The sequence below is a fragment of the Nothoprocta perdicaria genome, unplaced genomic scaffold (genome assembly GCF_003342845.1).
Source record: "Nothoprocta perdicaria isolate Ctin4 unplaced genomic scaffold, notPer1 scaffold_201, whole genome shotgun sequence".
NCBI lineage: Eukaryota > Metazoa > Chordata > Aves > Tinamiformes > Tinamidae > Nothoprocta > Nothoprocta perdicaria.
In genome coordinates, this window is record NW_020455217.1 from 254195 (window position 1) to 315924 (window position 61730).

Genomic DNA, 61730 nt, shown 5'->3' on the forward strand with positions numbered 1-61730 from the left:
GAAGGTGCCTTTCTATGCCTCATCTGTCTCAGATAAATACAGGATTCAGCTCAGGTTGATTAAGGGAGTTAAGTCCCTGGAAAAATGGATAAAAAACAGTGTTCAGTAAGTGGAGACTGAAGTGTTCAGCGAATGAGCAATTGTTGGCAATGTAGTTGAAATTTCTCTGCACCTCTGGCAAACATTACTAACTTGAGCTTCTTGCTGTGAAGGKGCAGAACCAGCCTCCCAGCCTTTCCAAAGCACCAGGAACATGTCAGTACTGTGCTCTCCAGCTTGATCCAGCCCACGCTCCTTCCTGTCGAGTAAGCCCACAAGGTGGCATCATTTCTAAAAGAATGGGAGTCAACAAATTTATCCTTTCAAACCAATAGTCAGACAGAAAACGTGAGGGATTTCATACAGCAGAAATTGAAATTGTACTTAGGAAACAAAGTGGCTCTTCAGTTCCAAGCTTCTCCTTTACCTTCACAGGGGAAAAGAAATAAGTCCCTTGACAGGGACAAGCTTTCTGTTCAGTATTTGGCAAGCATACAGTGTCAGTGCACAGAGACCTGCATAAGGTTCCTCAGTACTGCTGTAATAACATTCCACAGCCTCACTCTGTCTTGATCCGAGGAACAGGATATGAGAGAGACGTGCTTAAGGATACATTTTAGATTCAGCAGTAGCTACTGTCTGGGCTGTAGTTTTAATAAACCTGTGCCTGTCATGCCCCAGAGCTTTCATCCTGCTACGCATCTTCTCTTTAGCCCTAATTTTTCTAACAATTGCATCAACAGAAGCATTCTCTCATCAGTTTCATTGGTTTTGACATATGCCTCAATATTTAATGACTGGAATAGACCTCTGTCTCCAGTTTCCTCATGTCTCTCGTTCCATTTTTTTTCATGTTGCAAACCTTAGATTTTTCTTATTCCACATTAAAGCACTCCGACTTGCCTTGAAAAATGCTGTGGCCAACAACTGATGACAAGTGCTACAGATTCTTTGTAGCTCCACAACGCATTTAAGATTTATTAGCAAGAATAATGCATCTTTTTTCTTTAACAGGAACAGTTAAATGCTCCTAAGATAGTGTGGGTACCCACAAACTGTATGCTGCAAACATCTAACAGGTAAAAGTTGTATGCACTATGAATCACTAAGGTCTGGCCTAGTTTAGAGAAAATTAGCTTAACAACTGGGAATTTCAGTCAAAACAGCTAGTAGAGCCTTACTGTATCCTTAAGTGACTCTGGCCAGCACAGAATTTACATTGTACCACTGTGACCTTCATTGGAACCCTCAAACCCATAGTCCATTCCAAGGTACAAAAGATGAGACAGTGAAACATCTTTTACTTGTCACACTAACAAACCATTTGCCTTAGAAAATGGGGACAAAAACATTTTGTTGCAACAAAAAAAATCATTTTTTCCTTTGAATTTGTTCCTCTTTCTAGAGGTACATCTGACTTCATGACTTAAAACAAACATACTACAGATGGTGAGAAATTAGCACTCAATAACCARGTTTCCAGATGCCCATAGGTTAAATCAGGAATGTTGGATTAATGCCTTTAATAGGGATGTCCACCAAGTGGAGCACAGCCTGCAAATTATTAGGCAGGCATTTCTCTCCTTTTGACAGTTATACTTTGGAAATAAAAATATGCTGTGAGCTTCTGTCACACAAATGGAACTGCACAGTTCCCCTGTGAGGTGATCAGCATCATCCCACCTCTCCAAAAAGGGGCTAATACAGAGAAAAAGAAAAAGGTTTAACTTACTGCGAAGTTATTTCTTATCAGAAGAAAGACTGGGATACTGTGTAATAATAACAAAAGACAAAATATCTGTCTGCTTTCCATATGCCAGAACATAATTCCCCAAGTGACAGCCAGACCACCCAGCATCCCTGCACTCCAAGGCAGCAGGACATGGCTTAAAACAATTTCTTCACAACAGCTTTTGCTTTATCATCTCCCAGAAATGTTTTGTCTCCAGTTCTTAACAGACACACAATGTACTGATGAAGCCTATTTACATTTTGAAAGCTTTTTCATGAGCTAGCTTTTCACTTTTCCTTTATTTTTGAAGGTCAGTCCTAAATAATTCAGAGCTATGTACTAAGGGAAACATAGGAAACACAGCCTTTTTACACGCACCACAGACAGAACATCAGCTTTTCATTGAGAGACTCACTGAGGTGGTAATCTGTGTGCTATTGTGTTCATTATCTAAATATGTTTAAGCATAACAGAATTAAGTACAAGAAGACATGAAATACTTGAAGYAGATCAGTTGAAGTACCACACAAGCATGTTTTATCCTGCAACACAAGGAGATATTCATAGGCTATTGTGTGTAAAGGAACAGTTATTCAAACATAACTATGGATACAGTGATTCATATTAAAGCCTAGGACTGTTTACTCTGAGGTGCTTGATACAACATAAAGTCATATATTTGTACAGAATCATTTTGAGTCATGAATGGTTTGGTGGAAAACAGTAGATTTATCCTTCCTCCAATTTCCCTGTCTTTTTTGAATTGAATTATTTCCTGTTTTCTGCTATCAGACACTGGGAGGCGATTACAGCTCCTGGCTCAAGCCATCTAAACCACTCCACACAAAAAGCCAGGACCAGGCAAGGAAAAAGGTGATACTCTGCCCTGTTCTTCCTCATCTACTAAGCTTTTGCTACCAGCCACCATCAGAAAAACAAAATGACTACCACAGTACCTGGACTTCTGCTCTGATCCAGTACAGCTGCTCTAGATTACATCTTCTATCGGAAAATATTCTTTTAAATTTGTATACAACGACCYACAGCTAAGGCAGATCTGGCAGGTTGTCTTGCAATAATGAAATGGGGTATGGGACAAGTTAAAAAAAGGCTGAGACTTGAGCAGTGTCCTCAGCTTCAGGACATGTACACGCCTCACCTTAGCTTGCATGCTATCTTGCRAGCCTTCTAGCAGCTGCATTCTTCAGCAGAGCTGGGCAGGTGCAGAATTTAATGTTTATGTCTTTTATGTTTAAGCCCTTGTCAAGTAACAGCAGGGCTCACATAACTATCACTTAACTACCCATTTATGGAGGCTCTTGCTAGTTCTCAGAGTACCACACTGTGACAGCTTGTTTAAAGGTTCACTAAAACATTTATAACAGAAAAGACAACCAAAAACATCTCGCCAACAAGGAAGAACTATTTTTTTGCCTCCACAGATGCTAACTTCTTGTCCTCAGGTTACCAAACTTAGGGGAAACGACAAGAAGAGAATGGCTGAATAATTAAAAGCAGTGGCAGGACCATAGCAACTAAATCGAACGGCAAGAAGTCAAAACTTACCTCTCCAACAGTGTCCTYGGAACAGCAATATTGCTTAGGAGTTCTACTAGCTGGATACCACCTGCATACCATTTACAACTGCAAAAAAATAGGAGTTAGAGCCCCTATAACTATCTGTCATATTTGATAAAACAGTTTTTCTACAACACAAAGCAAGTACACAAAATCTGCACAGTTCACATGAACATGAAAATTCTCTATGTCTATCTTTATTCCCCTCCATTAACAGGAAATGCAAAGGGGGAAAAGAGGTCAAACCCAACAGTCAGGGTATTTCCATCTTACCTATGAAGATTTTGACTTAGTGACAGTGACTTTAAAAAAAATAGAATAAAAAGTCAAAATTGGATGACTAAACACTACTTGGAAAAAGCACTTTTGCATTCAGCTTCTAGCTTGAATAGTCTTTTAGCAGTTTCTATTTACCGATACTTTGGTTTTTTATTACGGTCAGCAATCGTGGAATGGTTCTTCCAGTTAGACTAAGAAATCATTAATAAAATACACCTGCATASCAATCAAATTTAGTATTTTAAACAGTGAGAAAGTAATTGAGTTCATAAAGTGTCTGSAAGTTTAGGTTAGATTTTGATCTAATGTAAATTGAAGGAGAAGAAGAATACCAGGTGATCTGAGAGCTCACTGGGAACACATAAAAGTCAGGTTCACATCTGTGTGACAGTTCAGCAGCAAAGCTTCCATTTCTGCCATTTTTTCTTCCTCTTTCTTTTCTCACACTCTTACAACTCCAACACCATCTCATATCTGAAACTTTACAAATCAAATGCAGACAGTCTGACCTTCGGTGAATACAGTAGATAAATCACTTGAGAATGAACAACTCAGCGTTACATTTCTCAGACAAGATTAAACTGACTTTTAATTTAAAAAAAATGGAGAGGGAGACTTCTCGTGGAATTACCAAAAGTGCAGATTTGGTGCTTTTGTAATGGCTTTTATTCTTCAAATAGACTAGGAATCATCGTGTGCTCTGTGAGGCCACATTGAGATGTTTGAAGTGCTATTTTTCATCAGAGCAATGCACTTGACACTTTTGATGATCCAAAACCAAGTGCTGTAAAGACAGGGAGGGTACGTGATTACTTTTAAGTATCTTTCGAGTTGCAGGAGGATATTGTCTTTTAGTGGCTGTGATCAGTGTTCTCATAGTGAGCAGAGGACCAGACTACATACCCCCTCCTCCCCAGTAACTGGAAAAAGGCATCCTTGTATTGAATACGACATCCAGCTAGAAAAATACAGCCGGGAGAAAAAGAAGCAGCAAGACAATAAAAAAGTTCAGAGGAAAGGCACCAGCAAAATCCACTGGAATATATAAAGCTCCTTTCAGCCCTGACTGCAGCAGTTAAAGGAATTCCAACTCCTGAAAGCATTCCCAATAAACTCATCTTTAGAGAAATGGAAAACTAAAGTTCTGAGACAGAATCTCAAGTACTTGGGGGAGGAAATAAGCAATATTTATTAACAGGATTCCTCCGTTCAGAGATCTGCTTGAGCCAGGGTATTCCCTTTACACATTTTTTCTGTTCCAGTAATCCAAAGCTCAAAGCTTGAGTGTAAGTTAACCCCATCTAGCTCTGCTCTCAGTGCATGCAAGCAAATACTCAGCTATTATGCGTGGATTCACTCCCCAAGAGGTAAACTGGATTATTACCTAAAGCTGTTTCCTTTGTATAGCAAACATAAAAGCTTCCTCTCTGCAAGGCCCAGACAGATGCCAGATCACCTGTCTCAGCCAATTACAAATCTTTTAAGTCAAAGTTTCAATATATCACTATCTTATTTGACAGAAAATATATCCCCATGCAGTCGCAACAGCCTAAAACTGTGAATAACTAGCATGGAGCACTTGACATGCAGTAAGTTAAGTCGCGGTATCTTCATTGTGCTTCCAGTCCTAGGACTGCATCTCATTCAAGACCATCTGCAGGGTTAAGTTAATTCATGAAAATTATTGCTGTGACAAAATACACAAGTGCTGCCCAAGACAGATCTGTCATGTACCTGTTGGAGCRGGAAATGACTCACCTAAAGTTAAGATCTGCTTTCCAGTCGCATCTGCTCCTCATCTAATGCTAAGCTGAATAACACAATACTGAGTATTTACTTGTATACAGGGTATATCTATACCACCCTTGATTCTAACACAGAAGGAAGGTGCAGCTGGTAGCACAGGAGAGCTTAGCCCAAGGACCTGTTTTGTTTTCCTCCATGTGCGCTTGAAATACAAGACAAGAAAAACATTATTGCCCATGTTTGGCGTTTCTGGCAAAAGGACAATGACTCAACCAGCTTGCAAGTGAACATATTCAGCCGACTAACAGCGTACAAATGAGATTTCTTCCCCACACTGCTTCTGACCGATTTCCATTTCTACCTTTAACCTCAGCGCCCTTTAGCCTCCCCCTCCTTTTAGAAATATTTTGTATCTTAAGTTAKTTGCAGAAATTTAGGTTGGAGCTTTTCCAGGTTGGAGCCTTCACATCCCTGTCAGCAAAAGCCTGTGAGTTAGACTTAGAAATCTGCAAAAATCTGACACCTGCCACTTTCCATTGAGCTTTGGGGGAGAAATGTCCCTGGCCTCTTCCATTTTTAATGTCAGAGTCATCCTGGCAGAAGAGATTACCTCCAGGTAAAGTCATTCAGAACAGGGGCTCGCGCCTGCCAAGCCCTTCCTCTTTTGTCACTCAGCCCGTGCACAACAGCAACACATACCCCAGGCATCGCTGTCTTCAGGGGCAACCTTCCAGAGCCAGGTTTTGCTGCTGGCCCTGAGACAGAATTGCTGCCTCAGACCCTACTTCTGAGGCTGGGGCTCTAATGATGCCCTGACAGGTATTTCCCTCTGCAGGAATGGAACAGGTTGCCCCCTTGGCCATTCTTCCATGCCTAAAGGGAAACAGCTTACCTCAGCACCTGGAAGAGATGCTTAAGTCAGCAGCAGGGAAATCTGCAGCCTCACAGATACTTAGCAACCTTCAATGTCCTTATTCATGTGTGGGATAATCTCAGCTGCARAAATAAAGCTTTGTCCCACAAAAGCCTATGGAATTATGCATTTCAATCATGAAAAGCATGTATTTTGTACCGAGCTATACTTTTCTCCCATAATGTAAATGGGCACTTTTAGAATATGATATATTGCCGAAAGAAACAAAACCATAAGGAGTCCGTCAGAAGCTTATCAAGTTCATCACCTTTACATTTGAATTCATTTGTATTAGAAGCCAGTCTGAATGACAATCATGCTACAAGCACTTGGAGATSCCTCTCATCCCTGACACCCTCTTAAAAAAAAAGGGTCTTTTTTAGCAGACACCAAAGCAGTACCACGGGGCCTAGCTTTTTTTGCCTTTGAAGCAACCCAGGTGAAAAAAACAGGTAGTAAAAACACAGAGCAAAAGCAAGCAGACAAAACACCATGCAAGCACTGAAATTCCACTACAGACACTAGGYTCTGGTGATGTACCACAGTCACCAGCTTACTCTGCTTACTTGCTTACATAGGCCTACTGGGTACYCTGCATTCCTGACACCCTTCAATACTTCTGCAACCTGAAATCAGGTTATTCAGACCTGTCAGGCAACTGTCTTGGGCACTGAGATACCCTGTGGAGAGGCCTAGGGAAGACTTGCACAGCTGCACATTCCGCTACACTGCTTAATGGATTCCTTCAGTGCAACACAAAGTAGATTTTTTTAATAAAACTTTCAGAAACTTGCGTTAAGTGTCATTTTGAGCTGACTGTTAAAACCCAAATGTTCTAAAACAGAAGGAAATAAAAGCAAAAGAGATGTCATTCGTTCCCCACTGATGTCATGAGATACTGATGCTCTTTATTTATTGATGGAGAACTCTCACTCTAGCCTAGCAATCTCAACATCTTCATGAATATTTCTGCGTGCAAACGAAGGACATCTTCTGCCTCTTTCCTTACTACTGGGACCCTGAAAACTGATTTCCTTAGAGAGACTAGGCTATTCAATTCAGCTCTCAAAATAACTGAGCAAACCTGGCTTGTCTATCCACTGTTCTTAAGCCAGGACTCTTCAGAAACAGAAAATGAGTTCCAAACGTTAGAGAGGGTTTGCTCATTTAACAGCATTAATTCATGGCACAGCATTTGTGTTAAGCCTCTTAAAAATGTTTAACATGATCAGATCTTCCAAGAGAAGGACAAACTCAGAAAAGATAGGCCATTTCTGAGCCAATTGATTCTGCAGGCATCAGAGCAGCAKTCCACATCCAAGAGATTGAACACAGACTAGGGCTCATGCACATCAGTTCACACAGAACATATCCTCCAAAATAGCTATCTAGAAGGAGGCAGGGAAATAAACCACACAGTGATTTACAAAGCCAAGTGTATGCGCCTCTCAGAAATCATAATGAAATTGCTTACATTCCTGCACTTGACATTCAAAAGCATCAAGTGGCTTCACACAAGTAACAAGGCACCCTAACCCTACCAGCTGCAACATGAGAGGTTCTGCCTTTTTATTTTTAATTCAGATCACATCTCATTTACTTCTTGGTCCTTTCTCACTACTTCTACTGAATCTATTTTTTTTTTTTTTTTTTTAAAAAGGACTATAGTTCTTTGTGGGATTAAAACCACAGTCCAGTATAACTCAAAGCAAAATAATGAAAGTCATACTCAAGTGTTACCAAAAAAAAGCAGCACATACTCTTGGGACCTGGTAATTAATAGCAGGAGGAGAATCATGCCATAGATTCCGAATAAATGTAAAACACTGCCAAATCTGTCCACATAAATTCTAGTGATCTCATTTTATTAGATGTATAGATAGGAGAGAAAGTAATGTAGAAGGAATTCAGTAAATCAAAGCTGAGAGAAGAAAAAGATTTTTCTGGGGTTATTKTTACATATGGAGACAATACAGCCTGATGAATTCAACATGCATCTGAGCTAAAAGACATATGACTTGCTGTAAAGATGGTTGAAGACTTTTTCCACAAGGCTCTACATCTGGCTTTCAAAGAGGCTTTGAATCCTTCACRAGCAATCTCACAGTATTTTTCAACAACTATTTTTCAACAGTTGTGTTATATGTAAGCAAAACTTGCATGCCAGAGCAAAAAAAACCCCTTTACAGTTCTTATRCAAGTGTTAATTCCTGAGGGATAATTTCAAAGGAAGCAAAGCTCTTAAAACTAACAAATTCATTGCATGGGACTGGTTTCCCCACTGCAATAGGCACTGGGACAGGATCTGCTCGTTTCCACCACTGTGTACGCTTGAGAGAAACACAACAGCGAAGCCACTTTCTTTATGTGAGTGTACAGACAAAAAACCAAACAGACAATAGCAGCAAACTAAGAAGCCCCATCCATGAGGACATATATCTTAGCTCATCCTGAGCATCCTTCAGAGGAAGTGCCACCTGCAGCAGTACCTGAATTCGAGGACATAGCATCTGCCATTTACCTTGCCTAGAGAACTGGGAATAGCAGGGCACAGAGATGCTACAATTCACTCCAATGTRTTTACTACTCACTGCTCTTCCTGCACAACAGCCATTTGAGCCTGGCATTTCACACCATTTCAGCTGGCAAATGATGCCAAGGGAAAAAGCACAGTATGCTTGAAACTGCTCTTAAATTCCCTCTTGATCTCACCCTTAACACACTACTCATCTCTGCTCAATMCATAGAACAGATAACATTAACAGCCTATCTGAGACAGGAAGCAATATTGAAATCCATAGTCTTTCTGTACTTAAACAGGATCTGATGGCAAGGCAAGCAAAACTACATGAAACGGCTCTCTGCAGAATATTATCTTCCTTTCAAGATACAGAAATCCTTTCCATACATGCAGCGGAARAAAATGATAGAAGCTTTCAGGAAAGACCAGGGCAAGCATAGTTCAGAAGAACCATCAGGACATGGATCTGCTTTTCAGGCACCTGTACTACAGGTCTTCCAGAACAGCTGCTAGCCAAGGGCCAGACACAGCATTGCAAAGTGCCAGGGCTCCTTGCTTCCTATTCTTATGAAGGGTATAGATTTCTCAAATTGATACAAGACAAAACTGTAAAAGGAGACTTTGCAACTGAGGCTGTCAGGCAAGATTTAGCTACCRAGCAGCAAATCTTTCCAAGTCTTTTTAGCCACACAGAGACAGCAACATAGTGACCATGCTGGCATTATAATAGAAGCTGAAAGAACAGGTCTYGAAACCCTCAATCCTTACCACTCATGTTAAATTAGTAATATACATTAAATGATTATCTTAGATGGCATTATTTAAACATAACCTCACAGGACATTTGCCTCAAGCAAACTGCAAGAGCAGAGCTGAGGGAATAGGCAACTCACATATGCATGAGTGTACGTGAGCATGCTCGCACAGAAGTGTGTCCAAGCAAGTCCACAAGTCCCCACATTTTGAATGCACAGGACACACACACATTAAGAAGCTACACCAATAAATCAGCATTTCCAAAGTGAAGCAGTCATTTTCAGAGCAGACAGACCCACTGATTTTTTCAGGGAAACAGCACATAACTTCTCTTAAAAACTAGACCCTCAAATTTCTTCTACCAGGTATCCACAAGCCTTACTGTGGTAGTCAAACGCTCACATTAGAAAATTTAAACAGGTTCAAAGATCCAAACTTACATTTGTTAAACACCAAAAGTGAACTCATTCAGTCAATGACACATCTCCACGGCCAAGAAAAAATACATCAGTCTTACACAGTAAGATGCAAGGCAGTTACAACCATTACAGCTAGATATTGAGCAAGTGCAATAGAAGCACATATGTTTTCTGGCTTTTCCCCTTCTTTTTGCACAACATGAACCTAAGAATTATTACTGAGGGTTCCTAAACTTGTCTCTGAAGAATTATATGCTCAGTGGCATCAGCAAACAAAGAATATGTCCAAATGGCTTTGTATCTGTTTCTTGCAACACTGGATGCCTAATGAAATCATTCTGTCATCCTAACCACTGAGGTCATCAAATTTGACTACCAAGAAGAAAACAACATTTCAAGTGCAACAATTTCAAGGAAAGGGAGGAAATGGATCAAATGTAACCAGACTCTGCATAAAAACTTGCTGGGAAGCACAGGGCTATTYTACAAGTTTTATCTGGTAACCATCAGAAACATGTTTCTCCCCTCTAAGAGCTTAAACAGTGTGAGAGCTTCTATATTAGCCCCCACCAACAGAAAAAGCCTTAACATAACTTAAGCCGTAATAAGCTAAAATTTACTCAGAGCAACCTAAACAGTCCCAGTTAAACCTTTTGAAGCATTTTCTTTCCTGTATCATACTGAATTTTAACTTTACATGTTTTAAATAGTGCCCTCTAGACAGAGTTTTAAGTTTACTCTTTAACGGTCCTACTCACCGCAGTTTTTACTTACTTTGGAAAGACAAATCAGAAAAAAAGCCAACTCATAAGTACAGCTTCCTTAAAACCAAACATCACACTATCCAATAGCTGACCTCAGAGAAGAGCAAAGCACTTCTCTTAACTCTTGATTAACAGAGACCCTTCTGAGTTCTCCAGAGAAGATTATTTCTCCTCCATTGTTACTTACATGCCTACTTCCTAGTTTTTTTTTTAATCTTTACAAGAACTCAACACATAACGTGCTTTGCACAATAACAAAACCCAGCTAATATACCTTTAGCTTTCACTAGTTTAAGCAAGTTACTGACAAAAAAAAAAAATTATCTCCCTCTCTAAACAAAAAAACTCATGAAACTGAAGCTTTACTTTAAAGAAACCCCTTTACTTCACAAGCAAAAAAAAAAAAAAAAAGAAGTAGCCTAATAATTTTCCTTTTCTTTTATTTGCTTCCTCCGTCTCTTTCTTTCCCCTGTACTAACCAAAACACAAAAACACACTTAATTAGCAAAAACAACTTACCTCAGTCTGTAGTAAGACATACACTTACATTAAAACACCTTTACTCAAAACCAAACAAAAATTACTTTAACTACAAACAGTCAGGAAAGCAACTTCTCTTCTCTTCAGCTTTTCTAACTTTCTGGGCTCTAGCCCTCCCKCCCCTTATTAATTGCTAATGCTCCACACCTGTGAGCACTGGCAACCAGTAATTTGCTAATTATCCAATCCCGTTCAGGGAAGTGAAAACGCGTGTTTTCATTGGCAGGTGTTTTTCAGAGAAACAGCTTTAAAAGCAGGAGTAGCACTTCATGTTCCTTTTGTAGAATATAGGTGAATGTTGAAGGTAAGGTAGAGAAGGTTCCTTATTTGTTAAGCTGAATGTAATTTAGRTTGGGTATCAGCTTGTTGGATAAGAGCATTTTTTTGTGTGGGTTYTTTTTTAGGTAAGCTTTTTCAGTATTTATTTGAACATGAAAGTTGTGTTTAAATAAATTTTTTTCTTCCTCTTCAGAGTTAAAGGTTTAGTTAAAGAACATAATGTCAAAAWTAAGAAACTACTATAAGCATTTTTCTTAAAAATTAAATTATAGGCCCTTTAAAGTTTATATGGAGCTAGTAGTTTTTGGAATGTATGATGTTGTAGGAGCTCATGTATCCTTTTGTTTCATAAGAAAAAAAAATTAAGTGCTTAGATGTTACCTTGCTAGTAATTACAAATAACTTAAAAACATAAAATATTTAAAAAGGGTAACTTGTATATAAAGAGCAGTCTTTCCTGTAGGGAAGAAATACTTAGCTTTATCACACAGAAGGGTTGTCTTTGATGTTACATGGTAGTTGATATTTTCTACTGTCTCCTTTGAGTTTTTTCTTCTTTGCAAAGGGTTGCCTCACTTTTGTGAATACTTTTTTCTCTTTTACAGGACTTGTATTGTGTAGTCTGTGTCAGGGGAGTCTAACTCCCCGTTTAGCTGTGCTAGCAGGAGGATGCTGGTGCCTGACTGACTATCTCTATAAGTTTAAGTCACTTAAGTGATTTAAGTTTGGGGAACCTTAGAAGGACTTACTGAGGGATCAGCATGAGATGGCATCTAGCCAGCAGAAGGCTGTGTTACTGCTGTGTAGCAACTATTCCTGAAAAACAAGCAGAAAGGAAAGCTGGGGGCAGAGTTATTTTTCTTTTGTATGTCCAAGCAGGAATGCTTTTGCTTTAAAACAAAGCATTTTTTTCTATTTCTTGCTTCTACTTGAGCAATAGGAACGTAAGAGCTGCTGCTGTTGGGAATATGCGGCACCAGTTAGGGTGTGGTGAGAAGGCTTTTCTGTGTGGGTTTCTGAGGCATGGCTTTCATTAAAGCCAAGAAGCATGCCGGGTATTTCCAGCATAGCTTGGGACATCTTCTGTCAGACTTGTAATGCAGAGAGACAAGCTCAGTGCTGCTTGGCTTCTGGAGAGAAGGGGGGAGGAAGGGATTAAATGCACTTTTCTCCATTGATTTATGTCCTACCCTGGAAATCAACAATGTTCTCTCGAATCCACTCAACTGTTTGAAAAACAGCAGCCTGTTTGGTCAAGTGTGTGGGGAAAATGCATACAGAAATCTGGCGCCTATACTGCAAGCAGATGACAAAGACAGAGTTGTTTTGTAGGAACTGTTATATTTCCCTGTTATTGAGAGCTGCTGCCTATGTGTATGCTAGGTGCATCTGCTGTTCAAGACTTCTTGCTGTTAAACAGAACTGCTGTCCTAGGGAGGAGACAAATCCTGGTTGYGTTCCCAACTGCTAGAACTGGGAGGAGTAAATGAATGTTTTCCTCATTCRTCTTGTTTCATTAAACATTCTCATCTATGTTGTTTTTCCCTAATTGTTTTACCTGCATCTCAGGTCCTGTTTTGTCCGGTGTAGCACTTCTCTTCCAGTAAATGCATGAAAATCTTGTAGTGTAGAGTTAAGCTACTGAAGTCCCAGTGAGCTTCCAAACATGGTGTTCCTCAGTATGAGCTTAATAATCATGGCTTGTTACTTGTACTTTTAAAGAGCGAGGGCAGTTTCTTTTCTCCATCTTTATGGGATGGGGGCGTTGTTTAGATATTAAGTCTTGATGGGTTTATATAAGAAACAAATAAGAGAAGGTGGAACTGAAGTCAGAGCTCTGAAACCACAGACTGCCAGGCATGCATGCATATAGCTTGTTCTTCCTTTTGAGTGTTATAAATATATTCTTAGCTGTTAAATGGAATGTTTTTATTGTGTTTTCCCTTGCAAATCTTTCCTTCTGCTCCAAGCTCAGAAGGGCAATGAATTCCTTGGATTTGCAAGTAGCTGTGCATCATGGACATGCTTGTGTGAGTGTGCCTACTTTCAGAAAATGCTTAGTTGCCGTGTAAGCCTGCTGTAGTACAGCTCTATAGACCAGCTGTGGTGCTGCTCTCTGCTCAATAGCAACATAGAGCAGTACAGGAGAGTCACCAAAATATTTACTTGATTAGGGTGTTTTCTCTAACTGTTGTGGAGTTTCAGACTGCCTATCTCACTATTCCTGTAGGTATTCAAGAAGATCAATGGCATGTACTTTATTTTTCTGAAGAGCAGATGTATCCTGGGATGTGAATGTAAATGGAAGTATGGCCAATATGTGTAAAGTACTACTGATCACAGTTCATGTGTGTAAGCACACATGTGAAACAGCTGTGTTGGTGGCTTTGCTAAGAGCAGCTTGGGCATTTCACTACATCATGAAAAGCTCAGTTCTGGCTAGTTAAGCTCAACAGACCCATAGATGGTCAAAGCCATATTCTGCCAATGCCTTTCCCTACTGCACTTGATACTTCTTACACTGAGGAGTTTATCCTCATGGTAGTGAAGGGCTGCAAATGTTACTTTAACTGGCTTAAAATTACTCTGAATGTGCCTGTATACATGGCATCCACAAAAGTCACTAAATGTAGATATAACTTGTTTGCTTCATTTGGCCCTTTGGACAATGGATCACAAACTTAAAGCTACATGAAATTTATTTTTAGTATTTTTTGTAGGAACTCAGACTTTTGCAAAGAGAAGAATGAAGTAACATGAAAATGCCCTGCAGTAAGGCTAAAGGTTTAAATTTTGCAGCTTGCTATCTATAAATGAAAACAAAGATAATGTATATATTCAAGTTTACTTAGCACTTAGAGCATATGTGTTCTTTCCAAGAGTCTGTCTCTAGCCCTTGAGTGATGAGCCTGAATTTTTTTATGCGGAGTCTTTACTGTTTTCCAACTTAACTGTTTTGATGCTAGAGAAACCTTCTTTCTTCCTTCCAAAGATTAAAAAACATTTTAAAATGTGTTTTTATTAGGACTTAGCAGTACCTCCCCTGCATGATTGGTCTTCACTATTAATCCCAGCTGATGGTAGGGAGGGGCTCCTCTGCGAGGCAGCCATGTGGTGAGTGTTGAGCACAGTGTTTTTCTCCCCCTTGCTCCTTTTCTTTTCAGACGAGCAAAATCGTTCTCCGCTGCCGTAGATGTGAACTCCTTGCTGCACCGCCTCTGTTCCTCCCTTCCCGAAACTCATGGGCCCAAATTGCGAGCTGTGGAGATACAAAATCTAACTGATTCTGCCTGGAATATGGACAGGAAGATGAATAGCAGAAGGAAAGGAGGAGTGAAGTTGGTTATTTTTCTGGCACATGGATGTGATTACTCTCGGTGCATTCCAGAGGGGTTCCTTTGAATTCTCTGCAGGTCTGCCTGCCATTCCTGGGAGAAAGAAAGAAAGAAAAAAGGGAGGAAAAGTCCCTCTCTTGCCTGGAGACGGAATGTCTGCACTTTCTATCATCTTTTTAGGTATGTTGGCTTTTTTGGTTTTTTGTGCTGTGCTCTCATATACATTTTGTGCTGCTTGCATGAGACCTCTCTGCACAGCAAAAAAAAAAAAAAACATTTATGCTGAGCTTAAGGGACTTGCTAAGAAACTCTTGCCAAAGTCTGAATTCAGTACTGTCTGGGTTTATTTTTGATGTTTTTCTTGGTGTTTTAATTACTAGTAGGTTGATGACCCACAGTTATTAAAAACTAGTTGCATTTTTATAAGTAGCAGTTAAACCTGCTCATTTTGGATTTTTAAAAGTACAGTGCTTATTAGCAATGAGTTAGTGGAGGGTTTTAACCTCATCGGGAAAGCAAGGTGAACAAAATGTCTTTGTTTCAGGCGTAGTGTCAAGTTTGCTTAACTGTTTTGCTTTGCTCTGGCATTTAACATTCCGATTTTAAAATAAAAAGGGGCTATTGTTTCCAGTGGATGCCTCAAATTAGAAACAGATGTGCTAAAGTGCAAGCAAGAGGAGGCTGGGGGAAAGAGGGGAGATAGAGGAAGAAATCCAAGGGGAAGCTTAATAAAAAGGGGGCAGAAAGGTTGCTGTAAGAAGAGCTAGGAAAGAGGTGGCTGACTAGAAGAGCTGGAAAGAAGACTAAAGGCGGAGGGCAGTGAAGGCAGGAGRGTTGAGGGGAGAGCTCTTAGAGCTGTAGCTTCCAGAGACAAGGGGTTTGCAGCCCTGAGGTCTCTAAGGGGACTTGCCTCAAGGGTGGCTTGGCAGCAGCGTGGCTCTTGGTGTCTCCGGAGGCACCGTAATGTGATGAGGGAGTTTGTGTCTCCGCTCTGCTTCCCGGACCGCTCTGGCAGGAGGGTGGCTTAGAGATCTGCTGCAGTTGGGCTCTGACTCCTGGGTCTCCCCATTCCCCAGCTGTATGAGGGCATGTGTCTCCTTCCCTCAGGGGGCTTGTGCACATTCCATCACTGAGGGGCTCAAGCAATAGAGTAAATTGTTCACATGGCTGCTGGAGACCTGCTGTGGGGGACAGCCCTGTGCATCACATCACATGTGTGATACAGACTGGGCAGAGGTCCCCAAAAGACAAGCATCTGTAGAACTGCTCAGTGTACGACAGAGAAGGGGCTTTGCTTCAGTGACTACTGTTACAAAAGGCTTTCTCTGTAGGAATGTGTTCAGAAGCTCAGATGTGCTGTATGTTCTGTAGGGGCAGCATCTTGTTCCCTCTCTACATTAGTCTTGACAAGGTGTCACAGTGTGGCTGTGATACTGAAGGCTCCAGCAGCTGAGATACTGAGGTAAGGGTTAAGAGCTGATTTCTTTTAAGAGCTGTCTTTGAGTCTGTCCCACAGAAATGAAAAGTGACTCTGCAGAAGCTAACTAGGGACAGTTGCTTACCTTGGAAGATAAAAAAAGAACGATAGCACTTTTGCATCCACCTCAACTTGAGGTCAAGACTTGCTTCACAGAGGCCAAATGCTGAAAGTCTGGAGCAAATGGAAAAAGCTCTAAACTATAACCACAAGTGTTTCCTCTGTAAACTCATGATTAGTGCTGCTTTTTATCTAGGAAACACAATAAGCTTTTATTAATATACTCATTTCTTTGGTATCTGGGGTGCTCCATAATGCTAGCAAAGCCAAAGCAGAAGGCATGAATCATGTGCTGAGCCCATGTGGGTCTCAGCCGCAACACAGGTAGGGAGCAGGGGGCCAAATGGTTTCCCAAAGCGACCAGCAGGACCCAAGTGTTTTTGTCTTCTGGCACTAAACTGTAGCAATGGAACTGCCCTTTCTCTTGCCCACTTTGTAAGTGCCTGGTCAACAAACTGCTCTAATGGTTCTGCTGAGTCCAGCCTCATTGACTGATGTTAAAAGGATGTTCCAAAGAGCCTTTTCTAAGTGTGACAGGACTTATGACCTGCTTCTATTGCAAAGGTTAGGTGAAGGAAGGTGTGAGGAGTGGAAGGTGGAGTGTGTGATGGGATGTTTGCCTCTATGCAAGCACTGGTGATGTTGATTGTTATCTGAGACTGCAGCTGGTCAAGTTTTTATTTCAAGCTGCTTATGTAACAAACAGCACTCTTAATCGGAACGGAAATTTCCATGTGAAATGGTCAATTTTGTTTCTGATGTGAAAAATTCAGAATGGACAATAGTGAGTTTCTTGGCCAGTAAGAAATGGCAAATATGTTCATTTAAATGAATGTTTTGTTTAACTGATTTAAATTGTCAGATGGCAGAGTTCTTGTGCTTTTCTCTTACCTCCCCTAGCCAATTTTGTATTTTGTTGATGAATCCTTTTTACTAAGGAAGGAAATATTCCTGTAAGCAAATATTTTCATGTGGATTTAATATGTAAGCCTGACTTTGTCCCTTGTGTTACATTTGCTGATTAGTTGCTAAAAAGCATGAGCTTTGACTCTCTTCAACTGATGGGTTTAGAAATCCAAAGGAGTATGATATGTGCCCAGCCACCCAGCTTTCTGGTTTGCTGCTGAGCCTGTACGCCGCTCTTGCATTAGGGGGCTGCTTACTCCAATGGTTGAGTGGCTCAAATCTTGTTTTATCTGCAGAGTAGGTAGTCTCTTACCCACAGAGAAGAAAGAAGAGTCTGTATCTCTTCTTCCACATTCAACTTTGATGCTTCATCAGTAAGTGCAAAGTCTATGTGGTTGCTCTAAATCTGAGGGTGCAGCAGGAGGTTAAGTAGTCTGCCCTCTTGGATCGAGAGCAGATGCACTGGGAGCCAAGTTTAGACTTGCACTGTATGCAGGGTCTCTGGGGAATGATAAGAGTAGGAAATATGGAGTGGAGATTTTGTACTGAAGTTGCTGAATACAAATATACACATGGCTCTGACTTGCGYGTTTAGCCTGCCTTACAACAGTATGGCAAAGATGTGCTCATAATGAGTGTCTTACCTGTGGCAGAATGCTTAGTGGGGAGGCTGGAGCAGCAAACTCACCTTCTGTTCCTGCTGTAGCTGTGCTCTGCCCTCAGCTCTGACATGAAGAACTCCCTTACAGTGCTGCCTGAAGGGCATGGAGCACCACGGCTCTGTCTCGCTGTGCTGGGAAAAGGTTAGGGTGCAAATCCCTCTGGTCCCCGCTGGCCTGAGCGATTGGGTCTGACAGCCTGGGCTTGCCTGGGTGTTCACCAGAAAGCAAGCTGGAGAAACTCCTGTAATGATCGGGGAGCTGCTTGGCAGCGGGTCAGCCTGGGGCCCTGCCAGTGCTCTGACTCTCCAACATCAGAGAGTTGGTTTGTCCCCTGCTTGCAGAGCCAGGCAACCTGATTGCYGTCTGGTCTCATCTCCTTGGTCTGCCTCTCCTTAGCCTGCCACACTGCACTGCTGTGAGGCCAAGCCGAGCAACAGCTGCAGGACTGTGAAGAACAGCTTCTAGAGATGTGATGGAGAAGCTCCTCAGTAGCTGTCTGAAGGAACGCTTGTGCCTGGAAACCAATGAAGACGAAGGGGGACTGTTTCAAGCTATCTCTAAGCTGGCTGATCGTATGTTCCTGCTGATTTTTCAGGTTCTTCCCAGGCTGCTCAGACTCTATCAGTATATATGACAATTACCATCTTCTGTTTTTCTCCATGCTCCTCCTCTGTTGGCTTAACCTCTTTGCTTCATGATCTATTTAGATTAGAAGCTTGGAGGGACAAGAATTCTGTCCCGTATTTATATAGCACCGAACAACACCAGTCTTGATCCATGACTGCAGCACACAAAGAACAAATCTTTAGCTGTGAGCAGTGTTTTTGTAAAGGATTACTGTGGTTCTTTTATCTGGGAGTATTTGCCATATGAAGGGGTATAGAGAACTATTTTGGTGTAACTAGCTCAAAATAAGAAGGGTTCTCCCAAGGATAGCTTCCAATTATTTAATTTTTTTCGGTTCCATTAAGAATTATCAAGCCAATGTAATCAGTCCATTGGCTTGTGCTGTGAATTTACTTCTATAATGGGGTAAAAAAACTATAAGGTGGTCTTGTAGAGACCTTTAGAGAATTGGTCTTTTTCCATGTTGCCTGTACTGGACTGTCTCCTATAGGGAATTGGTTCTCTGTTTGTACTAAGGTACTCGAGCCTGCTGCAGAAGGACATTTTGTGCAACAGCAGCACGAGCTTCCCAAAAATGCTTGTTGTTGCACAACTGGCTTGGAGATATCCCCGTGTTTATCCTCAGGATCACAACAAATGCCCCTGTTTTCCTCAAGGCAAATACAGGGCTTTATAAGGAACTTTGCAGGTTTGCACTCTGGGATTGGTTTAAGTTTGCAGAAAATGCCTGAAAAGAAATGTAAGCAGTCACTGTGACCCAGTCTCGTGTGTATTGGAAACTCTGATTGGTGTGTGATGCTAGTTGATAGCAAAGGTCTAGTACCTAGGGAAGAGGGGTGTTAGCTGCTTGCTTTCCAGTGGTCCTTGCAGCCTTAGTGGAATCATAATGTGTTTTTTGAAGTAGTGCTCTTTTAGCTTAGGTGGTAGCCATTGTGTGTATGCACATCACTCACGTTGGGAGTTTTAAATCTACATGGTGAAGACTCAGTTCTTAAATTTTCAAAATTGCCTGCCTTGTATGTACCAATGTGCTACAAAAGAGGCTACCTGGCATGTACTAGAAACTTGGTGGTGCCTTAAGATGAATGGATCTTTTTTTTTCCAAACTACTCCTTCATCCATTCTTGGAAATGGTTAGTTTATTGAAGGATCCCAGCAGAAAGCAAAAAGCCAAGGGTGAAGTCAGGTCAGAGAGCTCTGAATAGATGCTTGCATGACAAAATGATAGAGAATAAGAAATGATGAGAATGAGAAGCACAAGAATAGAAAATGTGCAAACCAAATTGTGTTGCAGTCATCACTAGGAGCTCTAGAAATAATTTGTTCTTACCCTGAGAGCACCCAGTTCAGATTCAGTACAGAGAAGAGCAGTATAGCCCTATGCAGGGTGGGTGCTGCCTTATCTCGGCCGAGCCTCAGTGCTAGGTTTTATTAAGCAGTTTCCCATGCTTCGGGTTCCCCACATGATGAATTGGGAAGAGTCACTTTTTCTTTGCAACCTGGCAAAAGCTGTGAACGATGGTAAAATGTTCTGAAAGGGGTGAGTATGACTAAGAAAGATGTTGAAACAATTTCCGTCCTTGCCTGCTCCCTCATCTTCTCTTAGCTAGGCAGCTACAAAAAGCAAATCCTCTAACTCAGCATTTGTTGTAATGGGCCAGACCCACACTCATGATGTCAGATGTGCTGTTCTACAAGAATCAATATACATTAAAACAACTTTCAGCCTTTTTATCACCTCCTCTGTAGCTGACATCCACAGTTTTGTGGCTTCAAAATGAGTATGGAGCTTTAATGTGCTGCCTTGTCCCTGAGTTTAATTGGGTAGAAGGGTTGAAGTTCAGATGAGTGCCTGCAGTTTAATTGCCGTTGGTAGGGAAAGGTCAGTGAAAATGTTGCTGTGTTTACAATATGCGCTGGTGGAAGGGAGGCTGCTCTCCTGGAAACAAGTCTCCTGAAATGGAGCGTGCACAGTTGGAGGCAACGGATGACAGTGGCTGCAGAGTGCATTTGGTTGGGATGAGGTTGTAACTGTGCCACAGGAAGCAATCTGTCAGTGCAAGAGCCTCTTGGATCCCTTTTTGTCAGAGGCAAGTGGTTTGCTGGAGCAGCTGAAGGTAAAAGTAAAAGTAACAGATCAGGAAGATGTTAGTGACTGTTTGTTTAGTGTAAGGTGCTGGGAATCTGGTTTCACTTMCCCACTCTGTTTTAGACCTTGCCAAGCTGTGTCAGTCCCTCGGTCTCCTTTTCTGTTCCACTGGCTTGTGCTTTTCACTAGCCTTTACTTAGGCTGTAGACACTTTGGGATAGGGACTGCCTTTCCCAAAGTGCCCAAACAAGGTTTGGTGCAAATTGGGATCATATGAGACCCTTTCCAGACCTGGAATACAAAAATAAAACAGTGGCTCTGCTCCTTTCCCCTTTGTGCCTCAGTAAAAACATTAGGAAGAGGTGGTTTTCCAGCACTCAATATTTGAGATGCATGCTGGCTGATTCTCATGGCTCAGACAGCTAGCCTRTTTTTTTTGCACTTTAAAGCCTTGATAAAATTTTAAAGGCTATAGGMATCTTTAATGTAGGGAAGAACTTTGTCTAGAGGATAGGGCTGCAAAGCACCAGGAATGGTGTGTGTGTTCACACAGGCAAGCAAGGCTTTCATGTAGCAGAGCAAGCCTTGAGTACTGAGCTAAAACAGAATCAGGCACTTGTGTTTCACCAAAAAAAAAAAAWGCAGGATTTTTAACCTTGAAGGCAAATTACTATGTGACTTCATTGTTTAAATTTAGGTTTTGTTTTGGGGGTGGGGTGGAGGGGTGGATTGTTAGACTTCAAGCAAAAGCCTTATAGCCCAGGGACTGTCACTTCTGATTACTTCCAGTGACACTTCCAATTATTTCCAATCACAATTCCAGGGACAAGAGGAAAAAGAAGCCATGTTCTCCAGCATCAGGCTTGTTCTGAACAAAGGATCACTTATCAAACCTTGGTAGYGAAGGAGGGACTGAGCCAGATTTGGAGCTCTATTATACTAGGGTATTTCCAGAACAAATCTGCTGAAGCGAGGCTTAAGGCTGGTGTCTGAAGGAGTGCTGGGAATTCTGTGCTGGATCCTCACTTGTTGGGTAATATTAAGGAAATTGGTTCATTTTCCCCAGGCATTAACTGGCACTAGCACTCCAGTGCAACAGCATGGAGCTTCAGTGAATGTCTGTTAAATGCTCTGTGTGTCTTGTATGAAATGAAGAGCATGTAGAAATACTGTTCACAGAGAGCCAAGAGGTTTGTGTTCAAAATGGGAAGCGATGCTCTGCTAATGCAACTTGACTGACTTTAAGGTAACCCTAAGSCCTGATGAGGAAGAATTTGGCCCAGGCTGTTTAATCCAAGGATAAACCAGGAGCTATGAGCCATTTCCTTTGGAAAGCCCCGAGTACTGAAACTTGAGTGGGGAGAATCTCTCATGTCTTGACCCATCAGGCAGGAGGTGACTCTGCTCTATCTAATGGCACTGCCAGGCAATGGCTGACCCATCCGCATTGCACTGTGGCTTTGGAGGACCATCCATCTTGGTTTTCCAAGTGTGGAAATTGCATTCCATACYAGTGACTTGGCATTATCTTTGTTTCAAGGTCTTCAAAGCCTTGCTGAGCCTCAGCTCTGAAATTTGGAGTTATCTGCTTGCCTGGAATAGGCCTGCTCCACAGCAGCCTGTTCCATTTGCATGAGAGCTTGGTGYTAATGTCCTAGGATTCTCAGTGTTTTGCATAACTATCTGTTTTAGGGAATTTATCCAGTGTGGATGGATGCTTCAACAGTACTGTTCTGTCATGCTCTGATGTGGTCTGTACTGTGGGCAAAACCAGTCTTCCATTGTTTTGGGTTCTTGCTTGTAGACGAAGGGCATTTTCACATGACAGAGCTTAGTYTTTCTGTTGACAAAAGGTGTAATTTTTCTTATTTCTTTTCCAGTTAGGGATTGAAAGCAATTCAGAGGACTGGTCAAAGCAATGTGGAGGATGTCTAGATTCCTTTCTTGGTTTACCAGTGAGTCTGTGATATAAGCAGTTCCAGCCTCCATTTTTAAGTGTTTGTTTGGAGTGCCTCTATTTGAAGTGGTGGACTTGGATAATAAAGGGCCAGCACTTCTGGAAATTCAGCTGCAGGGACTCATGGACTTGCCTGGCTCAGGCCAAAGAGGTGTGGGAGTTCTAGAGCAGTCTTGCAAGAAAGATATCTTCAAAGATGGAGCCCAAGGAAGTGAAGGGTGGTGTTGAGGATTGCTAGAGGGTAGATATATGAAAGGCTAGGGAATTTCACTCCTGTTACCCTTGAATTTATTTTAAGTTCATAAGCTAAATATCTCTTCCAGAAACACAGGCTTGGTTTGAAAGCCTCAAATGGTAGAAAGTCTTCAATCAAATTGTGAGCAAATTGTGCGTCTTACTAAAATATTTTTGGCTTCAACTCTTAATGTTTTTTTCTAAAATATTTCTTTGCCCTTAAGATATTTGTTGTAATTGTGTTTTGGTYTTTCTGATGAGTGAGAGTGGCTGAACTCCTTTTACTTAGTGCTGGCTTGGCTTAGATGAAATAAATGTCTGTAGCATGAAGCACATTTGTGCTGCAGTGCCAAGACACCAGGCACCATGCATTTCTGCCAAAATGCTCGYGACCAGCTTGAGGTGTTAGGTTTTTAAGGGGCATGTGCTTGGGCTTTGCTGAAAGCAGCGTGATAGTAGGGCATTTTCAAACACGTCCTTACCTGTTTTATCCAGGCCTTTCTCATTTAGTGGGATTTATGTCTTCATTTATCTGTTTGGGTTTTTTGGATATGTTTTCCCAGCTCCTGGAACAATTTGTATATTGAAGCTCTGTAAAGAGTTAAGGGTTTTTTTTGCCCCCTCTTCCCTGTGGAAACAACTTTGGGTGTAAAGATGGAGAGCATGTTAGCTTTCATGCATGTGGAAGGMTTTAACTGGCCAGTTAAACAAATAATAGAGATGCCAATCTAGCCTGTATTAGTGTTGTTAGTGCTCCTCCAAGATCTTTGCCATGTGTGAGCTCTTCCCCACTGCTTTATGGACTCTAACTGAAATAAGGCAGGGGATCTTTGCTTTCTCTCCAGAAACTGAGGCACAAAGAACTCATGTGTGCTTTGATTAAAACAAAGCAGCAATATATACACACCTACCTCAGCTAGGAAGAATCATATATGAACAATGAAGCTTGCTGTAAATGATGTGTTAGAACTGAAACAATTATACCGGGCACTTTCCATATACTAGAAAAGCTGCCACTTAATGGAGGCAGTGTAGAGCTGAGGTAAATCTTTTTCTATTTTTAAGTGTCTGTCTGTTCTGAGTAGGAAAATCCTCTGAATGCAAGATTTTATCACTTTGCAATGCCTTGTGACATGTGCATGATCTGCACAGATCTCTTCAGCTATATTTTCCTCRGTTCCATCACGGCAACTCTGTCAGCAGGGGTGAGAAGGGGGATAAATGTGAGTATGAGGGTTGCTGAGCTGTCTCTTACAATAGGCACTSTCTCTTCATGCTGACATGTTTCTAGTGCTTAGTGAAAAGGGGTCCTAGTTTGTGATCTTAGTCCTCCTACAAGCCCACTAGATAAATGAGAAAGCATCTTCCCAACTAAATGTTTGTTATTTAAAAAAAAAACTTTGGTGTTCTGAGATAATGCTAAGCTGAACAGATCAGACTATAGAAGCACTGGGGTCAGYGCTCTGACCTGTACATACCACAGTGTACCAGCCCAGTTACTAAGATCTCCCTCATGACATGGGCCTCAGCAAAGCCCTTTGACTTCTGTGGAGGAGAAAYATCTGTGTGGTCTCACTGTTACCACTTAATAAGCTCCTACATAGTGGAAGAGTGTGTGTGATAGGCTGGACATCATGAAGGGTTTGTGATTTGGCCTCATTGGGTCTCTGAGCTATAGGAGGGGAGTACTGAAGTGCAGCTGCCTGTTTCTGATCTTGAGGGAAGAGTCCTGCTTGCTGCCTTAAATCATTCTGGCTTGTATTCTTCTGTGTCAGCACTGTCAGTGTGTATAATACTCAGCTGAAAGAGGCCATCCTACCCTACCGAGAGGAATCCCCTTTGGCGAGGATGTGGCAAGCAGACTGATAACACAGAAGACAAGAGAAAATATCCTGAGCCAACCTGCATAAAATTATGATCCAGAATTGGAATTTGTTTATGAATGTAGAGCTTGATTATGATGTAGAATTTAACTGAAAATCTGCTGGGCTCTGGTGGAGCCTCACAATGGGCAGCCTTTATTGCCAAATCATGTGTTGGGAAAAAGGTAATTGAGCAGGTAATGACTGTACGTGCTTTATAAATGCACACCATCAGTTAGGTTTGTCCTGTGCAGACAGGAAAGCTCGTGGCAGCAGATGTATGCTATTTCTGTGGACATTTTAAATGGGCACTAYTCATATGCTCTGTATATGTCCTTTCTGAGCCTTAGCCACCTCATCTGCAGGAATGGAATTGTCCTGTTTTACCATGTAGTTTACAGTACTGAGAGAATACAGTGCAAAGTATTGGTGAGTGTTTTTATCAGCCCTCCCTTTACAGAGACYCTCTAGCTGCTATTGGTTTTCATCTCTGCATCTTAACTGTGTGCTCTGCTTGACAGAACCAGTCCTCCCTTGCATTTTGGGAGGAATTTACCATCTTGAGGAGTCGGACTTTACTTTATGATAAATTTTGCAGGAAATATTCRGCCATACTTCCTAAAAGCAAGCATGCCCAAGTCCTGTCTCCTGTGTTTAGAATAAACAGAATCCAGACAATTTAATCTAAAATGAAAATGTTCTTTTGAGGATAAACAGCTTGAATAAATCATTTCTGAGCAAACCCTTGACAATTTTCTCTCCTCAAAGCATCTTCCCACATGGCAGCTTCCATACTGAGGGGGAGGGCAGAGGCAGCTGGCTGTCAGTTAAGGGATGGCATGAGATGAAGGGAAGTGGCCTCATCACACACCAAACTGTCTTACCTGATGCTGCTGTGCGTGTGCCAATCATGCCAATACTATAATCATTCTAAATGAGCCTTGATGATGAATGAGGACTGTACAAGGGAATGCATTTTATGTACTTGACTTGAGGCAGATGAGATGATCTGGTTTTATTTTTAGATGCTAATTGGGGCCAGACGTAGAGGCTTGTGTGGTCTGGATCCACTGAACTGCTGTTATCTCCAGGATGAGTTATTTTATTTCCTCTTTCACCTCTCACTCCACTAGGCGAACATAATCAAGTACTTGCAAGATTACAAAACTGCAGAAGAGCTCCTCAATTTGCTGAGCTCTCTGGGCAGAAGGAACACAGCACAAGCTGAGAGGATAAGCTTAGGCTTGAAACAGGGAGAAAATGGATGTATAGCTTGTCACTGGAGCAGGTATGAGGGGGAGAGAGCTGGCCGGTGTGTTAAATCTGTAACTGTCACAGTTGTAGTCCAAGTGTGAATTAGAATATCCAGTTATTTCCAGGAGCTGATGCTGAGGGGCTGAAGGTAGAGGAACCAGCTTAAATAGAGAATTCTTGTCTGGCTGGTTATTTATAGCTGTTTACAGTTAGTGTTTTGGGAACCTTGGGAAATTTAAGCTTAATGGATACCTTTGAGCTCATCTTTGAGAACACAGATTTCTCTTCTGGAGCATCACAGGTGCTTTCTTTGAGCTGCACTTGGTACTCTGTGGAGAAATGTTGGCAGCAAGCTGTGGATCCTCCTGTGCTTCTCAACCTGATTGTGTTTATTTGCTAACAGTATGTGCATTCTTGTATTTACTGCTCTGCTTGCTTACCACCAGCTGCTCTGTACTGCTGGTGTACTTGGAATTCCTCCATTCCAAGATCTCCTGTAAGGGACTTGGTTCTCCAATTGGTGCTGGATTCCTTGACACTATTCTATTTGTACAGTTGTGTGCCAGTTAGACTCATGGCCACAGAATATGGTGAAAAATCATAGTGATGTGCCTTTAAAGAGCATTCAGCTGCAACTTAAAGACATGGAAACTTGACGAACAAAATGCATGTCCTAATTGCCATGGGAAACATGGCGACCACAGAAAGTCCCCAGATGATTATCCCCATTTCTGTGAAGTTCATTAGCCCCTTGTCATCTGGTAATAGCAAATGACAAATGGACTCATTTRGCCATGTTCTCTTTTCTGGCCCACAGGTTTGTCATAGCTGTTCATGCCCTGGATTTGGTTCTCTGTGTGCTGTCACAATTGCATCAGACGCTGTCTGACAGATGCCTTGGAAACTCTGCAAAAACCTTGGCTTGAAAGTATTTCATTTTCTCAACATGAATTCATTCTGTGAGTCAGACTGCTTTTGCCTGAAAGCAAACRTGGAAGTAAGGAGCTTGGAATTACTGGACTGGATCAGACCGATGGTCTATCTAAGCCACTGTTTCCCTTTAATGTGGTCTAATAGCACAGGGAGGTGTGGAAGAAAGCCTGTACCTGATAGCTGTGACAGCTGTGAAATGGCATGTTTGAGGGAAATATGGCTGAACTTGGGCACTTAGGTGAAAAAAATAAGCAATTTGATACTTGAGGAAAAATCTGCTTTCTGGTTATGAGCCTTTTAGCTCTTGAGGTTCAGCATTTTAGATCTGTTTTCTTGTTGGCAGATGCTCTATTTGGTTAGGTGCATTTTTGAGCTTCGTGGGTCTCCCTTCGGAAATCTTTAGTAATACTAAGCTAGGTGCTTACCATCCTCTCCTTTCCTTAAGGCACRTAGCCACTAATGATGCCTACTTCAGAAAGTTGTTCTGCCATTCTAGTCTCAGATTTTTTTGGAAGGGAAAGATGGGAATTTTATTTCAAAGGGTGCACACATTTCAAGTGTTTGCAGTTTTGAATCTGTTTGCAGAATCTGAATTGGGGGCAACAGAGAAAATGGACTAGAGAATCTGATTGGTAAGAGTTAAGCTAGGCAGAAGAACCTGTTAATGAATGTCTTTTTTTTTTTTGCCTCTTAGCTTCTTGCAGCCTCAGGAAGTGTTGTGAAGAGATGGCCTTTTGGATGTCCCTGCAGCCTTGCAGCCATGTGTGTGTTGTCCCTATTCCAGGAGAGGAGAAATGCATAAACAACGGGAGTGTGGGGATTTGTTTGGGAGCTTGTGCCTGGAGAGACACGCGCAGTCTGGGTCAGGGTAAAGGTCCCTGCATTAAACCACTGGCACAAGGCTGCTTTTCAGTTTGTTGAAGCAATGCAGCCAAGCGAGTGTAGCTGGAGGAAGGAATGTGAACTGTTCAAGACTGGGAGATGACTCTGGGCTGTGCTGGCTGTTGGATATATACAGAGCTTTGTCAGAATGTGCTGCCTCACAGCTCTTGGCATCTCTGTATGTTTTACCTGATTACCATTTATAGTAAATGTTTAGTGATGTGCACCACTGTGTGCAGGCCAACATGGACATGAGGTTTTTATGATGGGCCTCTCCCAGGGTCAAGAGGCAGGATGCTGTTTGTGACCCTCTGAAAAGAGGGAGAGGATTAAACACAACTCGCTGTGAAATAAATCCTACCCCCACTTGTGAGCCCTGGATCCTAATATTGGCTGACAGCTAGGCCTGGTTTGTGATAAACCTCTCCTCTCACAGATGGAGCCTGAGATCAGGACAGGTCCTACTTCTGGGCATGTATAGGAAGCAACAGGATTAGTGGGAAGAATGCACATAGGGGTGACTAATTGTCTTGCCTTGTGTTACTCTGAGATGCCAACTTGAGAATTTATGTTGCTATAATTTTTTCATTCAGCAGAGGTAATTAGGTATTTGTTTTTATGGGATCTTTGATTAGACATCTTTTCTCGGGGGCCTTTTTGATCTAGCAGATAAGGGCTAAATCTGAGTTGATAGCTTGTAGCTGAATAAGTACAGAATGGAAATCAAAATTCAAGGAATTATCAGTGAGGTTAATGTATCACTGAATTGGTCTTTGAGTGGAGCAAATAGGGCTATTTCTCTGAAAGACACTAATCGAACYGTGAGCTATTTAACTGTGTAAAGGTTATGGTGACATTCTGTGGTGTCTCTGCTGTGCTGAAAATTAGATTGCAAGATCAGTGCAGTTTTCCTCTAGCATTGAAATGAATTATGCTGCCTTTACTTCCTGATACTGTATGGTGGGCTGAGAGTTAATTCAGCAACACAGAGCCAAGTATGTAGGCTGTAGCATTGAGGTTGTTACAGGCCTAAAATTTGCATGATTGAGGTGAAACTTATCTCTAACAAGCTGCTTTGTGCTTTACCATTTAGTGGTGATGGCAAGTGCAAATAAGGATAGATAATGATGTCAGTGAAGAGTRGATCCTGTCAACTTTTTCTTGTGCTCTAGTAAAGACTTGCTGACAAACTGTTCTTTACTCACATGTGAGTAGGGAGCTTGGATAATTCACTGCCTCAGTTCTGTTGAAAGCTTCCTTTTTCCCTCATTGCTGTTGGCAGTAGCACCTCTGCAGAACCAGCAGTTCTTTACCTTACATTCACCCTGGKTGAATGTAAGGGAGGTCTGGACCTCCCTGGGCCAAAATTTGTCAAAGAATGTCATAAGCCTGATAAATATATGTTCCTAGGAGAGTACTGATCTGCTAGATGTTGTTCCCTTGTTTAAGGTCCTAATTACCAAGTCTTTGCTCAGAATGTGACCAAGTAGTGCAAAAATCTCACTAAATCTTCTCATCTTCCTTATGAACTGCAGATCCTGAAGAATTAAAACTTGCTGTAAATGCAACTGCTAATGCTGCTACAGAACTCCAGATCCCTTGGAGTGCAAACTGGGCAGGCAAAAAGTTAGCAGAGCCGAGAAAGGAAGCTGAGCACTGCACAGATGACAGTTTTTCAGGATCATCAGCAACTATAGCAAAACAAAAGATGAAACCAAACCCGCAGTCTGTAGTTTGCAGACTGTCTCCATGCTGCTTTGTTTATTTATACAGAGATGTTTTTCCTATCCTCCCATTCAGCTCAGTTTAATTGCCCATATATATCAGAGTTCAGCTAAGCATAAATACTTGCCCTGCTACATGTGCTCTTTTATCTGTTCAACTCTCTCAGCAATGCTTTGYCTTTTCTTCAACTAATCAGTACATTAGTCCCTAAAGGGTCACTTTCTACAACCCTCAGTAGCCAATGCTATGCTTCAAAATGCCWTGTTTTATTCCTTTCTTCCCTTTGCTTCAGTTTGCTCTTGTTTTGCAAGTATCTTTTCTTATTCATCTAAGTTTCTTGTTGGAATGAAGTCCTGACTCATCTTCATCTTATGTAATTGATCCCAAAGATATTGAYAGAGCTTCCTTCAGCCTTTAATTTGAGGAACCCCATGAGGTTTGAGGCTTTCCCAACCTCTCCATTTTYCCCCCAGAAACTTGCTTAGCAGACAGATTTAGGTACCACTCTTGCCTGCAGTAGTTGGACCTAGTAGTTGCAGCTWCTGCTTCTCAGGGTAGCAGGGATTACCATATATACCTTGAGAGTATTTTGTGGCTACTTAGCACTTTGCAGGTTTGGAGTGACCCGGTTCATCTACCTCTTCACTGTATGTTTTCTTCTGTTGCTGTTTCTATCTGTTTTGCACTGTTTTCACTTTTTCTCAAATATACCTAGTCTCTAAGAGCATATTAAAAAAGTAATTTAATTTGAAGTACAACTTCTGGGCAGCCCCTCTTTTCAGGGCTTCTGCATTTATCTCGCCTTACCTGTTTTCATGCATTAAAAGATGTCCAGAATTGGTCTCATGTTCTGCTTTAGCATCCAGGCAGAAGGTCGTTGAGGCTTGATTTTTGATATGTGACTTGGTATCATTATATATGTTTACTTAACAGAGAACATGTTCCATTACCAGTTATCTCTGTAGTCAGGGAAGTAAATGTAGAAGCCACTTAAAAAGCAATTTGACTCTAAAAACAACAGCCTCAGCTGTTTTTAAACTGCCTTTGAAATAGTCAGATTTATCACATCCAGGAGCTTGACAATAGCAGGGAGGTACCAGGTTGGTAGTTGTGCTGGTTTTCCTTGATTAGATCTTAAAAGTTCTTTGAGGGAATCTCTTACCAGCTGTAAACTGTGGTTACACTTGTAAATAAGAAGCAGTGACATTAAAAGTAATTGACATTAAAATGTTGTGACATTAAATTAATCATGTTTGATGGATGCTAGAGACTGAATCCGCGAGGCTCCCGGCTTCGTGTTTTAGCAAGTTTTGACATTCATCCTCCCCCTCTGTTCCTGTAGCTGTTACATAAGGCCTTTCCCAAGCCGCTGCTTCCAGAGACCTTGTGCAGGGAAGTCTAATGAAGAAAGGGGGCTCCCATGCAGGCTTGGAAGCACAGCAGGAGCTTGGGGTGGAAAAGGAAATGAATGCAAAGGGCAGGGCTCGGGGCTGTGTGTCCTTAATGTGAGGCAAGGGGTGTTAAGTGGGGTGGAGTTGCTTGCTGTCTTGCTGGTAATATCCTAGACTCTTACCACCCTTCTTGATGTAGAGCACTGTTTTTGTGTGATGGTAGAGCAAGCTGGAGGAAATGAGTAGCATGTTTCCAAAGCCAGTGTAACTAGGGACCACGTTGTGCATCTTGGCTGGATACTGTGCATTTGAGAGCCCTGAAGACTTTGGGCTTTSACTCCAAACAGTGCAAGCAGCTACCTTGCCATGGGATGTTACAGTTGCCCATGGTGAGGTGGGAACTGGGTTGGCTGTAGCACAGGCCTGCAGAAGCAGAGTTAACAGGGAGAGGTGGAGGGGAGATGGAGAGCTGTGGCAGCAACTTAGTGCTTGGAATGATCTGAATTTCTTGGCTGCCTTTGGCACTGCATGTTTTTCTTGCACCTGTATGCTGCAGAAGAAGCATAGAAGCCTTCATGCTTCTAGGATGCAAGAGACAGTGTTCTGACTTTTATCAACTCTTTTGGTAGCTTAGAATGCAGAGGCTTAGTGTCATATCTCAAAATCAATGCAGTACTTGAGACTTAAWTGGCTTCCTATTCAGTAGCATAAGGCTGAAGATGAACTGGACCACTAGGAAGTTAGCCAAAGGGCTTAAGTTCTTTTGGAGTGCTTGCTTCTTGTGCAATGCCAGTTGGAGGAAGGAGCAGCCTTGTAAAACCCTGCCTGCTCTTGCCGTAAGAACAAAAAAATTGGTTGCTTTTTTAGTAATGAGGGGAAAATATTTTCTTTTCCAAACATCTGTGCAAGGTTCAGTAGGAAATGCTGTGTCAGTTGCCAGGTCTGTTCAAGTGGCACTTGGACCTAGTGCAAGACTGACCAGCTTTCTTCAGTTCTTGAAGTTTCTCCAGGAGCTCAAGGGGGTTTGGCATTACCTGAAATGTGCATTCTAGAGCCGACATGAGCGGCAGCCAGGAATATGGTGTCATGAGGAGTCAATGGCAGGTCCCTCTTCCTGCTTTCCCTTTGTGAAGCAAGTGTCAGGTGGAAATCGCAAACTGTTCCTCTGTGGCTGAGGTCTACCTAGGTGAGATGTTCCCTCTAGGCAGGGAACAAAAGGAAACAATGCACCATTGCTCAGTTCTTGGGATAACGTTTTCCTTTGTCCTTTTTTGGCAATGTGAGACTGAAGGGRCCTCAGAAAAATGAACTGATGCATCGGGCAAGATGCCAGCCACCTCCTCGCAGCCTGAGCTCTGTGCTGGCTTTGCTTTCTGCCCTGTTTGGAAACTGTAAGTAATTGGCTGCCGTGAGCTGATTTTTCCCCATTTTGGATTGTGCGGTCTGCAGAGGATGCCGCTCAAGTGAAGAAGTCAGCAAAATGGGCAGACTTTTTCCATGAGGCTGAGAAGTAATTTGCAGGAGAGGCACAGCATCTCTTCCTGGAAGGTGTTACCTCACTTCCTTAAGTGCTTTGCTGCTTATAAGAAAAAAACCCGTGATGCTCTAAGGTTACTTTAGCTGAAGGTTGTCTGGCCTATTGGTTAGGAGACAGCCCTAAACTGCTCTCCTGCAAAGAGCTTGTCAAAAGGAGTTTCCAGCATTAGCTTGATTTGGACCTCATGAATTATACATCCTATGTGCAGCTCCACCACTGACTCCTGGTGACCTTGGTCAGTTTTGCTGTGTCCCTAGTTTGTGTGGATTATTTGAGCCTTCAATATCTGCTCCATCTTTCATGTTAACACAAAATAATGACAGTGAAGAGCTTCATTTTAAAGCCCTAAGCATCATTTAACTAATGGCTGTAAAACCCACCAAGACCTTGGAGTGAAAAGTTCAGTGTGAGAATCATGACTGTACAATGTGCACAGCTTCTATGGTGGGGCACTGGTGGGGGTGGATAATGATGGGGAAAGCAGTTTTTCCTTGAGAAACTGAAATGGCAAAAACCCATGAGTATTTCAGTGAGCTGCCAGATGTTTTTTTGGCTTGGCTTGTGGCAATTTTGGCTCAAGAGTGTTGGAGTTTGAGTTCTAAATTAACCCGTAGAAGCAAAAATAGCAAATAATAAACCATATACTGAAACTTGTGGCAGGRAAACAAACTTGTTTTCTGTAGAGGATGCACTCATATATTCCTTGGATCAGCATTAGGGTTTTGAGCAAAAAGCAGGTAATGGGAATGTCTGTGCTACACTTGCAGGTTTGGTTCCTCAAATCAGAGTACTGCCAGGCAATGCCAATGCCTAAACTCTGCAAATACTGTTTATTCCAAACGAATTTGCTTTGGCCTTTTTGCCACTTCTGATGGATACCTAATGACTTCTTTATTTCTGCAGATTTGAAATAAGTTTGTTAACCAGGTAAATATTAGAGAAAACCTGCTGTTAAAAAAATAATGTACATTTACCTGAAAGTTCATTCAATTGGGGAAAATCATCAGGTGATTTCTGACGGACAGCAGCTAGTTTCTTSGATCATGTGGAGTGACAATTAAAGGCATAAAGAGACCAATTACTATAGTAATGAAAGAACTCGACTCATCTGTGACCTGCTCACAGATACTGTCAGCAGAGAAAGAGGTTAAATTCATTAAATGTGCTCAGCTCTCCCCACAGACCACACATGCTAGGAGAGCTGGGGTTTACTGTAAATGTTGCTGACAGATGGCTGCCAGACATTACAATAAACTTAATCATTGAGGAGCCCATCACCCCTGTCCAGCAGCTGTGTACACAGTCTGTGTGTGTCACAGCAGTTAAACCAAACTGGTACTTTTCAGGAACCTTTCTGTAACCAAGGTAGGACTTGACTGTTTTATTTGGTTTTATTCATCTTTTGTGTGGTCTAGAGTTAAAGGCAGGAGGCTTAAGGAGTGGGACTCAAATCATACAGGTCCTTTTTTTTACCTGCTCTGTGATTTACAGCTTGTCATAGGATAAAATAGCTTGGAAGGGACTTGGAGAGGTCTCTGCTTCAGTCCCTAGCCCAAAGCAGTGTCAGCCTCAGCTTTAAGCATTCAGACTGTCCTCATGGTGAAAATATCTTTCTGATTTGTCTGGAATTCTGCTTTGATATCTTGTGCTTTAAAGGAGAGACGTGAGACACAGAATCTGCAGCTTCTGGGATGTGTTTCCTCTAACACCAAGACTTGAGATCCTTTCCTAGAGCTTCTTCTTTCTCACCTGGAAACTTAGACAAACTCCCTGAGAAATCCCGGGGGCCAAGTTTTCCAAGTCATCTGGCGTRAGTTATTCATCCATCACCTCTCTTCAGGCTGTACAGACCTACTGAGATCCCTGTTTCCATGGAAATCCTTCATCTCTGCTCTAACTGTGGAACTCCTGTACCTTCCAGCTCATCTCCTTTAGTCTCTACAGGAAAAGAACTGTGGGTCCCAGCGGACAAGTTGAGTGTGAGCCAACACATTGCCTTGTGGCAAAGGAAGTCAAACATACCTAGGCCTGCATCTAGAAGTGCTGGCAGGCTGGAGGGGGCTATGTTTTATAGGTAGATGTCTATACAGTGGTAGGACCTTCCAAGATACAGTCTATGGAAGGTGAAAATTCAGGGTATCTTGATGGTGGAATTTCAGCTGATCATGGAAGTGCTGCCCCTTCCTCCTGGGTTTTGTTCTATACACTTCACATGACCTTTACAGTATGTTCCTTGATAATATGCCTGACCTTTTCACATCCAATTAGGAGATTAGCTCAACTGCTGACCAAATCTCATTTTATCTACCCCAGTCTTCCCCCTGCTTCCTGTTCAGCATCTTGGAAACACTGTGCTGGCTCACCAGAGCTGGATGGTGGGTAGTAACTCTGGGGGCTTTCTTGTTCTCAAATGTTGATACCCAGTGCCAGGTTTGCAAAGGGCTCTGCCTCTCCAGTTGTACTTGGGGCATCCCTCACTTCAGAAAAAGGACATGTGCCAGAGGAGAAATAGATTAGTCTTTTTCTGCAAAGGTCACAGGAATATTTGGCAGGCATGGTGYTGCTATGTTCTCATTCAGAATTTCCCCTAGCAATGGCCTTAGGCTCTTGTAGACTTTGCTGCTGTGCAGAGCCCTTTACATTTGCAAACATGCAAAACATATGTAATGCACATTCCAGCTGCTGGCATGAGGGGAGCAGAAAATCTGCCTCCCCACCAGTGTCATTCCTAGTACAGAGGCAACTATTTTGCTGCTAGAGCACCAGAAACCAGGCAATTCAGTATAGTTCAGTCTTTTTGTAGATGTAGAGCTATTTAACTTAATGGAATATCTTCCACCCACACCCCTGTTTGCAGGTTTTATTTAGCTCAAGTGATCTGGAGTTTTGCTTTAGTCTTTCCACCTGGAGTGTTTGAAATAGAGATGGCTAAAATTGGATTTGAAGTCATTAYGTTGAGGCTGCTGCTTCTATTCCTGAGTGAAGCAATAGAGCAAACGGAAATAGATCTCTTCTTTGGTATATGCATTTACCAAGCATCTTCTATGGTACTTTAATTAATGCTTTGAGGAAGTATTTAAATACTTGTGATTTTCATCAAAGCCTGTTAAAGAAAAAGCACATTTCAAGCATAAAGCCAGTTCTTGACTAATGAGAAAAGTATGTGAACAAGCCTATTGTACAAAACTCCCCAAAGATCTACAAAAGGAAAGAAACTATTACTCTATTGTTACTGTTTCCTAGGTTGCCACAATATTGCWGCTCTCCGGTGACCTTGATGAAGTAAAACTATCAGCTCATCAGCCACGGGCCTGGGATAATGAAATCCCGACTTCCCTGTCTCTGGCAATTGTCACTGTCCTAGGATGCCTCAGGTTGAGCTGCACTTGCAGCAGTTACTGGAAAAGGTCTGACTAGCTAACAAACTTGAAGCCAAAGGAAATGCACAAGTCTGTCCTTTTGTAGCAAGGATTAAGCAACACTTATTTCCTGACTGTCCACTCCTTTTTCTGACTTGAAATGCTTGTACCAGTTCTGCAGCCTTGTAGCTGTTGAACTGTAGTAGTGACAGCTGTAAGAACTTGGTCGTTCTTTTCTGCTTGCTTTTGGCTTGTGCTGAAGCAGGTTAAGGCCAGAACTGAAGGGAGTCCTTTGCTGAGCTCAAAAGCAAAGAGAAATGAGTTAGTAGATGCTCCTGAGTTATTGCATTGATGAGAGATTGAGGGTGGGGGCAGTTGGGTAGTTGCCTTGTGGCTATAAATGGTATCTAACTCTTTTGGGATGAGTTTGCTGTTTCATGCCAAAGTACTGCAAGTCTTGCCCAGCCATGAAGTGTTACAGAGTTTAACATATCTTCTTCCCAAGACTTATGGGGGTGATGGGGAGGAGCTGCTGCTGCTGTTCACTTACTGCCCTAGGGTAGGCTGTGGCTCAGGGTTTGAGACAGAGTGGATATGAGAATATGAAAAGTGACAGAGTGCTAATACATTAGGCATTCATTTTGTATCATATTAGCAGTGCTTGTAGTGGATAAGTGAGATGTCATACCGTGTTATATGCAATTATGGGTACGCAGATGAACATCTCACTGAGGAAATATGGATGTACTTAGCAGGGACTGGAGCCTATATCTTAAAATGGCATTAAACTATTGAAAGTGCCTGGGAGAGAAAGATGCAGAAAAATATCGAGTTTGTGAGAACTCAAGATTTCTTATATTATTTTACTTGCAAACTTCATTTTTCCTGTGAGGAAAAGGATAAGTGCCAGCTCAGTTCTTTGTTACACTTTGGAAATCAGTGGGAGAAGAAAAAAAATCATTAATATATTAATGGCTTTATGAAGAACCTTCTTGATCATGTGTTTTTTCTCCAAATTTTCCCAATCGTTTCAGCTTATAGAACTCCCTTGGACTTTGAAGAACATATAAGGGATCTGGTTTAATGGACTTCAGAATCAGTTTTTCCTCCTGTCTCTTTGGTTTCTTCTTTTGTCTTTTTTTCCAATAATTAAGCCTTTTTTGAAACCAGGGAGCCTCGGGGTTGGTAAGCAGTGGAACTTGGGCTGCTAGGGGTGGGATGTCTCCAGTTTCTCAGCACAGCTTTGTAAGGCCCTTGAGCAGTCCAGTGGCTCTTGCAATGAGCCTTAGGTGCTCCAGCCACTGAGGAATCTATGGTAGTACTGACAGGCTCCCTGCACAGAGCTCATCCACCTGGCTTGAAACCAYGAGCTGCAGAACTGATGCTGACTTGAGCTGTGTTCCTCTAAACAGGAGCCACCTGGACCACTTGACTAATAAGGTGCCTTGGACTGAAGGGCTCAGGCTTTACATATTTCCCTGCACAAACATCCTGTGAACCATTAAATAGGAAGATGCTGTTCTTGTGTCTTGTTTTCTGCTCTGTGCTCTCCAGGGAGGTAAATCCAGAGTCTCCTGCTTGCACTTGATTTTAAAAAGTAATGAGGAAAAAGCCAGAGTGCAGAGTGGCAGGCTGCCTTGCATGCTCAGGTAATGGACAGCTTYAGTGCTATTCTTGTATTTGAAAGCATCTCCAGACCGAGTTCAATCCTGTATGGTGGTGCAAAAGGTAAACCTTCTGTTAGTGTTTTCAAGGATGGGATTTTGTCTCTTGTTTCTAGGAATCTCTGTAAGACCTTCATATTGCATATGGTCACTAACTCTGCAGGATCTCAGTCTTTTGTCTCTTCTGCTAGAGAAACCTTCAGTTTCCTCAAGGAACATGGGTTCCTTGCTGGGCTGGACCTGTGCTGGGCTGACCACCATCTCAGCTGTGCCCCAGATTSTTCTTGTTCCTTGCAAGGCTCTTAAAAAGCAGAGACTTAACTTTGTAAAACAGTTTTTCAGTGTCTTTCCTAGCTCCTGGTTTCAATTCCAAATGCTTCACGTCACTGTTTGGAAATCAGCAGGGCTCTTCTCTTTGCTTTGTGCAGCAGGCTCCTTGGAAAACCTCAGCYGCCAGCACATGTGGCTCCAATTAGAGCCTCGGCACAACTCTGGATAGGATGGGGCCTGGCTGACTCTTGGTTTCCCCACAGCTAGGCTGTCCTGCGGGAGCTGCCGGCCGGCTCGCCCTTCCCTTGCCTGCGACACGCTCACTTCCCAGGCGGATTCCCCAAATCAAAGGGAGGCCGAGGGTGGCAGGCTGCAGGCAGCAYGCGCTGGGACCGGGCCGGCTCCTGGGAGCGCTCCAGCCCTTGGGAGAGGGTGACCTGTGGCCTCTGTGTCCCTGCCAGCCCAAGCACAAAGCACATGTCCCAGAGCATGGCCTCGGCCCACTTAATTATCCTTAGGAGACTTCCCGCAGCCCCCGGCTTCTCCRCCCTTGCGCAAAGAATGCAGAGCGGCCGTCTGCAAGACACCATTTTGTGTTTGTTTTGGCTGGAAGTGCCGCGAGGGCTGGAGTGGCCCGATGGGGAGCGCGGGGTGCCAGCCTTGCGGCTCCTGCTTGCAGCTCGGGAGCTGTTTTAATTAGCYGGTGTTTCAGTTAGCCCCTGCAAGTGCAGGGCAAGGGATTTCGGAGAGAACGATAAAACTTTGTCCAGGTCTTGACTATCACTTACTATTGAACTGTATTAGTGGGCAGAAAAGAATTTTAAGGAAGACTTTTAAAAACTATTTTTTCYCTTTAGTTCAGCTGAATTCCTAAGTCAATCAAGATTTTCTCAAAGTTTTTTGAGTTTTTTGCTGTGAAAGCAGTCAGTGTCTTCAGGCATGTAAAAATGATGAGTTTTTGTTGAACAAAAGCTAAGTATTTTGCAATAATTACTGCTCTTATGGGCACTGGTTAGAGTGGGAACAGACTTTTGTTTTTGCATAAATGAACTTGGTAAATCATTTCCTAAATAGCTGTTGCAAAATCAAGTTTAACAGATGTGAAGTGTCTTAAATTCCTGGCATGGAGGAAGGGATCAGAGCTGCAGTAGAGCAGACTGTGCTGTTTTTTCCCTTATTCTTGAATGTTCTTCTWACTGTATCTACTTTAGATGCTTTGTCTTCTGCTGTGTAGCTGAGTGGGATGGATATTCTTATAGGAATAGGGAAGTCAAATAYATAGTTATTCATGCATCTAACCTAAATATTAGAAAAAGCCTTTTCTAACTTTTGTTTTGACCAAAGCGAATCGAGGTAGTGCAGCAGCTCAGGCTGCAGTTGCAGCTGCCACCAGCTGTAGGACGGAGCTGTYGGGTACGCTGAGGTGTTTGCTAACAGCCTACAGGGATTTTGAAGAGTGTGGATTTAACAGAACTGTGGGAGCAAATCTCCCTTCCTAATGAAACTTTCTTCAGTTCCTGGGGTGATGTGGAGATATGTGAAAAATGGTTGGGGATTCCAAGGGGGCAGCCCCAAATGCTAAGGACTGAATTTATTGGTAATGTTTAAGAGAAGTTGTCTGCGGTGGATTGTTCTCATTCTTTCAGGAAAGATGTGATGTGCTTTGACAASTTTTGCCATTCAGTGCTCCTGTCACATCTAGGTGCAGGAAATGTTTTGACATAAATGTTTAAAAGCAGAAAGTGCACCTATCCCAGGTGAATTGGAAGTTGTCCATACAATATTACAGGCTGTGCAGCATAAAAAAAGGAACCCAAAATTTGTAAATCTGGCATTTTTGCTCTRCTATTGTAGCAGTTTTGCCTCGGCAGCAAACTTGCGCTTGCAAGCTCTAGAGAACACTTTGAAGTATACTCCGAGATCACTTTTGACCTTGTGTCTAGTAACTTGTAGAACTAAGGCTGATATGAACAGAGCTATCAAAATAGGAAGAGAAAAKCATCATGAAACAAATTCTTTTAGGGTCAGTAAATGTAAGTGGTAGAGGGAAGAAGTAGACAAGTYTTGATTTGAGGTATGAACAGCAGAAAAATGCTGCATTTCCAAGYTCAAGTTGGTAGACAGTTTCTTGCAGTCTTTCTACACTTACTGGATTATATACGTATTTCTTAAAAGCTGCTGGCTCAAGGAGTGTAAGAGCTAAATATATACTAGTTCCTGGATTTGTTTTAAGAGATGGTGACATTACAGTTTCTAAGCCTGAAGTTCCTGTAACATAGAGAGGCTGAGACACACTGCGAATGTCCTGTAGTCCTATAATGGCTGCAGGTGAACGGCTCTGTTTAGGTTTTGATTTCGTCAAGCGCTTAAAACATTGCTTAATTTAAGCATTTACATCCTGCTTTAAAAGCTTAACAGTGACCTTAACTGTTAAGGTAACAAACTGACTTTTTCAAATAACCCCAGAAACTGTGGGAATCCTCTTTGTGTCTGGAGCAAACAGAGGGTGTCTTGAGTCACAGGAAAATYGCAGGTTGTATTTCAAGACCCATTTTAATTTGTTTCTCAAATTAGTTGGAAGTGGGTGGYTTGGGCTGTCTGCTAAATTTGACTGCACATTTCTCATATGTTGATCTCTGAATCTTTTCTAGGCCATTCCTTCTCCTTCCAGCAGTTAGTAGGTGATATAGCACAATTCATTATTTAATACATATAATCTATATTTAGCATTGCTCCCTAATTTAAGCATTCTTCTGAAGATAATGAAAGATTTAAATCGGGAAGCTCTTAGCTTTTAGCAGAAGACTTTAGTGGTTAAAAAGTCAACAAAATATTTTGGTTCTGTGTATAAGTTTGTCTTGCCAGGCTGTTTATTAGATATTCTCAATAGGTACCTGCCTTTGCATGTTTACATGTTTGGGTTTGGATGGACATGCAAGCGGACTGGGCTTTGTAACAGTTCGGTTGTCTTTGAGTAAAAGCATGTGTGTTCTCCCTGCTCCGGCCTGTGCATTTGCCCTGGTAAAACTGCCCTCGTGCTCTTGGGATGCTCCGTTTAGGGGTGCTAGCTTTTGGGTTTCAATGTCTTGCTCAATAATTCTTGAATTCCGCATGCTTGTGTGGAATGAAAGGCAAAATGTTCTCCCCTGCCTGCAGGGCCTTGGGTGGCCAAGCTTTTGTCCTAAAAACAATAGTGCAAATGCTGAAACAATGAAATGATCCGTGTTCCTCTTGTCCTGGGCCAAGCGCTGTGCTGTGTGTCAGCAGGGCTGGCCCTGCTCTGAAYGCTGTAGCCTTCCAACAGAGCTAGCGCTGGCAGGATGTGGGATCTGCCACGGAGCCTGGGTTCCTGCTCCGAGGACAACAGAGCCGCCTCCCTCGGAGTCGTGGGACCGAATCAGAGTGTGCTCAGAGTAAACAAAAGCAGTTCCCAAGCTGGCCCTGYGGTGTAAGGCATGCCACACAGGATGCACAAGGGGAAGAGTGGCTCCGGGAGGGTTTGTTTGGGCAAAGGCTGTGGAATCTGCTTATTTACCACATTGCTGAGACCCTTGGGAGGCCYTGGGGAAGATCAGCTCCTGTCTGAGGTGATGCTCATGTAGTGGTGCAGGGGTGTTGTCCTCTGCGTGGCTGCAAATCCACCGGGGAGAAGGTGCAGGGCCACCTGTGCCCCACATGGTGCAGCGTGACCGGCTGCTTGTCCCAGACAGCAAACGTGTCTAGCACGTGGCAGGCGTGTGCTGAGGACATGGCAGTATTCGCTGCTGTAAGACTGCAAGCGTAAACCAAGGGGTGAGCTCCCACAAAACCCCTCTTGCTCTAAGCCAGAGGTAGCAAACTGATGCTCTTGCGTTGCCTCAAATCTGACTTGGGTTCCTGAGTGAGGGTTTTAATGACCGGAGAAGATGCTTGTTCTCCAAAGGGTTCCCTACAAGATGCACATGCAACTGGCACAGGATTTGGGGGGAAAGAAGTTGCAGATGTGCCAACAGTTGCTGCAATGGGCAGTTCAATTAAGCTTATTGATCAGTCCATGTAGTGAGTGTCAGCGTGTTAATGAAGGGAGCCCCCAGCAATGTGGGCTGCAGGAGAAAGCAGGCATTCCTCTTTAGACAAAATGTATAATTGCATTTGGCAGATAGCACTTTAGGACCAGAGAATCCAGTACTAAGCTAGATTAATGTTCCTTTTAATGTGGTTGAAAAGAAGCTTTCAGGCTCATTGATTCATGTGGAGATCTGTGAAGAGGAGAGTTTAATCATTTGCAACACTCCACCTAGTTTAGAGCTCTGTTTTTTTAAGTGTGCGTGCACACATGTAGGGGCCTTCTATAGAGGTACTTAGCAAGGTTGGATTTTAACTATCAGAAACATAAAACTTGAGGGATGACTCTTGSAACACAGGAGAGTGGTAGTGGGGAGTGGGTGAATGTTTCCTAAAGCAGGGCTGGTCCTAAAGGAAGAGGAAAACTGTCAAGTGTCCCTTATGGTGTCATTTTTCTGCTTTCGGATAGCTTTTATAAGGCTCTGATTCCCTCTAGTGGTTCTATCTGGAAAAACTTTTTATTTTTTTCCACTTTGCAAATAGTTTGTGATGCTTTCTGCTCTTTGATGTTGCTGTTCAAAGAAACTTTAACTTTGCTTACACTGTGCTTTAAGGTTAAGATTTTTGTTCCTAATCTGGTCTCTTATTTCCACTGTYGAACCATATGCAGAGAGCTATCTCCAGGGCTAGGGAGAAAGCTCCAAGCTTTGTCACACGATATTGGAGCTTGCAAATCTCCAGGCTCCCTTCGTGGTCTTCAAGCAAATTTCACTGTGCAAGTGAACGTTAAGGAAAGGCTTGTGATTTCAGGATTGGCACTTCTGGAGTGTGAAGCCATCTGTTCTACATGCTTAAATACTAGTGTGAAACTCGCTCCCTGTGCATGTRTAGATGTCGCCTTTAATGGACTGCAATCTGTCCATGAACTCAGGCTGTTGGGTTTCTTTTATGCTGTGAAGCAAATGAAGAATCCAGGGAAATCCAAGCCAGCTTTGCTGGTCACAGCAGAGGTAGATCGGCTACCTTGTCCTCTGATTGCCAGCATCTGTCTTGCAGCTTCCTGTTCTGTTTGGATAGCTGAGGCTCAGACGGAATTCAAGAGAGTGGCTGAAGAAAACGTGACTTTGCCCTGCCACCACCGCCTGGGCCTCCTGGAGCAAGGAAGCCTGGATATCGAGTGGCTGCTGCATGTTTCGGAAACAGTGCAGAAAGCGGTAGGTTCTCTCAAACTGTGGTTTGCATCTGCTGAGAAAATGCCCTTAGTTTTATGCTGAGTTTAGGATCAGCTGTTAATCTGAAGAGACTTCTATGTTCTGCCTTGGAAGAAATAATGTGGGAGTGACTAAGGCTTAGAAAACATCATTGACTGAAAGGAATTGGAGACACATACTAATTATTTGATATGAATGTGTCTTATAGTGAAGCAGACACTGAAAATGAGGTCTGCCTTATACCCACATTGTTAAATTTCTGTCTCTGGATTAACCTCAAAATAGCCCTTAAACTTTCCAGCTATGGCCATGTTTTGGTACAACCTGTTTTTAAAACATGTGTTTATGGGTGTGGAAGGGAGATGTGGGAGGGAAGAAGTTTAATATTCTTAAAAATCTGGCCTGGGAAAACTTTAATGAGTTTACTCCAATCAGCCAAAACTATAGGCTGCTTTTGTATGCTATACCATCAGCTGGTGTTCGTACTAGGTTTCTGATACAAGCTTAAATCTTTCCATACAAGCCTGTAGTGTAAATACCATTTGGGTGTGTCTCAGTCAGGAAATCTAGGTTTAATTCTTTATTTTGCTACAGGCTTCATGTATGACCCTAGTTGAGTCACTTTGCCCTGCAAAAACCTTAGCCCTTGGTTTCTGGAAATGCTTTGAGTTTTTTGCTCTTTGTGTTAAGTAACAGTATAACTGGTTAATGAGTGCCTGTCTCTGCTCATCAGGTAATCACTTACTCTGGAGGCCACGTTTATGATGACCTGAACGAAGATCAGAAGGGCCGTGTTTCTTTCACTTCCAACTTTCGTGCTGGAGATGCGTCCTTGCAGATCATATCTCTGCAGTCAAGTGATGCAGGAAAGTACATATGCAAAGTTAAAAATGCTGGGCAATACGAATGGGCTCGCATCACCCTGAAGGTTATAGGTAAGGTGATTTTGCTTTTTTTCCACAGGAAAAAGAAAAGGGACTAGACTGATTTGCGGGAGGCAGATGTATTTCAGTAGGGTATAAATACACAAAGATACTTCATGATCAGATTTCACTGACCACCTCCATATCTGTCTGTCCTTTTTGGCAAAGGACAAGACACAGGAGGAGCTTAAAGAACTGTTTGGAGGTCAGCATAATTATTGTAAAATTGTATAAAACATGGCTTCCCGATAATATCTACAATCTCATGATAATTTAGGATGATAGCCTTGTTGTGTTCACCCTGCCTAGATTTCACTGCAAATTTTAGGTTCATCTTCCAGGATTCGAAGTTGGACTGAGTCGGGTGACTTGCAAACTGCTGGGATTGTTTCTCTTCCTTGGCTTTTGGTGTGCATGCTATCCTCCCAGGGAACTGCTGTGGCCTACCAGATGCTATGGGGAGGAGGAGGAAGAAATGAAGGAAGGGGGTGGGAGAAGATATTCTCTAGGCGGTACCTAAAGCAGTGCAAGGATGAAACCCCGCTGTATTCATGAGACTAACTGCCCCAAAGCACGTTGTGGCATTTCTGTGTCTGTGGGCCAGCCAAGCCCTGCTGCTTAGGCTTGGAAACTGCACCAAGTTGCAGTGCAAGTGCGTTAGCAAGCATCCCTGATGGCTGCTCATGCTCTCTAGAGAAACCAGCTCTCAAGCATCCTGATACTTGTTCTCTTAATAAATAAAGTGTTGTCCACTAAGAAAATGGATGGTGGCATCTGCATGACCTGTGTTCTGTTCCTTTCAGAGAAGCCTTCCAAGCCCAAATGCTGGCTAGAAGGGGAGCTGCTGGAAGGAAAGGACCTTTCCTTGCAGTGTCGGTCTGCATCTGGCACTGCACCCATCTCCTACCGATGGCAGCGCTTAAGTGAGGACGAAGAGAGAGCTGAACATCTCCCACCCACATCAAGAGTCAGTAAGTAAGGTTATCTCCCCGTAGAGCATGCTCAGGCAAGCCAAGTAACCATACATACCTGAACTCCCTGAGTCCTGAGGCTACAAGTCATCTGCCTCTGTTTTCAACAGGGAGCACTTAGTGACAGTGATAGCGATGGTATGCCAGTGCTTCTCACTGCTGCAGCTGCATCATGTCCCATAACAAGGGAGTGTAGTGTTATTTTACTGAGCGTTGACAAATGGTCTGTTGTGAAGCAAAGTTTACTCTTTTGGATTTGATCTGGAAATTGAATCTATTTTTGTCTGTTCTGTGCTCTATTTACCATGCTTTATAGCTTCCTTATTTAAAATTCTGATCTCGTTGTTTTTGTTTCAGATATATCTAATCCTGGGCAAGTCCTCCTAAAGAATCTCACACAGATGACTACAGGTTTATACCAATGCATTGCCACCAATGAGGCTGGGCAAGAAAACTGCGTTGTTCAGGTGACAGTGCAGCGTGAGTATCAGTGTATAACTAGTATATGTAGCACTGAGCAGCATTGCTTCACTCCTGTCTCACCTCTGTGGACAAATTCTATGCCACATGTTTGCCCTTCCATGCTTGAATTACATGAAGCAGTTCTTTTTTTTTCCAAAGTAAGTACAAAGAAAAAGATTGAGCTGTAGAGTTTGCAGAAGCTTTAGCAGTACTTAGACCTGGAATGACTGCGTGATAAACTCTAGTCAAGTGTCAAATCTTAGTGGGTAGTCCATCATTGCAATGCCAAGTTCTCTCCTACCTGAGAGAGTAAACTACCTAAAGACAGCCCAAAAAAGGCTGTCTTAAATGAAAAATAAAAAATGTGGAAGTAAAAAGTTGCTCTGGACAGAATTTGGTTTTAATATGCCTAAGAAAATATAGTCTAGACCCTGGAGTTTACCATGTCCTGTGTGGTTAACCATGTCAAGGGGGTGTATGTGTTCACATAGCAGTGTCCTCGCATATGCATGCAAGCAAAAGGGTGGAGTTGAGCACTGGTGCTAATGACAAATACAAAGAACACAGTTGAGCCTGTTTTTTAGGTGCAACTCTTGGTTCAGATGACAGGAGATAGAACTGCTGTGATAAAGGGCTGCTAATGGAGCAGTCTCTGTTGCGAAGTTTCCCAGCTTTGGAATTTGTCTGTCCAGCCAGGAGTGAAATAACTGCAATAGGGTCATGTAGCAAGGAAAGTCTTTTCCCCTCAGGCATTGAAATGAAAGCTTTTGGGCAGCTTTTTTTGGTGTTTGACCTGAGCTGGTTTAAACCTCACTCTGAATTGATATGTACTCCATAGGGGGGAAAAAAAAAAATCCAGGCAAATCCAAATTAACCCATTTTTATCAAAAGGTTTTGTAGGGAAGCAACGAAGGGCTCACAGGAACTAGCAAGCTTGGTCTCAAACCTTGTTTTGGATGAATAATGCCCTGCAACTTTTACAGGGTGGTCTTCCTTTCTTCCTCCTCTATCCCCAAGTCACTTTTTTCCTCAGTTGAATAATTCATTTTGTAAGTGGATGGTAATTGTTTCAGGATGAGGAGGGGAAAAGACTATTCATGGGGAAACAGTCATACTTGAGACAGGCTTCTGCCTCTAGGACACTGCTGGCTGCCTTGCTTCAGATGTGGATTGCCCTGTCTTGTTACTTCTGCATTCTGTGGCTCTGTAGGAGAGGATTCCTCCTTTTCATGTAAATGCTGGTGCACAGCACTTGGGAGACTTGTCCAGCCTTGGAGAACTGCATATTCTTCTCAGTGTTGGTGTCTGCTCAGTTTTAGAAATACCTTAAGATGAACTGGTTCAACCTCTGCAGGAGGGCATGCTTTAAATTAAACATTGTGTTTTGGTTTAGACCCAGTGATATAAATTCTATAGAGTGGGTTTGAATCTGAGTATACGGACCATAGCGAGGGCTGATCTGTTAATTTATGCATTTGTTCTCTGGACAACAGAGGCACAGAATATTGGCATGATTGCTGGAGCTGTTTGCGGAGTGGTGGTGGGGCTTTGCCTCCTTCTCCTGGTGGTGAGGCTGACCATAAGGAGGAAAGAAAAAAAGAGATATGAAGAAGAGGAGGCCCCAAATGAAATCAGGTAACATTTTTTATTGAACCCACCACCTCCCACCTTCCCTTCTGTTTCATATAGACTCAGCATGATATTAAGTACCACACTCTTACTACTGGTTTCAGTAACCTAGGCATGGGTGTTTGAGGAGGTTGTTCTGAACTTGCAAAGTTACCCTGAACTGTCATTGATGGTATCTTGACTGGGAGAATTATTTTTCTGTAGACAAAAATAGAAGGAATGGCCCTTTCTAGGGCAAGACTAGCATTAACCCTCCCACCTCTCCCAAAGAAGCATATTAAATGGAGTAGAAAATAAAATTATTTCCTGCTTGCAAATCTAATGACTGTTATGCATTTCCTTAGCCCTTTCCAGTACAGAACTTAACAATTTGTCCACTTTTTCTGCAAGATGGATTTGTTTTTTATAGCCCAGTCTCTGGAACAATGAGGCAGGCAGCGTCTGGGTCCTTCTTGAGCCTTCTGAACAACTGCACTTCTGGATGTAGCTTGGGGTTGAAAATCCCCTGAGACTGTGAGCGCTGACGCCTTGCCCTGAGCGCTCACCGCGTGTGTGAGGGCTGCCCCTTGCTCTGCTAAGCAGATTGGTCTCCAGCCAACTGAGCCCAAAGCTCTCTGGAAGGAAAGTGCTGGAATGAAAAAGATATTTCCAGGAATGAGTTCTAGCTGTTCCTGACCTTGAAGAGCCCTATTGCGTTGCTGCATCCTCTTTTCTGTCTGTGAAGGACTGCTTGCCCTCACATGACACCCACGTACCGCTGAGCAAGAATGCCTGTAATGCACTGACAGCTGACGGCCCTGCCTGCTGCTCTGGCTGCATATGTAACCATACTCTGCATATGCAACCRTAACTGTCTTGAGGTGGGGGGAGCTTTTCTAACTAGCCAGTTTCCTTCCTGCTTCTTGATTTGCAATCACAGCTTCAGCCCATTCTTGCATCAGCTGTTCAGCCACCTTTTTCTCTGGGCCCAGGTCTTGCATTTCTCTTCCTCCTCCCATTGCTGCTGGTAGAACTGGTCTCTACTAGTCCTGTGCAAGTGATGTGTCATTATGGGAAAGGATTACAGAGCACATGTGTACCTGAACTCCTTGCACTCATTCCCCAGACCTGGTAGACCAAACAAGAGCCAGGCAAATGCAGCAGGTATTTCTAAACCCCTTTGATCAATCACTGCAGGAACAGAGGGATTTCAACTCACGTTTACAAAGTACAGAACTTGAGAAACCTGGTGCATTGCTCAACCTGCTGGGCAAATGTGCCTGGGTGATGTGCAACTCGAATGAGCAACTGTTCACTGCACCTGCTATTTAGTCTCTCATAATATATAAAGGTTGTTCTTGTCATGGTGTTTGAACCCTGCTTTCTGTCTGATTGCAGAGAAGATGCAGAGGCGCCCAAAGCTCATCTCGTCAAGCCCAGCTCCTCTTCCTCTGGTTCCAGGAGCTCGCGTTCGGGTTCCTCCTCTACCAGGTCGACTGCCAACAGTGCCTCTCGCAGCCAACGGACTTTGTCAACAGAAGCTACTCCTCATCTAACTCCTCCCCAGTACAGCCAGAAGGAGCCAGAGGGAAGGGAGCCTGAGCCAAAGAAAGTCGACTATGCCAACCTGATGAAAATGGGAGCCACGCTGGTCATGGTGCCCGCGCAGAGCCGTGCGTTCCAGACCGTGTGACTGCAGCCCCCAGGAGACCCTGCTGTCCAGAAGCACCTCATACACCAGCTGCATAGGAATAGATGCATTAGCTCGTTACCTTCCTAGTCAGCCTAATTTTAGTCACGGATTATTCACATGGCAAGAAGCCCTCCCACTCAAATCTGTCTTAGACCTTCCTGCACTGATCTTAGTTTTTTATTTAAAAAGATGAGTTTGAGGGAAGAGGGAGCCTTCTTTTTAATTAACGCTTTAAAAAATGGACCAGCAAGCATTACAAAACTGCAGCTGTATAAATGAAATTTAAGCGCTGTATAAATGAAATGAAACCAAACCTCAGGACTTTGTAAAAGGGATCAACAGAGGCAAAATAGCATACAATGTTCTAGGGAGGTTTATAGGGGAGGAGGAGCTTTTAACTAGTTTTAGTGAACTTTCTGAAAGAACCATTGTCTTAGCTGAAGTTCTTGAGGCATCTTCTCTGCTGAAGATTTTCTGCTGAGCCCTCTTATGAGACAGCCCTAAGTTCCCTTCATTTCTGTATTTGGTCTCTTAGTGGAATACCTTTGGAGGCTGTTAACTGCGGCATAAAGGAAATGTAACTCAAGGGCCAGAGATGCAGTATTAAGACATGGAGCTGAAACAACCTCTGTCCTAAAAGGACCTTTTATGTCAAGGAAACAGGTGCTTAATTGTTTGATTTAAGTAATACAACAATAGATATAGACAGGAGCCTGATTCTGCTATTATGGTCAGCACTGGTTAGCACCAGAGGAAACATTTAGAAGATACTATTCCTATTGCAATGCTGTCAATTCACCAATTTGGGGATGAGCCATGTTGCAGAAGCCTAAAGGAGAGCTCTTTCTGAGGCTGAATCAACAGCATCCTTAATCTGACTATCAGGCATTCAGGTAAGAGCAGACTAACAGCACATTGAGGAAAACACTGCAGGGCCCAGAAAATGCATACAAAACTACTAGAATAAAATGTGTGCATTGTCCCATTTTACGGCCAACATGGGGCCCTGCTCTGTTGTTGAGGCTTAAACTGTAGCAGGACTCAAATGAGAGAATCATATAAATATTTTATGTGATTAAATTAGCCAGAATAAGTGTTTATAAGGAATATAAAGTCTCATGCTTCAAGTTGCAAGCCAAACAAGAAATGGTGCGAGATAAGGATGGGCTTCTGCAGGCAGATGTTCCTGTAACTTGCTTTCGTTTACACTTTCCTCTGGACGATTTTCCTCTGGCCACTGCTCCACACAAGACGCTCATCTTATAGGTCAAATGCTTGTAGYCTTAAATCAACAGGCTTTCTATATAGCCTGACTTTTTGGTTTGTGGGATGCAATGTTGTCTTCATTTGCCAAAGGACTCCATGGGAGACGGATCAGCACAGGAGGAGGACACATCTATATTTTGGTCATTCCAGGGATGATTAATATGCTTCTGAGACGCAGCCTTCTGGCTTCTTTAATGAGCTCTTAAAACACTTGCTCTAACTTCTCCAGGGGTACCAACATCTGATCAAAACTGAGCCTTGGATTGTTACTTGTGCATGGGAAGGTCTGAAGCCACTTGCCCTGTATTATCTGAAAGATTCACTTCTCACAAGCATTAAAATGCAACCTAATGGTTGTATCCACAAACCAACCTAACCACCTTTAGGAGGATAGAGGACCAATTGGTTGTGTGAGGGAAGCACTCTTGATCACCAGTTCAAACCAAGGAACCATCTGGTATTAGACATTTGATAAGCTTATGTTTTCATGACAGCTCCTGCTATTGAATGTTATAGCCTTTTACCTAAGGACTGGGCCAGGACATTGCAAAAGTGTGTTCCAGACTCAGCCCTGTCTTGGTAGATGATTGTAGCTGTTGCCACATGGAAGAAGCAACTGTAAATGTTGGGGGTTCTTCTGCAGTTTGTTCTCTTGCTGGGCCTTGAGGTGCCTTGCTGGAGAAGTCCTCAGCAAGAGTATGAGCAGGACTTGAGAGCCACAAGCTGCTTAATATGGTAGCTCACTGTTCAGGAGTGAATGGTCTCTGTGTTCCCCCAACAGATGAGCTGAGGATATGTATTCTATGCATATACAGACTGGAACCGCTTTCTGAGCGAAGTAGCTGTGCTGGAGCAACCAGCAGCTTATTACAAAAGGTAATGATTGAAGCAGTTGTGCTAACAAAGGTCTAGGTATGAAATACTTGGCTTGTTCCTGAGTCATGGAGCAGATTTGTCACTTGTGAAATGAAGGATTCTCTAGCTGCAGCCTGGAGGCTGCTTGTTGTCAGCTATGACGCTTGGAGACAGCTCCTGGCAGGCTCTTTCCCGGCAGCCTTGTGGAACAGGCTGCAGGGCAGACGAGCCATGGCAGCCCTCTGCTCGCTTCCAGCTGCCCTGGAGCTGGGAAGTTGCTCCTGGATGTCTGATGAATGGGAGGAAAGGTTCCTGGATCCTGGGGCCAAGAGGTGAGGCRGGAGCCAGCACTGGAGCCTGCTGTCGTCTTCCCTTGTCCTGTGGGGAAGTGGGTCCTATCCGTGCCAGCCCACCTTGCATCCACTGCCACGCTGGGAACGTGCCACACATTAGGAAGGGCCCTGGGACTTGCTCCTACCAGGGATACCAAGCGTGGGCACTGCTGTGGACAAGGGACAAGTTCCACACTCCAAGCAAATACCAGAAAGACCTTGTTCCAAAAGCATGAGTATTTCATTTTCAAGGGGACATTGTCCGAGTTCTGGATAAGGGCATCAGGAATTCTACAAGGGAAATGAACCATAAGACAAACCATTTTGTAAAATAGTGCATTTAAAGCATTTACTGTCATATACCAATTATTACTAGAGTGTGGTAACACGCATATGATCTTATGTAGCTTTCTTTTGTTTCTCAGCAGCTAAACTGAGCTTACATCTCTCTGACCTGCTATAATTGGTGTATTTGTACTGTGTCTGAACACCTCAGAGGAAAGCAAATATTTATTACAGATTCCTTTGAATTGATGATTTCATAATTTTTGTTTGGTTTTATAAATAAATGTGCTGCAGCAGAAGAGCTACAGCTCAACTAAATTTGTACTGATGCTGCGTCTTTTGTGCTATGGTATGTTTTGTGCTCGAGATGGGTTTGAACAAAACGGTATGGAGGCAAAAATGTGGGCTTTGTTTTTTTCTTAAGCTAACAAGGATTGTTTGTTTACTTAGAATGTCTAAATATGGCAAGTAAGCCACATTTAATTGCTTTTTTTGTCTGCATTACATGACAGTATGAAATATAATGTAGAATTGTGTATGACTGTGTATGGATGGCTTAGATTTTGTCTACAGATAAATATTTTGAAGCATCTAACGGGTATCTTTTTGCAGAGATGTAGGTGGTATTTAGGCTAACTAAACATGACCATGGTTGATTACTCCTGTGATGGCTCAGCTCTCTTTACCCAGGGTGCTTCACGCAGAGGTCTCCCAGCATCAGCAATCTGCAGAAAGCTGTGAGTAAAACTTGCAACCTGGTACTTAAAGCACAGTGACAACACACTGGTCTGCGAGGTGGGTCCTCCTGCTATCTCCCTGATTCATGAGGAAGCGTTATTGCTGCCTCCCTCCCAGTCGATGGCACCCAGACCGCTGATGAGGCGATAAGCATTTCAAGTGGAGTTGTGCAATTGCAGCCTTGGGTACAGTATGAGGAGTATGGGGTTATTTTTAACCTGGATCAGCTCATACTGACACACTGAAGGGGGATAACAAATGGGAAAGATTATCTTGGAAAGGGGAGCACTGCCTTAGAAATGTGTGGTTTTCAGGCTTGAACTGTGGTATGCAGATACTGATATGATATAAATTAAAAGACATTATGAAAAGGAAGCATGCCTTAAATACTCTGATGTCTGTGCAGCTCTGTTAAGAGTTAAAAGGAGAAGCAGCATGTGATCTAAGGTACCAAATGGGTTCTGGGAAATAATGTTGGAAATCATTAAAACAAGAGGTGGGGAGGGAGATGGTTGTCTCTGCCCAGCCCTACTGGGCCTTAATTTGTCTGTCTTGCAGTCAGTGGATGACTTCTGTCAAGCAGAATAACAGCCTGTAATTACTATTGTAATGAGTTGGTGCTTGCCTGCCCTCCTCCCTGTGCTATCTTTTGTCAGGTTGCCTTTGCCTGCCAGCAGCCAGCTGAATCTGTGCATGATGGATTGTGTGCAGGAGCGCTGCATTGCTGAGGAATTCAGGGCCCTGAGGAATTCCGAGCTCCAAGGGCTGTACTCTGGACAGGGTGGAGTGCTTTGCATGTGACAGTCAGCAAAGTCTGTGGTTAATTATTGCCCCCCCACACCCTTGTCTTGAAGGGGAGAGTGGCAGCCCTTGACTTGTCCTGCTGTACCTCCTGTCTAATTTTGTGTCCCGAAGTTTTGCCCCCAAACTGYGCCTTGTGTGGTCACCCGGAGGTCCCAGTTCAGGTTGGGGCACTCTGAGTGGCAGAGCAGAGGAAATGGACAACCACAAACTGCTGTGATGTGTGTTGGACGTTCTGCAGGTCAGGGTGCCCATAGCAGCAGCCACGGGCACATCCTATCTGCTGGGATGTGGCAAGTGGCCTGATAGCASTAAGTTACCAGCTCTCAGATGACCCAAGCTCCCTGCACCATATTCCCTGATAGGATAACTCAAAGTTTCTGTAAAAAGACAAGTTCATATGTATGTTTGTCAGGAGGCATGCACATCATGAAGGGATGGTTGACTGGGGTAAGGTTTAAAGATCTGGGTGCTCCCTACAAGCAGTGGACTTTGAGCTATGAATAGAAGTGCTTTTCTTGGGGGACAAGTTGGTAAATGTTCTTCTAGGCTGTTGTGCTTTTACAGTGCAGAAGACCCTTTGTGCTCGTTCCTTACTGCATAATTTTGCAGTGTATGGGGACATACAGCTTAGCTTTAGCCCTTCCCTGAACTCCCTCTGACATTTCCATGGGGTGTTTTATGCTGTGTAAACATCCAGTGCAACCCAGGGCAGCGCTGGTGGGGCCTGCCCTGAGGTGCTTTATGACCTCTGATCAGTTTTCAGCCTAAGGTTCTTCTGAGAGCAGCCTGGATGTTGGCAGTCGTCCATCCGCTTGCTTGATCCCAGCGGATGCTGGAGGATCCCGGAGGAGSGGTGGCTGTTTCTGCTGATGCTCTAGGCCTCTCCTTCCTTCCCACTGAAGTGAGTAGCACCGACATGGGATGAGGTACCATGTTGGCGCTTGGCCCAAGGCATTACCACAACCAGCCATGACTAGCAGCAATTATGGGTGAGGGAAATTCATTAAGTATTTATGAAGGATTGCACAACTGGACTCTGCACTGAGAACACGTCTTTGGACTTTGTTTGTCCAAAAAAASAGCTTGGCCAAGGTAGCTTCACAGGTGGAATTAGGGTTGGGGAGGTATTAGGGCATGGTATCTTGCCAMAGGGAAGTGGAAAGTGTGGCTTGCAATGCCCTGGTGGGCAGCATTTGCCCATGGAGCTGTGTGTTGTGAGGCCAGGGCTGTAGCGTGTCCCTAGAAGCGTTGGGCAAGGGCTGTGAGTAACAACAGCCCACGCATTCACCAAGGGGTAACATGAAACTTACACGGACCGCCATTTTGTGGGAGGGCAGCGAGCCCTGGCAGCTTGGCAGGAGGCTTTCCTCGCGGAAAACCTCGCGCTTTATTTTTGGACCGGGTTGTGCTCTCTGCAGAGCAGTAGCGCGGCGCACGCGGCTGGGATTTGCGGGCCATTAACTTGGCTGAGAGGCCGGCTCTGCCCCGTGCGCGCCCCGGGACCGCCCTCCATTTTGTCTTGCTCCCGCTCCCCCTTCTGCCCGCCACCCTCTATGTAAACGAGCCCCGCGACCGGGCCCTCTGATTGGCCAGCGCYACTGGCGCCGCAGCCAGTATGCAAAACAAACTGGGAGCGCCGCGACGCGATTGGCTGAGACCGTCGCGCGCTTTTTTCCTCCCTCCGCCTACACTTTTTGCATTCACTAAGGACTACGTCATCTTCATGCAGATATAGCTACCACGGGAGGTTTCTGATTGGCTCCCGCGTTCGTAAGCTCCGCCCCCGGTCCTTGCGGGCGGGGGCGAGCGCAGGAAAGCGCATGAAGGTTCGAGAATGCCGGCCGGCGGGCATGCCCGCCCCTTTCCTGTGTGCGTCACGCGGGGCGCGGGTTCCGGCGCGCCGCCATTGGCGGGCAGGGAGGAGAAAGCGCGCGGCGATTGGCTGGAAGGGCCGGCAGGGGCGGGCGCTTCTGGAAGGTTCTGGGGCGGTATTTAAAGGCGGCGGAGCGGGAGGCGAGTGCTCTCATTCAGCAGCGACCTCCGCGGAGCGAGTYCATCCGTGCGCGCCAGGGCCGATCCGCGCCGCTCAGGTAACGGGGCCCGGCCTGCGGCGGGGAGTGAATGTCTCGGGGTGAAGGCGGAGGAGAAGGGGGTGAAGCTGGGGGCCATTCGGCCCAGAGCCCGGGGTGCCTTACCCATGAAAGGGGCTGCGGGGGATGAGGAGGGGGGTGGGAGCGCCATTTTGTCACAGTGCCAGTCACTTMTCTTGTTCTCATGCGGGGATTTCTCAGAGCTTTGTTTCATTTCGCGTGCCATATAGCGGCTGTAATTGAGCTTTCCACGTTTTCTTTTCCATGCTGCAAGGGCTCTTAGGGCAGCTCAGAAGAGGGAAACGTATAGGGGGGAGGTTGGATGGCGCCCAACAATCTCCCGTTGGAGGCTCCCCTCCCGTTGGGAAAGCGGGGGGGGGGGGGGGCCGCTGCGGTGCCCGAGGCATGCTGGGAGTTGTAGTCCGCTGACGGGAGGAGGAGCGGGTCTTGGCGGAGCCGGCACGTGGTGGCAGGAGGCCCGCGGCGCGGGGGAGGCGGCGCGAGCCCCGCGGCGCCGCGTGGGTTGGTGCCGCAGCCGCCCTGGGGCCGTGCCAGGCCACATGGCGCGGGAAGCTCGGCCCATGCGAGGTGGGGACTGCCATTCCCGGCGTGCAAGATGGCCGCCTCGCGCCACGTGACCCGCGGGGCGCTGCATGATGGGACATGTAGTCCGCGGCCACGTGCTCCAGCACGTGCTGGGGCCTTTCCGTTCCAGCAAGTGCTCCGGCTCCTTAAGAGAGCATTACTGGTTAAACGCTCTGCTAGTCCTCGTTTTACACCCGCTTCTCCGAAAAGTATATTTAACAGAGTAGCGCCTCTACTCATGTGAAGTAGGCAGCTTGTAGCAATTGAGCTCACCCTTCATTTATCCTTTTCACAGACAAAATGTCGAAGGGACCAGCAGTCGGAATTGATCTTGGCACCACCTATTCCTGTGTTGGTGTGTTCCAACAYGGGAAGGTGGAAATCATTGCCAATGACCAGGGTAACCGGACCACGCCAAGCTACGTTGCCTTCACAGACACAGAGAGGTTGATTGGTGATGCTGCAAAGAACCAAGTTGCAATGAATCCGACCAACACAGTCTTCGGTAAGAGAGCTTGTGTTAACTGGCTGTAGAAGTTCTTAGCAGGTGATGGGGTCAAGTTTCCTGCAGGGAACATACATAACTAATTAAATAGTGTTACAGTTAAGCAATGAACTCTTGCTTACAGTTTGCATTAGTARGGCACATACCTGTGGTTAGAGCGCTTTGTATTCACTGAAATAGTCCATTTCTGCTGCTATTATGACTCAAGTGTTCAGTGAAGGCCACTTCACTTCAAGACTTAAAGTATTAAACTACTTCCACGTTATTTTTAGAGGGAACTTACGCTTTTGTGCTGTGATTGAAAATGCATATTTCTTTCAATTACTATCCAGATGCTAAACGGTTGATTGGGCGTAGATTTGATGATTCTGTTGTCCAGTCTGATATGAAGCACTGGCCTTTCACCGTGGTGAATGATGCTGGCAGACCGAAAGTCCAGGTCGAGTACAAAGGAGAGACCAAGAGCTTCTACCCAGAAGAAATTTCTTCAATGGTCTTAACCAAAATGAAGGAAATTGCAGAAGCCTATCTTGGGAAGGTGAGGTGCAGTGCTTTGCAGAGAAATGCAGCCAGACTTGACACACATAATCATGAACATGTATAGCTCACTGTTGTGCTTGCTCTCTCCTAGACTGTTACGAATGCAGTGGTCACTGTACCAGCCTACTTCAACGACTCCCAGCGCCAGGCTACAAAGGATGCTGGAACCATTGCAGGGCTCAACGTGCTCCGAATTATCAATGAGCCAACTGCTGCTGCTATTGCATACGGTCTAGACAAGAAGGTAAGCTTTGGAGTCTCTGTCTCTGATCTAAGAAGCTCAAAGCTGGTAGTGGAAAGAAACAGTTGTACTATGGATGCAAACTATCTCTTGCAGGTCGGTGCCGAGAGAAACGTTCTTATCTTTGACCTTGGAGGTGGCACCTTCGATGTGTCCATTCTGACAATTGAAGATGGCATCTTTGAGGTGAAATCCACTGCAGGTGATACTCACTTGGGTGGAGAAGACTTCGACAACCGCATGGTGAACCACTTCATCGCTGAGTTCAAGCGCAAGCACAAGAAAGATATTAGCGAGAACAAGAGAGCAGTGCGTCGCCTCCGCACCGCGTGCGAGCGTGCGAAGCGCACGCTCTCCTCCAGCACGCAGGCCAGTATCGAAATCGATTCTCTCTATGAGGGCATTGACTTTTACACATCCATTACCAGAGCTCGCTTTGAAGAGCTGAACGCTGACCTGTTCCGTGGCACCCTGGATCCCGTGGAAAAGGCCCTGCGGGATGCCAAGCTAGACAAATCGCAGATCCATGACATCGTGTTGGTTGGTGGCTCTACTCGTATCCCAAAGATTCAGAAACTGCTGCAGGATTTCTTCAATGGCAAAGAGCTGAACAAGAGCATCAATCCTGATGAAGCAGTGGCTTATGGTGCAGGTAATAACAGGTGTTTTGTGTCATGCTTTGGGCACCTGAGTAGCTGAAGTTGTTGGGTGGGCATTGTTGGCAGGCTGGCAGCTGAGATGCATCTCAGCAGTATTAGTGCAGGCCCTAAGCTTGCATTGAGAATCAGGTAGTAAGCTTGTTTTCACTTGCAATGATGAACCGGATTCCAAAGCCATTCGTAGTTTCCACCAGAAGTCTACTAATGATGGCCAAAATCTTCCTTGGATGTCTGAGCGAGCATCTAGGGTAGCTTCTGTGTGAGGGATGATTTGTTACAGGGTTCCTAACTTGGTGTTCTCTTTTCCAGCTGTGCAGGCTGCTATTCTGTCAGGTGACAAGTCTGAGAACGTACAGGATCTGTTGTTGCTGGATGTGACACCTCTGTCTCTTGGCATTGAAACGGCCGGTGGTGTCATGACGGTCCTGATCAAACGCAACACCACCATCCCCACCAAGCAGACCCAGACGTTCACCACCTACTCTGACAACCAGCCTGGTGTGCTCATCCAGGTAGGCAAGCGGTGTGAAGTGATGTGGTACTGGGCTTGCTCCAGCGATCCTGAGACACTCAACAGTTACTGCTCCCTAAGGAAGCCTTGGGCATGCAGCTGTGTTGCAGTTGCTCTGTGTCGGCAGGTTACCGCCTGGTTGCAGTGATGAAAGTGATTCCAAAGCCATTCGTAGTTTCCACCAGAAGTCGAAAGACTTGTGTTGGTCCAAGTACCTTCCTTGGATGTCTGAGCGACCATGTCCTTTAAGAACAGACTTGTTTGAAATGTAATTTCCTAGTGGTGTAACTAATGATACATTCTTGGTTTCTGTTTCCACTAGGTATATGAAGGTGAACGAGCTATGACCAAGGACAACAACTTGCTGGGCAAGTTTGAGCTGACCGGTATTCCCCCTGCTCCCAGAGGTGTACCTCAGATTGAAGTAACCTTTGATATTGATGCCAATGGCATCCTGAATGTGTCTGCCGTGGATAAGAGCACTGGCAAGGAGAACAAGATCACAATCACAAATGACAAAGGTAATAAGCACTTCTCGTGTCGGGGGACTGCCCAGCTGCTTCTGGTTTATAAAGCCCTTGTCTAGTTCATCAAAACTTGATGTTATATGAATCTTTACAATTAGAGCCRTGAGCGTTGTTAGTGGGATTGGGATGAGGTTCTGCAAAGGTCCGAAAGGGCATTGGAAATGAAAGCACCTGGAAGTTTGTGAACTGCCTGTATGGCTAATACTGCCTATAAGGCCAAGTTAAGCATGCACCTTCCTGAATAAGATGTACATAGTGGACTCCCGTGCTAAAAATGTTTGTCTTGCAAAGCATTAACTAAAAGGTCAATTGTTCTCTACAGGTCGTCTGAGCAAGGAAGACATCGAGCGCATGGTTCAGGAAGCAGAGAAATACAAAGCAGAGGATGAGAAGCAGCGTGATAAGGTGTCTTCTAAGAACTCCCTGGAGTCTTATGCTTTCAATATGAAAGCTACTGTTGAAGATGAGAAGCTTCAGGGCAAGATCTCTGATGAGGACAAACAGAAAATCCTGGACAAATGCAATGAAATCATCAACTGGCTGGACAAGAACCAGGTATGTGCATGTTCTTTTGGTAGTGTTGAGCTGTTCACACGTTGGTGTTGTAAGGAAGACTCAGTGTATGGGGAACTGGTTGCAGTGATGAAAGTGATTCCAAAGCCATTCGTAGTTTCCACCAGAAGTCGAAAGACTTGTGTTGGCTCAAGTACCTTCCTTGGATGTCTGAGCGACCACAGCCTGTGCAAGCACAAAGCACTCTGGCTTTCCAGCTGAGCTTGCTTGCAAGTCTGCCCTTCCATGACCCTGTTGCTTCAGGAGCAACGCAAACTACTTAAGCCCAATTGGAAATCTCTAATAACCTGTCCTGTCTGAAAYGCACCCTTCTGCTTCTGTGGTAAAGTAGTGCCACAGCAGTTAACTAAAAATGTGTGAGTGTAGCCTGTGCTGAGCTCTTGATTCTCTTGCAGACGGCTGAGAAGGAAGAGTTTGAGCACCAGCAGAAGGAGCTGGAGAAGGTGTGCAACCCCATCATCACGAAGCTGTACCAGAGCGCCGGGGGGATGCCCGGGGGCATGCCTGGCGGCTTCCCCGGTGGTGGAGCACCTCCGTCTGGGGGAGCTTCTTCCGGACCAACCATCGAGGAGGTGGACTAAAGGCGCTGGGAGATGCATTCCACTAGCAGTTAGTGTTGGAGGACCCCGCCTCAGGGGTTAGAGTGAAGGACCCAAACCTGTAGGCACATCTGGGTATATTGCCAGATTAAAACTCCATAACTGAGCTGCTGTAAAAAAAAATTCTGGGCATTTTAAATACTTGAACATGTGCACAGGAGGGGAGATGAATATCATTGCACTTTACAGTACTGTAAACAAGTGGAAATGCAATTCATGTCCTAAGGAATAAAAACTATTTAATGGGCATCACAATGCATCTTGGCTCCTTTTTTTTGAGCGTGGGTGGGAGTGGGCTGGGTGTGAGACAGTGGTGGGCGAAAACATTAAATTATTTCTATTACTAGTCGAGAATTTCTTTAGGCAAAAGAGTTCTTGGAGACAATAGATTTAGCAGGCTCTCACTTGAGGGGAAAACAACCTCTGCAAGTTCCACTTGTCTAAGTGGCATCTCTTCAACTGACAAGTTGGTTTAGGCTGCAACAGTTGGATCTCTAAACCAGCTTGGTAGTGGCATATGCTAAGCATTATATCTTGTTGCAGGTGTAATAAAAGGAGCATAACCTGTCTACAGTTAATCCCCAGAAAAGAGTTTCTTGTAAAGCATGTTTAAAAAAAAAAAACTTTTAGCTTGAGATACCCTATCTCACAAATTGTGGGTTTTCTATCTTTTGGAGAGTATGAGTTTAAATTAAACTGGAGAGAGTCTTGCTCCTGGACTGTAGGTTGCCTTAACTACACAACCTACTGTATCCTGTAAGGACGTAGAGATGCAAGTCTCTGCCTTCCTAATTTGAGTCTTGGGTTGCTTTTAAGTAGCATTAGTTTTCATTTTCACCCCAAGGGTCTTTACTCACCAGTCTCTGGAGAATATTAATTTTCTTAATTACTGCCAATCTTAGTGTAATTTATTCAGTTAATGTTGCTTCATGTCACCTGGTTGGAAAGGTTTATAGAGCTGCTTAGAGGATTCAGARAAAAGCCAGGAGCTGAGCACATGTTCATATGAAAGGGGGGAAAGTTTGCACAGTGCCATAGCAAGTACAGATCTTTTGGCTTCCTCCTTAGATTAGTGGGGTTACAAACAAGATATATGTCCACTGTTAGAAGTGACAATAATGACTGTTGTACTGCAGGATATTGGAGCAAAATGCCCAGAGGCCCCATCCATAGTCTGGAGTAGTGACCTAGAGCTGCAAGATCCAAGCTTCCCCTCCTTACTTACTGCAACTTTACATTTAGAAAAAGCTTAGATTTTCACACCTCTGCCTAGTAGCAGGGTGGTACTAAGAAGGAAATTTCCACAGGAGCGTGGCAGTCTTTATTAGCATCAGAACCTTTATTTCCAAATAATAGCTGCAAATTAATGGAGATACTAGTTAGATTGACAAAGAACACAAAGAAAAAAAGCAGTGCACCCAGGTTTTTAAATGACCTTAACATTTTTAGTGCAATTTAAACTGGGATAGGGGTTTGTGTTAGGAACAGGCTCCTGCTCCAGCCTGTGTACACTGATGTGTTTTGTCCACAAGATGTCAGTAGTTGTTGCCCATGATCTAGAAGCAGCTTTGCTTTACCGAGGGGTCATATTAAACCCCACGAAATGCTCTTGCTCAAGTGGTCTTAGCAGGAAACAGCATCTGTTTTTGCTCTTGCATCCTATTAAGAGTGTGCAACAGTGACATAGCCCCAGTGTTTTGAGGAAAGGGGTATTTTAGAGCCCTTTAGAAATGACAGGTGCAATTTACACCTTTTATTAGAATGGCACGTATGAGTTAGGTCAAGCTGCTTTGTAAACCAGGGCTTCAAAGGGCCAATTTTGTTAGTTTTGATTTCAGCCTAACAACTTCCTACAGAAAATTGGAGCAGAATCTTTTTTATGAGTATTTGCTTGGGGTTTAAATGCTCAGGAAAGGGG

The 61730-nt window shown here is 43.8% G+C and overlaps 2 protein-coding genes and 3 non-coding genes across 6 annotated transcripts; all 5 read left to right on the forward strand.

Moving 5' to 3' along the window:
- Positions 1–14715: 14715 nt before the first annotated feature.
- Positions 14716–51568, forward strand: CLMP (CXADR like membrane protein). Of its 2 annotated transcripts, none has more exons than XM_026038135.1 (7): positions 14716–15081; positions 42891–43048; positions 43779–43980; positions 44772–44939; positions 45297–45419; positions 46895–47036; positions 48408–51568. In XM_026038135.1, exons 1-7 carry the CDS (start codon positions 14925–14927, stop codon positions 48700–48702), a joined length of 1245 nt encoding a protein of 414 aa, XP_025893920.1. In that variant the 5' UTR covers positions 14716–14924; the 3' UTR covers positions 48703–51568. The 2 variants fall into 2 exon arrangements, with proteins under 2 accessions (XP_025893920.1, XP_025893921.1); XM_026038136.1 differs by lacking the exon at positions 48408–51568 and adding an exon at positions 47440–47558.
- Positions 51569–55009: 3441 nt separating this feature from the next.
- On the forward strand, positions 55010–60048 carry HSPA8 (heat shock protein family A (Hsp70) member 8). The gene is made up of 9 exons (XM_026038100.1): positions 55010–55072; positions 55953–56162; positions 56495–56700; positions 56794–56946; positions 57040–57595; positions 57912–58114; positions 58436–58634; positions 58963–59195; positions 59609–60048. Exons 2-9 carry the CDS (start codon positions 55958–55960, stop codon positions 59792–59794), a joined length of 1941 nt encoding a protein of 646 aa, XP_025893885.1. The 5' UTR covers positions 55010–55072; positions 55953–55957; the 3' UTR covers positions 59795–60048.
- On the forward strand, positions 57751–57841 carry LOC112946338. The gene has a single exon (XR_003249223.1). It is a non-coding gene; the product is annotated as a small nucleolar RNA SNORD14 (small nucleolar RNA).
- LOC112946337 lies at positions 58253–58349 on the forward strand. The gene has a single exon (XR_003249222.1). It is a non-coding gene; the product is annotated as a small nucleolar RNA SNORD14 (small nucleolar RNA).
- Positions 59275–59371, forward strand: LOC112946336. The gene has a single exon (XR_003249221.1). It is a non-coding gene; the product is annotated as a small nucleolar RNA SNORD14 (small nucleolar RNA).
- Positions 60049–61730: the final 1682 nt, after the last annotated feature.

What these genes read in the sequence shown, in the direction of transcription:
- CLMP (XM_026038135.1), top strand. Translation starts at nt 14,925, where the DNA reads ATGGATGTGATTACTCTCGGTGCATTCCAGAGGGGTTCCTTTGAATTC. An exon ending in CGGAAACAGTGCAGAAAGCG is followed by an intron (nt 43,049 to 43,778) that starts GTAGGTTCTCTC and finishes TCTGCTCATCAG; the next exon opens with GTAATCACTTACTCTGGAGG. An exon ending in TGTTCAGGTGACAGTGCAGC is followed by an intron (nt 45,420 to 46,894) that starts GTGAGTATCAGT and finishes TCTGGACAACAG; the next exon opens with AGGCACAGAATATTGGCATG.